Source organism: Hypomesus transpacificus, unplaced genomic scaffold, assembly GCF_021917145.1.
Source record: "Hypomesus transpacificus isolate Combined female unplaced genomic scaffold, fHypTra1 scaffold_187, whole genome shotgun sequence".
In the NCBI taxonomy this organism is placed as follows: Eukaryota; Metazoa; Chordata; class Actinopteri; order Osmeriformes; family Osmeridae; genus Hypomesus; species Hypomesus transpacificus.
The window spans coordinates 133,489-205,577 of record NW_025813736.1 but is presented as its reverse complement, the minus strand read 5'-3'; the positions used below and the strand labels follow the sequence as shown (position 1 = coordinate 205,577).

General features: G+C 41.5%; 1 protein-coding gene across 1 annotated transcript; it reads right to left on the bottom strand.

Annotated features, from left to right (window-relative positions):
• Nucleotides 1-13,770: 13,770 nt before the first annotated feature.
• On the bottom strand, nt 13,771-56,652 carry LOC124489247 (phosphatidylinositol transfer protein beta isoform-like). Its single transcript, XM_047051943.1, has 12 exons — nt 56,578-56,652; nt 52,027-52,057; nt 45,374-45,519; nt 45,154-45,245; nt 44,940-44,947; nt 44,374-44,448; nt 44,180-44,263; nt 19,366-19,443; nt 19,143-19,253; nt 18,909-19,031; nt 18,653-18,741; nt 13,771-16,571 (listed from the first exon to the last, which is right to left on the bottom strand). The coding sequence occupies exons 1-11, from the start codon at nt 56,595-56,597 to the stop codon at nt 18,694-18,696; spliced, it is 816 nt and encodes a 271-aa protein (XP_046907899.1). The 5' UTR covers nt 56,598-56,652; the 3' UTR covers nt 13,771-16,571; nt 18,653-18,693.
• Between the last annotated feature and the right edge of the window lie 15,437 nt (nt 56,653-72,089).

Sequence of the window (72,089 nt, the reverse complement as noted above, 5' to 3'; positions counted from 1 at the left end):
TATGCGTACACGTACTTAGCATGAAGTATATTTCAGTCTTTAGTCAACACTGAATTTCATTCATGAGAGTGGGCGGAGTACCCTGAAGTCAAGACCTGTCTAGTAAATTAGAAACTTCCTATCCATGACACTTATGGACAATTCACTAAGTTTATGTGTGAGGGCATAATTCAAGCTCCCACTTTTGGTTTGGCTTAAAGTAGCAGATTTCTTAGTAACTGTTCGGAAGTGCTCAGTGCTACCTTAATTTTATTTACCTTTGGTTGTTTGGTTCACATAACACCTTACTAATTTCACAATGGCTTAAGTTATTTGAAAGGAGAAAACTAAAACCCAAATGCAGTTAAATAAATTTCAGTCAAGACAATCACGTATTAGATTTGAGCATTTATTGTTACATGACATGGACATGTAGATTTACTTTGGCGGAGTGGATGATCTAAGGGAAGCACTCCCTGCCTCCTCGATGCAACACATACATACATGACATATGAGGCAGGGAGCAATAGAGATATAATCCCCCTGTTGGATAGATACACAGACAGCATGGGGGAGAAGGGGACGGTGGAGGGTGGCAGCAGCACTGATCATACAACGACCGGGGTGAGTGTGTGCATATCCGCGCGTCTTTTAAAGACGCCTTATCGGACGTGCCCATGGATATGCGCTGCTACATGGGTGTGGTAGTGGGAGGAGTAAGGAAGGTGGAGTAAGACACCTCATGTCCCCGATCACTGACTGACGCGCGCTGCCCGATTGCCCTGCCAGAACTAGCTGCGCTTATGAATGTAAAATGATTGGAACCTGTTGCATGTTTCTTTTTCATATTATTTGATGCTTATGTTATAACAAGTCAATGAGTAAATGTGACGTCCTTCTTGCCGTGGAGCTCTGCGCTTTCTCTCTCTTGCAGAACACTGACTGGAGAGCCGAGGAGGCAAACTGGCTGATAACTTGCACCTGGGCAGAGGCTATATCTGCTCACTTTTCCAAAAGCCCACTCTCGGACTTCAAGTTTCAAGTCTTTTATTTGTCAAATACACAGAACAACACAAGGTCACACTGGGCACTTAAATTCTTAAGACAAGAAAATGCAAGCACTTGGCAAAACATAACATAAGTACACAGAACATAATTTACATCTATGCTGAGCTTAAATAAGTGAAACTTCCTAAATATACAGATAGCAATAAATAATCGACTATACTAACCCTAATACTAAAACTCCCTAAATATACAGATAACAATAAATAATACACTATACTAACCCTAAATGCACATAATACCTATTACAACCCTATAAGCTATTCTAACCTAGGTGGAGTACAGTAGCCTGGCTGCCAGCCCAACTTCTCCCCACCCACAATAAATTTGGTCGGGAAGTTTGGTCTGGAGGGTCTCGTATTGGGGACAACTACAGAAAAACAGAATCGGGACGGACCAATGAAATTGCCAGGGCGGGCTTTTTACGATGATGGACAGATGATCAACAGTAACGTAATCAACAACGTCACAAAAGAGCGCTTGGGTTGAATTCGTTTTCAACAAACAACATATTACGTTGCTCTGATTGGTTGTAGGTCTATCCAATTGAGCGAAGAGGCATTTGTTTTACGAGTTCGGTTGAAACACGCCCCGTAGTCACAGCCCAACGGAGAGTTTTCAGACTCATATTCTGACTAGAATTATGAGTATGACAACGTCAGGCTAGGAGTACAGTACAATAGTGCAAAATTGCAGATCAGTGACTATGTCAATGAGCATACAGGAGCCTGGTGGCGAGGTACAGTAGTGCAATGTTACTGATAGTGCAACCAGTACTGAAAGTGACAGTGTATAAGTGACTAGTGTGCAGTGAATCAATGTCCATATCAGTGTCCATTCAGAAGCCTGATGGCCCTTGGGTAGAAACTGTTGTCCAGTCTGCGTGTGCGCGACCGGATGCTGCAGTAACGCCTGCCAGAAGGCAACGGGGTAAAGAGACTGAAGGATGGGTGGTAACAGTCTCTTAGAAGACTTGTCCTGCACCAGGCCTGTTCAGCATGACTACCGGGAATTTGGTTGCTAGATTTCAGGCTTTGTTACACCTTCCAACACACCTATACCTCACACATCTTTTACACACACTCCCTATCTGACGGATTCTCCTATAGACACACCACATATTTGGATTTCGGCAAACCATCTTTCCATTTGACCTTTTCAACAGGATCAAGAGTGTAGTTAAGTATGCCCCCTGCTGGTCATTAACCTGACGGCTCGCAAGGTAGGCTGTTTGACCTATAGGCTTACAGAAAATGGTTTAACGATATTGCTCAGCAGTCATAGTATACCTTTCAACTCATATTTAGGGTGCCTCCGGTAGGAGGGAATCTTTTGTTTTTGTTAGTATTTCTATTATTATTATTTTTCTTCTCCGTTAAATGGCTCATTAGCTCAAAAACTCCTGGACCCGATTTCTTCCAATTTGGACCAATGATTCAACAGGTCACTCATTACTCCCAGACGGCTACTGGCCCATGTACGCCCATAGGTGGCGCTATAAAACATGCCCAAAGTCTACATGATTTCCCCAGCGCCCCATTACTCCAAAATGCCTGACAATTGGTATACATGCCTTACTCCTCATGGGGAACAAAAAAGCCTCAAGAACCCATAAGATCTGCCATGATAGATTTTGCTGTACAGTCCAAATTTGGTCCAACCTTCAGAACCCTTCTCCTTATGAACCATAGATCCAATCGACTTGAAATGTGTTACAGATGTGTAAAATACATGTTTTCACATAGGGTGACATGGAATAAGATTCCATTCAGATTTATATTATATTCCACCTAGAACATTTTCATAGCTAGCATGTGTTTCCTTAGCATTCCTGTTCATTACACTACCCGTACACGTAGATATGTCACAAAGTATATACGGTCAACTTCTAACCTTCACTACCTATCCAGATCTTCTCTACCTGCCCTCTCTCTTTCTTTAGGGCTCTGGAACTGCCAGTCTGCTGTGAACAAGGCAGACTTCATCCCGGCGTTTGCATCTCATGCTTCTCTTTACATTTACATTTATGCATTTAGCAGACGCTTTTATCCAAAGCGACTTCCAAGAGAGAGCTTTACAAAAGAGCATAGGTCACTGATCATAACAACGAGGTAGTCCCAAACATTGCACGCAGCCAAAACATGAAGCATACATTGTGAAAAAACTAAACAAGTGCCAAAAAGGAAGACCCATAAGAGCATGCAGTTATAGAAGTTACACATTAAAACAACATGAACCACAAAAAACTGCAAGACTACCTGTAGAAGAACATTCAATAGTAAAATATTTCACAGCGAGTACAAGACTTAACTTCGTTATAACTAACCTACAAGAGCAACAAGTCACTCAATAAGAGTCATTGTGATCCTGGAGGAAACTAACAACAGGTCCAGCCAAGCATTCCTAAGTGCCGTTGTACTCCCGGAACAAGTGCGTCTTGAGCCTTTTCTTGAAGGTGGGGAGACAGTCAGTGTCCCTGATGGAGGTGGGGAGCTGGTTCCACCATTGGGGGGCCAGGCAGGAGAAGAGCTTGTGTTGGGACCTGGCAGTCTTGAGCGGTGGGACCACCAGGCGGTTGTCTGAGGAAGACCGTAGGTGACGGGTGGGGGTGTAAGGTTGCAGGAGAGACTTGATGTAGTCGGGTGCAGTCCCGTTCACTGCTCGGAAGGTCAGTACCAGGGGCTTGAATCTGATATAACCCCACTTCTCTTCATGCCCTTGCGCTGACAGAGACATGGATCTGCCCAGAGAACACTGCAACTCCAGCTGCTCTCTCCGTCAACCACTCCTTCACTCACTCACCCCGCTCAACCGGGCGGGGTGGTGGGACAGGGTTGCTTCTTTCCCCACGTATGAAATACACATCCACACCACTCCCTGTTACTGCCAAATCATTTGAACATCATTATGTTATGCTAACAGTTAATATCAAAGCATGCTTAATTGTTCTTTATCGCCCACCAGGACCGCTAGCCGACTTTGTGGAGGAGCTGGACATGCTCTTCAGCGTCCTCCCGGATGATGGAACCCCCCTGATAGTCTTTGGGGACTTCAACATCCACCTCCAAGGAACGCAGGCCGTCAACTTCTTGTCTCTCCTGACTTCCTTTGACCTGACGCTACTGAGCACACCAGCGACCCACAAGGCAGGCAAACAGCTAGACCTCGTCCTGACACATAACTGTTTCACTGACTTAACCTCTGTAACCGCACTGCACACTTCTGATCACTACTTTATCCAATTCTCTATCTCTCTCCCTCCAACCCCTCCTACCTCCCCTCCCCTTGTAACTTTCCGCCGCAACCTCCTATCTGCCTCCCATTTCTCCTCTATTGTAACATCCTCCCTCCCTCCCATTGACAAGTTACATTTACATTTAGTCATTTACATTACAAGTTTTGGTAACACTTTAGATAAGCTCACCAAATTCATAATTTATTAACCAATTTGTTACCTATTAGTTAACGGTTTGTTCACCATTAGTTATTTATTGTTTATACAAAATGTATCATTAGTAAAGCTTTTGTTCACACAGTTAGGGTTAGGGTTTGGGTTTAGGGCTAGGATTTAGGGTTTAAGTTTTGGTTAGGGTTTAGCTTTCCTAATGCTTTACTAATGATACATTTTGTATGAACAACAAATAACTAATGGTGAACAAACCGTTAACTAATAAGTAACAAATTGGTTAATAAATTATGAATTTTGTGAGCTCATCTAAAGTGTTAACCAAGTTTTTGTCCCACCCCACTAACACTGCCACCGACTCCTTGTTAACCACTTTAACTGCATCACTTGACTCTCTCTGTCCCCTGTCAACCAGGCCTGCACGATCTTCTCCCTCCTGCCCGTGGCTTACGGATGTTATTCGTGAAGAACGGTCCACCCTTCGGGCAGCTGAGACGAGATGGCGCAAGTCCAAAGACGGTCTGGACCTTGATAAGTATCACTCCCTCCTTAAATCTTTCTCTTCTCACGTAACTGGTGCTATAACCCTCTACTTTCTGAACAAAATTAACTCTGCTTCAAACCCCCACAAGCTTTTTTCTACCTTCTCCACCTTTCTTAACCCACCTCCCCCACCCCCTCCCTCCACCCTGACAGCAGACGACTTCTCCTCCTTCTTTGAGAAAAAAGTCGCCGACATTAGCAGTCGGTTCCCTAAAGCCACCCTTCCTACCCCCTCACCCTCCATTACTGACCCAACTAAATGTCTAAACTCCTTCTCTCCCCTGTCCGAGGCAGAGCTCTCTGACCTCATTCTCTCTCATCGCCCCACCTCCTGTCCCCTTGATCCTGTCCCCTCCCCTCTCTTTCAAACCATCTCCCCCTCTATCATAACTTTTCTGCTCCATGTTCTAAACTCCTCTCTTACCTCTGGCACCTTCCCCTCTGCCTTCAAACAGGCCAGAGTTACCCCTTTACTCAAAAAACCCTCCCTTAACCCTGCCGTCCTCCAGAACTACAGACCGGTATCATTGTTACACTTCTTTTCTAAAACAATTGAACGTGCTGTATCTAACCAACTGTCTAACTTCCTTTCTCAGAACAACCTGCTCGACCCCAACCAATCGGGCTTCAAGACCGGCCACTCCACAGAGACTGCCCTCCTTTCAGTCACCACTGCCCTCCAGTCTGCCAGAGCGGCTTCCAGGTCATCCGTCATCATTCTGCTGGACCTTTCTGCGGCGTTTGATACGGTTAACCACCAGATCCTGCTCTCCAGACTTTCTGAGATGGGCATCACTGACACTGCACTCCAGTGGATCTCATCCTACCTGTCGGGAAGATCCTACCAGGTCTCCTGGGGAGGCAAACTGTCAGGCCCACGCCAGCTTTCCACTGGTGTCCCACAGGGCTCCGTCCTTGGTCCCCTCCTCTTCTCTCTGTACACCACCTCACTTGGACCAATCATCACCTCCCATGGCTTCTCCTACCACTGCTACGCTGACGACACGCAGCTGTACCTGTCATTCCCTCCGACCAATCCGGGGATCTCAGCTAGGATTGAGGCCTGCCTCGCAGACATCTCCGCCTGGATGACTGAGCACCACCTCCAGCTGAACCTTGCCAAAACGGAACTTCTCATCATCCCGGCCAAACCCTCCATCTCCCATGACTTCTCAATCACCCTGGGATCTGCGACGGTGACCCCCTCATCCTCTGCCAGGAACCTTGGGGTTACCATGGATGACGAGCTCTCCCTCACGGCCCACATTGCTGCGGTCTCCCGGTCGTGTAGATTCACCCTCTACAACATCCGGAAGATCAGGAGATACCTGTCTGAGCACTCCACCCAGCTGCTTGTCCAAGCACTTGTCCTCTCCAAGTTGGACTACTGCAACTCGCTGCTCGCCGGTCTCCCATCATGCGCAACCCGCCCTCTTCAGAGAATTCAGAACGCAGCAGCCCGTCTGGTCTACAATCTACCCAGACGCTCCCACGTTACCCCGCTCCTCATCTCCCTCCACTGGCTACCCATAACGGCCCGCATCAGATTCAAGACCCTGGTACTGACCTTCCGAGCAGTGAACGGGACTGCGCCCGACTACATCAAGTCTCTCCTGCAGCCTTACACCCCCACCCGCCACCTACGGTCTTCTTCCATCAGAGACACGGACTGTCTCTCCACCTTCAAGAGAAGGCTCAAGACGCACTTGTTCCGGGAGTACAATGGTACTTAGGAATGGTTTGCTGAACCCAACGCTAGTTTCCTCAAGGTTCACAATGACTCTTGCTTAGACTGTTGCTCTTGTTGGTTAGTGGTAGCTGATTTAAACTGTTGTATTCTTTTTTTAGTTAATCCTATTTTTATTGCTTTCTTACAGGTACACCTGCACTTAGAGATTAATGTTGTGTAATTTTAACTTGTTTAACTACATGCTCTTATGGTTTCTTCCCTTTAGCACTATTTTTTGGTTGTTCACAATATGTACTTCTTGTTTTTGACTACCCGCAATGCTGTGGGGCTATCTTGTTGTTATTATCAGTGACCTATGCACTTTGTGAAGCTCTCTCTTGGAAGTCGCTTTGGATAAAAGCGTCTGCTAAATGAATAAATGTAAATGTAATGTAATGTAGAGGGTTTTGGCACCAGTTATGTGAGAAGAGAAGGATTTAAAGAGGGAGTGATACTTATCAAGGTCCAGACCATCTTTGGACTTGCGCCATCTCCTCTCAGCTGCTCGAAGGGTGGACCGTTCTTCACGAATAACATCCGTAAGCCACGGGCAGGGGGGAGAAGATCGTGCAGGCCTGGTAGACAGGGGACAGAGAGAGTCAAGTGATGCAGTTAAAGTGGTTAGCAAGGTGTCGGTGGCAGTGTTAGTGGGGTGGGACGAGAACTCGTCAATGGGAGGGAGGGAGGATGTTACAATAGAGGAGAAATGGGAGGGGGATAGGAAGCGGAGGTTGCGCCGGAAAGTTACGAGGGGAGGGGAGGTAGGAGGGGTTGGAGGGAGAGAGACAGAGAATTGGATAAAGTAGTGATCAGAGATGTGCAGTGGGGTTACAGTGGTTAAGTCAGTGATACAGTTACGTGTCAGGACGAGGTCTAGCTGTTTGCCTGCCTTGTGGGTCGCCGGTGTGCTCAGCAGCGTCAGGTCGAAGGAGGTCAGGAGAGACAAGAAGTCGACAGCCTGCATTCCTTGGAGGTGGATGTTGAAGTCCCCAAGGACTATCAGGGGGGTTCCATCATCCGGGAGGACGCTGAGGAGCATGTCCAGCTCCTCCACAAAGTCGGCTAGCGGTCCTGGTGGGCGATAAAGAACAATTAAGCATGCTTTGATAGGATTAGTTAGCATCACATAATGGTGTTCAAATGATTTGGCAGTAACAGAGAGTGGTGTGGATGTGTATTTAATATGTGGGGAAAGAAACAAACCTGTCCCACCACCCCGCCCGGTTGAGCGGGGTGAGTGAGTGAAGGAGTGGTTGACGGAGAGAGCAGCTGGAGTTGCAGTGTTCTCTGGGCGGATCCATGTCTCAGTCAGCGCAAGGGCATGAAGAGAAGCATGGGATGCAAACGCCGGGATGAAGTCTACCTTGTTCACAGCAGACTGGCAGTTCCAGAGCCCTAAGGAAAGAGAGAGGGCAGGTGGAGAAGAACTGGATAGGTAGTGAAGGTTAGAAGTTGACCGAATATACTTTGTGACATATCTACGTCTACGGGTAGTGTAATGAACAGGAATGCTAAGGAAACACATGCTAGCTATGAATAAATTCTAGGTAGAATATAATCTAAATATGAATATAAATAGGTTGTTACTTATCAGAAGAGGTGATCCGCCTCATCGGTGGACTCCGCAGGTAGACTCCTTTGTCTTTGATCGACTGAGTCTTCGTGCGACGAGGCTGGCAGACGAGGCTGCCTCTGTAATGCTAACCGCCTTAAATATGCTAATGCACAGATACAACGCCCCCAATTACTGCCAAACAAAAGAATACCCTGAGTACCCTGAAACCGAAAATGACTCACTGGCTAGCTACTCCTTGACCAGTTTCAACTGGTTATCTAACTGCTGACCCTTCTGCTCTGCCCAAGAGACTAACTTTTAGCTAAACTCAATAATATACTAGTCTTGATCAATTGCAGTCAATGCAGCGCTCTCGAAGTTCTCTTCAGTATGACGCTATACGCTCTCTTATTGAGTGACTTGTTGCTCTTGTAGGTTAGTTATAATGAAGTTAAGTCTTGAAATCGTGAAATATTTTACTGTTGATTGTTCCTCTACAGGGACAGTCCTGCACTTTTTGTGGTTCATGTTGTTTTAATTTGTAACTTGTATAACTGCATGCTCTTATGGGTCTTCCCTTTTGGCACTTGTTTAGTTTTTTCACAATGTATCCTTCATGTTTTGGCTGCTTGCAATGTTTGGGACTACCTCATTGTTATGATCAGTGACCTATGCTCTTTTGTAAAGCTCTTTCTTGGAAGTCGCTTTGGATAAAAGCGTCTGCTAAATGCATAAATATAAATGTAAACAAGAAATGCAATTCAAAATGGCTGATTTTTTTTCTGTATTTATGTAGATGTCCACATTACCTCAATATCTTTGCAGACATCCCAAGTCTCCCGGATGGTCCGGGAGTCTCCCGCATTTCAATTGCGGCTCCCTGACCCCCGCAAATGCTATACAATCTCCCGGAAATCAGGGGCTTTGTATTTCAATTGAGCGAGAGATTGTGAAATGGTTATTACTGTTAGAGATAGGTGCATATCGCGCGTCCTGACAGCGTTTCACACTAGGGTGACCACCTGTCCCGCTTTGCGTTGTGTCGCACAGCATTTTCACCCCTTGTCCCGCTCGTCGCATATTGAATATGCTGTGCGATACAGCGCAAAGAGGGACAGGTGGTCAACGTACTTGACACAGACACACGCCCAAGCTTGGCTAGACGCAAACACATGGCGTGAAATTAGTGCCAGGAGAGAAAGCTCCGTAAAAAAGATTTGTAACTTGCAAAAAAGATTTGTGTCTCTGTAGAAAATGATTTGTGTACTTGCAAAAAAGGTTTTGTGTCTCCGTAGAAGAAAACGATTTGTGTACTTGTAAAAAAAAGTTTGGTGTCTCAGTAGAAGAAAAAGATTTGTGTACTTGTACAAAACAGTTTTGTGTCTCCGTAGATGAAGGCGGGAACACTGCTCCCAAAACCATCTAAGCCAATCAAATATAGCCATTTCTGTGTCTAGTATCATTGGACATTTTCGTCTGTCTATCACACATGACCTAGGTCGTAGTAAGTTTAATAGTTTTTTATGTTTACTTTTAGTTTATGGTTAGTTTTTAGTTACTAATGGTAGGTTTAATGACTGGTTGTTTAATTAAATATCCGTATACATATTTTCATTAAAAGACTATTCAACTTACTACGACCCTTATCCATTAGTTTATACACTTAAGAGTGAGTTAACTGAATAATCTTTAAATGTTGCATTAAAGATACATGCCCATGGATATTTTGAACTACTAAACGTTACCAAATGACTCGCCATTGAAATCATCAGCATTCTAGTTTTGTTCTTATTCGCTGACGTTCTTTGATAGACAGACGAAAATGTCCGATGATATTAGACACAGAAATGGCTATATTTGATTGGCTTAGATGGTTTTGGGAGCAGTGTACCCGCCTTCTACGGAGACACAAAACCTTTTTTTACAAGTACACAAATCTTTTTCTTCTACAGAGACACAAAACTTTTTTTTTTTTTTACAAGTACACAAATCTTTTTCTTCTACGGAGACACAACTTTTTTTTGCAAGTACACAAATCATTTTCTACAGAGACACAAATCTTTTTTGCAAGTTACAAATCGTTTTTACAGAGCTTGCTCTCCTGGCACTAATTTCACGCCATACAAACACATCCTTTCTGGAAATGGTGTGCTGACCAAGACCCCACCCTGGTTTTTTAGCTCCTGTTTCATTCAGCTTCCAATCGCAGCTCGCCGTTATGAATATAAATTATTTTTCGGCGGCCATTGTTGTTTTCAACTGGAATCGGCTGATAGCCGTGTTGGAGGCAGCCACGTTCGGTAAGTCCCATTTTTACACATTTTAAGCTAGAATCAATGATTGGGTTCGTGAAAGTAAACTACTCTTGAATTATGGTGAAGGTTTGAGCACTTTGAGACCTTTAGATCGTGTGTTTGAAGTGACGGAAAACCAAACTCGAAAAGTAGCTAGATTTTCCCTCAGTGTAATTAGTGAATCATGTAGCATCTCGGCGAATTCATCAAAAAGGTAGAGGAGGGCAGCTATTAGGAGAACAAGCGATTCCCCACAGAACTGTCGGTTCAGAATTTTGATTTGGCTCGTGAGAGTCTTTGTAGTAAGCCTATGCGCCAGGGAGACCGCATTAGGCTTAGGCGGCAGCCATGTTTTGGTCGCGTCATGTTCATAAGTTCACCATTTTACAGTTCGGTCGACACCAAAAATGTGTTTGTTATCAAACCTCGAGGAGGGCAGCCTTTAGGAGATGTGGGAATTGTGCTTTTAGCCAGATGCTCCGATTATTTTTGTGATTTGTGGAAAGTGAGACTGCGTCCCGGTACATTGTTTTGACTTGGCCTCAGACAGATTCGGCTCGCTCACTGGCAGTGTGTAACAATATTGTAGTTCACTCAATTCTACTACTAAAACGTCATGGAGGGCTGCTTTTTGTAGACAAGAGCCTGCTGAAGATAGCCAGTATATAGGATATTTCAAAACAAGCCTTTGTCATTTGCCTGATAAAGCGACTTACGTTAGCCAGGCTAGTTTCACTCTGTCAGAGACCTTTAAATAGGCTGACCGTCAGAATCACTGTTTACAGGCAAAGGTCGAGCTGGTCTTTTGTCAGATGGGTATATATTGACCAGTTTAGAGCTAAATACTCTTGTTAGAGCCTGTGTTTTGAGTGACTTTGCATGGGTTTCCAACACATTTGGATTCAAGTTCAAGTATTGCCACTGCATTTCACAGTCAAAACTGAAGTCTGTATCAAGTGTAGATGGAAAAAGCTTAATTTTTTACCACTGACATGGACCCTTTCTTCACTTTTACAGGGCATGCAGAGGCCGGCTCAACAGAGTGCAACATACCATCCTGAGAGCAACAAGAGAGGATGCTGAGTCTAACAGAGGATGCAACAGAGGATGCTGGAGCAACACAGCTCCCTTGCTGGACTACCCCTCTCTACCTGGACAGCTTCTCTTCAGCCTGCCCCCAAGACAGTTTCATCCAGCTGGCCTGCCCTGCCTGCCTGCCCCTGCCTAGACATCTCAAAAGATCACTGAATTACAACTGTTTAAACTTCAGCCAAATCTTAGAATGCTTGCCTAAGGACAAATAGCCTACTTTTCTATGCAGTAACTGACCACAAAAGGTTCTCAACATTGAGAATAGTTTAGTAGGCTAAGACAGTGCACTGCAAGGAGCAAGGTCACAGGTTCAAATCCTGCTGCAGTCTTTTGGCCTGTCATAAATGTGATTATCTGTTTAGTTAAACAGGATGACATCATTCTGATATACCATGTGCAATTTCACCTTGAAATGTCAACCGTTTCTTAACCTTTGTCCCAAAGCTGACCAAAGCTAATACTCAAATCACAGTCGGAGCACAGCTCGATAATCAGCGTCAGCGCCCCTTGGGTACCCAGCATGCAGTGCGGTACGTCAAATAGGCAAAGACTTGCGGAAAATAGTGCGTTTACAACAGCCGTGCGAGGGATTTCAGTTGTTGTTGTGTTTGTTCAGTTAGATATTTGTAATGTTATTGTTCATCAGTTAATAATAGTCAATAATCTTGTTGGTCACCCTGATTGTGCATGTTGTGTATTTTAATAGGCCCAGAGTTGGCTGCTGTAAACTATTCTTGCTAGGAGCTGAATATGAGTTCTTTCCTAGCCTGGTTGCCCACATGACTATTGTTAATTGCGCATTAATTTAAGTTCTGGAAAGAGAACAACTCAAGAAGAATACAAAATCTGCTGTTTTTCAGCCATCTTGGGGAAAATGTGTCGATTATGGGAGGCATGTTTTTGGACTACCCCTAATTGTATGTGGCCGCTGCAGCATTTCTGCCTTGGCATGACCTGTGCTGGGAGAGAGGGAAACAGCATGGATGAAGTTGTGTGTGAGCAGATGTGATTTTGTATAGGGTGTAATGGAATAAGAAATGCAAAACAAAATGGCTGAAAGGGTTGTATTTATGTAAATGTCCACATTGCCTCAATGTCTTTGTGTCAATAAATCAAATATCATTTTGATTTATGGTTTTCAAACCTTATTGGGTTCAAGATGACATCACTTTGAAGTACCATCAACAATTTCACCTTGGTATGTCAAAATATGATTGAATTTGAGTAGTTTAAACTTTGGCTGAATCTAACAACTCTTACCACAGAAGAAACAGCTTACTTTTTTTTTTTTTTTTTTACAGTAACTGAACATATCAATATTCAACAGAGAGAATAGGTCAATGGACTGGGACAGTGACCTGCAAAGTATAAGGTTGTAGGTTTAAATCCAGTCGCAGTCTTTTAGCCTGTCTTAAATTTGAATATCTGTTTAGTTAAACAGGATGACATCATTATGAAATACCATGCGCAATTTCATGCAATTCCACTTTGAAATGTCAACCGTTTCTTAACCTTTAACCCAAAGCTGACCAAAGCTAATAATGTGCCCTTTCTACTCATATGTTCTCAACAGTTGGTGTGTAACCAAGAGGATAGAGGCTGCCTTGTAACCTTATGCTCATGAGTTCAAATCCCCATTCATCTTATTGTAGTTAGCCCAACATGAAGTAGTTTTGCTCTCTTGTTGTCCAATTCTTGACCTTCTACAATGTACATTTTTATAATATTTTGACATTTTGCGGAGGAACCCGCATCGCTGTTTGCAGCTATATTCCAAATTGGAGTTGCTTTATGGAACATGGATAATCTATATACATCGTCTCAAATATACTTTCATTTGCTACATCCAAACAACTTAACATCCTTCATTACATGTCCTTGAGTCCTAAGCAATTGGCTTACACCTGCCACATTTAAACTTATCACAGTGAACGGTTTGCAAGATAGGAATCTATATGTCTGTGAATCTTGTTATTATAGTATGATGATGGCCAAGTGTATTTATGTCACAGCAAAACTCAACTTCTAAATCATCATATAATCTACATATAATTTGCATTCATCACAACAGAAAAATCTGAAATTCCAAAATAAGAGTAAAAGGCGTTTTTTTTCTTCAAATTTATTAGATATTCTGTTAAGTTCCATTGTCTAGATTTTTTTGTTGTTGCCACAGCTCAAACTGCAAGAGAAAACAACTATTTTAACAATTTACATTCACCACAAATTCCCCTGAATTTCCCATTATCAGAAAATACATTTGAATTAATTGTGAATATAAAAAAAATTAAATAAAAAAAAAAAAAAAGTAAATCAATAGTAGATTTTGCAAGAGCTGTCCTGATAACAAGATACAGCATTTCATGGACTGATTCTTTTCCCCTCAGTCACAAACTGGCTGGCATCATTGTACTGCTAATTAAGAGTACCTCATACACAGTACCTGCTTATGTTAAAGGCATAGTTCCCATCAATATAGTCATCCTTCAGAAGCAGTCTAAGGTCAAACTGAGTCAACAGCAATTTGGAGGTGAACTGTCCTCTTTGGGTTGCATTCTCGGCTAATGCAGGTGGCCTACCTGACGAACAATAATACATTGATCAAACTTAAATGGTCGACTTCTAAAACAAACATTTAAAAAAGAAAGAGGGTCTCAAACAGTGAAAAGAAAAAAAGCATCACTTGACTGTTTCATGTTAAGCATCTCACACCAAGGATTCATAAGCGTGCAGATAAAAATATAGGGTTCAGTGGAAATGGGAGGAAGTAGTAGAAATGTTGGTTAATTCATCAATATTCTTATCTATTAATTATGTAGCAAGTACATGATCTGCCTTGCATGGGTGGAAATGGGTCTACCTGCACTCAAACAGTTTTTTTTTCTTCATAGGTAAACCTGTATATGCATGGACATAGAAAAGTTAATACAAGAAAACATCAGTGAAGAAAAACAATGCATGACTAGCATGCTCTACCATACTTATCCATCTGGGTGGGAGTGGGAATTGAATTATGTTCTGAACTGTGCCATCCACACTTACTGTCAGGGTCTCCCTGAATTTACACTACATATTGTACAAAGTTATAGCACTTTAGATACGAGGCGGTCATTTGGACCTGACAATGATTATAAAGATGAGTTTGAAACAAGATAGTCATTGCTTATTCAAAGATTACCAAGGAATCCCTTTAAGATGACAACCCTGTCACTACCGAGTCTTGATGTCCATCCCTGACGGAAAAAAGTTGCAGATGGAAAAGGAAACTTTGAGGACACATGGACATCAGTTGGCATGTGTGCAAGACATGTACTACATCTACAGTATATTAGGCATTACACATCTCCATTCCTATATTTACACATACATCTCTCCCCTCCTCCTTGAAGTCAACTTTTGTATGGAACTCAAGCAGACATATGACAGGTATGTGACAGGTACATCCCCAGTTCATGAAACAACCCCAGTTAGATCCCAATCACAAATATAGGACTCCTGTTACCCCACGCCAAATCCTAATGGGATGGTACAACACAGAGCTGACCTCATATGAGCCTAAGCAAATACATCCTTCCCTGCCAGGAAAACCAGAGTGGATGTTTCTAAACCAGTAATTTGCCACTCAGGGTCACATTTTTTAAAACTGTAAAATAAAAAAGGGGGAAAATATATACATGTATGATGCAACAATCAGTCAAATGAAAGAAAAACATATACTTAGCCACTTTTGTACACAATCTTTGTGTCGAAATTTGACTGTGGACCTCAGCCAGTAGAGAGCCATACAATGTGTCTGGTAGAACTAAAACTAAGAGATAGTAGTTATGAACAAACAAACACACAAAACCTTCTGTTGAAGTAAACTGAAGTTGGAGGCCCAAAGTTGGCCCAGCCCTATTTAGGGGGGGGGGGGGGGGCAGCAAGAGAATGAGACAAATTAACAGGCTTGATCAACTAAAAGTATCAAGTGGCACCTACATCACTCCGGAGCAGCGTTTTTTTTAATTGTCTGAAGATATTAACCAACACCATCTCCCTCTACAGGGAAGAAGCAATCAGTTAATAAAAACTACACAACACACACAGGTGCTAACTCAAACACACAACGTTAACAGCTTCAAAGAGGACTCTAACCCTCTCTGTTTTGGTCCCTAAATGCAGAAAAGTTGCATTGAGGTGTTAGCAAGCTTTTGCGATGCTAGTTGCTAAGATGATGCCTCTGTTCACATGCATTTGATGAAATGTGTGTGTGTGTGTGTCTACATCTGTATTGTAGAAAAGCAGTGGCATAAGCATCACACATGTCCTAGGAACTCAAAAGCTGGAAAATCTGCAGAAAATAAATCTAAACAGGAAAATAAATGGAATAAAAATCAATAGGAGAACTTTCAGACTTGGGGGGGCGCAACATAACACAGTCATGACAAACATTATACGAGGGGAAAATGGTCCAATACCGGTTAGTGACCTTATACCAATTTTTGTGGGAAATGTGTAACCAACAACTATAATGACATTCTGCTGTTTAAAAGACTTGGCCTTCTAAGTCATGTTTTTTACCCAGATACAAAGCCCATTGACAGTCAACTAACAATTACATACAATTTACGTTCTGGGCAAAAAGTTTTTGTTATATTCTTTCTTTGTTGATGTATGCAAAAATCTTTTATTTTCAGTATGAGTAGGAGTCGGCTTGTGATTGGTTGAGGGTCTGTACAGTACTATTGACCAATCCTGACAAACCCCCCCAATGAATAATGGGAGACAGGAAGAGAGCAGCAAACAGCAGGGCCAGTCCCTCATTGTGTTGGGTGTGTCTTTGATGACATCATCATGAAAGGGTTTGGTTGGTTTGCCTCATTGCTCGTGAGCAGCACTGGTGCCTCGAACCTGTCCTGTTTTACGCAACTGAAAGGGGAGAAAGAGAGAAATTGAAAAGAGAAAGAACATACCCAAAGAGAGAGACAGTTTAGAGGTAGAGGGGGAGAAAGAAGAGTTAAAAAAAAGATAAGAATCACAATTTATACCCACTGAGTGTTAATGTGGAGTTTTACTGGCTGTGTTGAAGACTTAAGTGGTGGACAAGTGAAAAACACCTAGGTAGAGAACCGCACCACCTTGTCGACGGCCAATACAACTGAGACTGTCACATCCCAAACATTACACATCTCAAAAACAGTAATTCCCCTTTCAAACAATACCCTTGCTTACAATAACATGTTATGCCTTTCATATGGGCATGTATAGCCTCTTTTAGTAAGAATCACTTTATTTATGTCTCATCACAGAGTAAACACCATTTGTCATTGTAAATCTTCTATGACAATGTAAAGAGATGCTAAACATGTCAAAAGACAATTGTAGTGCTTTAACCAAAACCACGTTAGAGAAGGTGAAAAATTATAAAATGAAGACAGGTAAGCCATGCAGGACAGAGAAAAAAAAAAGCACGCCGTGGACACATATGTCTCAAAGGCACACGTGCTGACTGGGCAGCGAGTAGGGCATCAGCAAAGACAATAGTAATTGTGAAGTAATACCCAAAACAATTACAAGGGCATGGTATGAGTAGACTACTGCTGTATTCATTGTAGCATGCAATTACAACAGAAAATAAAAGAACTGCAAGCATAACAGCGTTTCCCACAGATTAGAAATCTATTTGTGGCGGCGGGGGGGGGTCATAATTCTTTCGTTAGTAATTCGTTACACAGAACTTTATCATATTAAATATTAATCCAAAATGATGTACACCTTCACAAAATCAACTACAACAAATAAATAATTTCTGCATATGCAGGTAGCACTGCTAGTGCTAAATAATTATTTAACCGGTCGGCTCCATGACGCCGGGTAAGTAGCTAGCTCCTGAGACTTCTCAGCAAAAGAACGAAGGGGACAAACAGACAACAGACAAATTAGTCTGTGTGGGAAACACTGCATAAGAATTTACAACTGGGCTGTAAAGTGTTAAAACAGGAACATGACACAGAAAAATAATTAATGAGAAAGAAAGATGGTGAGAATCTGAAACGCAGCAGACTTAACCGAACAGCGGAGAGATGGTTAAGCCGCTTGCACACTGCCCAGATGATGTCCAACTAGCCCCAACATTCTTAGTTGGCAGTTATTGGTTGCAGTCTTTAGAATGTTCAGAAAACCAGTTATTAATGCGAGCAACTAAAGATAAATAGAAACAAAGTGTCTGACACAAAGTTCAGCCATAAGATCGTGCAGCATTGCGTCGCTCGTGTCCAGTTACGACATTCCAACAAAAAACAAGGCCGCTGAACTGCTTTTAGTTGCGTTGCATCGCTCGCGTCACATCCAGTTAGGACAATGTGTAACAGACACTTTTGTTGCTTATTTACTTTTTAGCCTTTTTTGACATGGATGAAGTGGAGGGCTTGTTAAATATGTTGAAAGTAGTCATGGTCTACCTGGCCTTTATAAAGCTTATTGATACATTTTCCTAAAGACAATATGATAGCCTAATCTATTTATCCGGCTTAGTGCCTTGTGGTTGTTAATAATAATACACTAGCCTACAGTTTACATGAAGATCATTTCAGGGTACTGATAGGAATGGAGATGTTTATTCTAAAATATAAGCCGTTTCCCTCTGTTTTCTACGACTGCAAGATATTCAACTTTAAGTTCGAAGTAGCCTGCGCACATTGGTCAGACTTTCCATGACTCCACCAAACCCAACTGGATATATCAAACTCGAAAAACTCCATCCAACCAATACCGTCAAACACAGACTGACGGCGCACACTGATCCGACAGTTGCCATTGGTTGGAGTTGGTCTGCGTTTGTCTGGGCAGTTTTCAAGCGGCTTTAGGCAAACTGGAATCAGCAGTCAGGAAAAAAGAAAAGCGGGTGATGAGTGATGCTGACAAACGAAGGAAAGAGCGAGAGACTGATGAAGACAAGTGCAGAGTATGAATCCACACCGCCGTCCACATTCTCCCCATCTAGAACTTACTCAGCCTGCCTCAGGCCCTGGAATCTAGAGGGGGGCGGGATCTACTCTTCTGTTGCCGAGGTTCCTCGCACATCACCTTTCTGACGCATCTAAACAAAGTAGAACTGTCAGCAAGGACCAACTAGTAAGCCCCTGCTTGGCGCTTCAGCTGAGGGATAGGGGTAAGAGAGGGTTCGGGGGTTAGCCCCCCCTCCTCTTCTAGTGTTAGATTTTAATTATCATCATCAGACAGAGATAAGTGTGCCCGGTAAGTTACCTCCTCTAGCTCCCTCTGTGTCTCCTCCTCCATTCGCCTGATGTCCTCCATGGTCAGGCCCACCCAACTGTCGATCCAGCAGAAGAGTTGGCGATGGAAGTTAGTGAAGATGCGCTTCTCTTGCTGTGGAGGAGGAAGAAGAAGGCAGGAGAGAAGATAGGTAGGAAAGATGGGCTAGATCCACGTTTGGATGCTTCAAAACAGCAGCGTGAAAGAGGTTATAAAGTGTTTTACCTTGTGGATAAAATGTTCTACTTTGCTCTGTAGACCCCACCACTTGAACTTGACCGTGACCAGTTTGTACGCACACATGCGAGGGCAGTCTGTCTTGGCCACCATCTCTTTCTGCCCGAGTGGTGGGGTGGGGGGGGGATATAGACATGAATAGATAGATGGGACACTGGGAGTCATGGACATTGGGCATTGTGAAAATGATGGGGAACACTGCATATCGTACCTTCCAGTCAGGGCCCAGGGGTCCTCTGCCCGTCTTAGTTGAGTGGAAGAGAGAGGGATCCTCCTCCGGCTTATAGTCCTACAGGGTGTAAAAATACATCATGGGGCATTATGAACCATGCACACTATGGAACGAAAGTTCATACTCACTGGCCTGTATGCATCTGTCTGTGTATATTTGTATTGTGTATATATTTTTGGGCACCATTTAAATGACCTGTTTCACTGCAAGTGGTGGGGTGTGGGTACACCACTGCCCCTTATTAGAAGGCCAGCAACATGAGCTCTCACATACCCATTTCTCCAATTTTAATCCATTGGATGTGTGAGCAGTGGACACCCTGTACTTGAGCCATATGGGTCTTAGAGATTAAGCCTTGGCTCCGGTCACTGATCCACTTATGTCATTACAGCACAGTTGCTCCTGTAGGACACAGTGTGGCCACACTGCCTATACTCGGGTCTGGCTCATGGCCTGCTACAGGTTTCAAACCCCTGGAACCTGTTGGTAGGCGTTCTGAGTGAATTTGAGGCCAGTGCTAATGACAGGCTAACAATAGAAAGGGTCTATCCTAATGAATACCTTCTCAACATAAGACAATTGTGTGTGCATGCATACATACATGCATGTACACACACACACACATATATATGTATACATACACTCTTTTAAAGCAATTTTATATTTTGAAATGATCCATTCTGGTTTTTGAAGGCCAGAAGTTCATGACTTTGACAGATGGTCTACGCTGGCTGACATTTGTAGTGGGCAGTAAGAGTGAGGTCTAACCTGTATAGACCCCTGAGGATAAGTACTGAGGGCTTATAGACAGAATTAGATGTGACCGGCACATATAGACTCAAGAGCACTACTCTGAGAATACAAAGGTACCTCCTGTGTCTCAGTATTCTGACTTGTGACAAAAGCCAAGTGTGTTTAAAAACAAAATGGCTACAGTGCATCAGGGTCAAGGAGTAACTAATGTAGGAGATACTATGCCATTTCATGACTTGAGATTGTTACTTCGGAGCCTGGTGTATGCTTTTATAATGGGAATCCCGTTCTGAACAATTCTGAACATGCAGAGCCAAACCTACACCATGGGAAGGAGACATGAAAGAATAGAATTGAAGCTCCAGTTTCAGACCATTTGCAAAACGCATCCCCTAAATATCTGTCTAAATGGCTACTTAATTGGGTGTGCTTGCCTTTGGCAAGGTTAAACCTTTGTTCACTCAAGTATATATTTATTGGGTGTGCTCTATATATTTGTATTATTATTATTTATTTTCCCATCCCTAAGGATCCCTCAATATTTGGACTACATAGACAATGTTGGTGTCAAAAGGTTCGTCTTGGTAGCGATTGCGTTGCTTGTATTTTTATTTCCGTTGCACGATTTAAGTTGAAATTACGTTTTTGTGGCAAAAAGTGAAGCAACGGTGGCTAACTTGCTAGCCACAGTCACTGACGTTACTAACGTAACTTATGTCACGAAAACACGCGTGACTACCTGTAGCAGAAGAACATTAGTTAAGCAGCTTGTTAAGCACTTGTCCTCTCAAAGTTGGACTACTGCAACTCGCTGCTCGCCGGTCTCCCAGCATGCGCAACCCGCCCTCTTCAGAGGATTCAGAACGCGGCGGCCCGTCTGGTCTTCAATCTACCCAGACGTTCCCATGTTACTCCGATCCTCATCTCCCTCCACTGGCTTCCCATCACGGCTCGTATCAGATTCAAGACTCTGGTACTGACCTTCAGAGCGGTGAACGGGACTGCACCCGACTACATCAAGTCTCTCCTCCAGCCTTACACCCCCACCCACCACCTACAGTCTTCTTCTGACAACTGTCTGGTGATCCCACCTCTCAAGAGCCCACTCCCAACACAAGCTCTTCTCCTGTCTGGCCCCCCAATAATGGTGGAATCAACTCCCCACCTCCATCAGGGATACTGACTGTCTCCCCACCTTCAAGATAACGTTCAAGACGCACTTGTTCCGGGAGTACAACGGCACTTAGGAATGCTTGGCTGGACCTGATGTTAGTTTCCCCCAGGATCACAATGACTCTTATTGAAAGACTTGTTGCTCTTGTTGGTTGGTTGTAACTGATGTAAATGATTGTACTCGCTGTGAAATATTTTTTACTGTAGATTTTTTTTCTACAGGTACACTTGCACTTTTTGAGTGTCATGTTAATAATTGTAACTTGTTTAACTGTGTGCTCTTATGGTTCTTCCCTTTGGCACTTATTTGTGCTTTTTAAGAGCGATTTTTCCCTAAATAAATGTCAAGCTTATTAAAAAATGTTGGGGTATATTTTCAGTTAGCTTTTAGTTATTAGTTTTGATTCAACTATGAGGCTGCTATATAGCCGATCACCATTCCCTCTTGTAGGGAGAAGACAACTGTTCATTCTACTCTTCACTCTTAGTATTTTGAGTTGTAAATTAGCAGCAACAAATGTATGTTTTTAAATCTATGTAATCTTTGTAAATAATAAATATGCATTTTTATATAAAATATACAGAAATATCAGTTGTAAAAAATGTCTTAAAAAAACTGACCTCTCTGCAACCGACACAAACCCACAATTTCCCCAGAAATTGTACCCTCTAGTTATTCATTATTGTCCCACCCCTAAGGCTCTGGGAATGTTTGCACTACAGACAACGTCGTGTCAAAATGTTCGTCTTGGTCACGATTGCATTGCTCGGATTAGGATTTACTTTCTGTTGCACGGTTTAGGAGAATAGTCACTTAATAATACTGAATGCAATTATTTCATTTTTAATTATGACATTGGTAGAAAACAAATCATACATTATTATAATGTAATTGCAAGTTCGCGTGATACAGATCTGTTGCTGCTGGTGAGTGCTTTCTGCACAGCTTTCTGTTTGAAAGCTAAAGTGTTAGAACGTTTCGGCATGCTGCTTCAAATTTCTACACCATGTAGACAGGCGCGGCTTCAATTTTACACTGAGCTTGTGTTTGACCTCCTTGTCTATTCTTTATCTATGGCCGCACTGCAGCTAAAATTCACTAAATCTTTCTTACTAATTAAACGCTACCCTGGAATAAACGCTGCACCAAAAATAATAATTGTGTAATAAACGCCGCAGCGTTTAATGAAAGAAATACGGTATGTGAATAAGATACAGAAAATGCAATACTATTTTACAGCACTGCATAGCAGAAAGGAAAACATACAAATGTTAATGTAAACATGGCGAATACCCTTTAGGCAGAACTGTACATGCAGCTGTGGTGAATCAGGCCTACACTTATGACAACGGCTCAACCATTATCCATGTAATGACTTATGTAATGAACTAAATGTCTAGATGTTTGTGGGGGTAAGACAATTTCATAGAGAACATGACACATTTTAAAACTGACATAAGCAAATGATAATGTAGGAAACAGCAGACAACTGTTGGCTATTTAATGTACCAGAGCATTGGCAATTTGTTTAAAAGAATGAGAAATTGCTTTTATGATGTGCATAAGTGACTAGATGATGTTGTGGTTGAACAACCGTTGGGTAACATTACTTTTAAAAGTAACTAATTACAGTTAAGTTAAATTTCTTGTAAAGTAATTAGTTAACTTACTTAGTTACTTGCTGTAGAGAGTAAGGCGTTAAGTAACTTTTACGTTACATTAAGAAAAGTATTTTATTTCTAAGACAATTCACCTTGGTCACTTTTACGCCCAGACGGCACAATTAATGTGTTGACCTCAGCAATAGCACATATTGTACTGAATATTCAATGTCACTCGCATATAACATGATCAATCCTCATTATACAGTAAAACGGATCAAGGTAATAATGATCACCCAGGGCAAACAGGTTCCAGGTGAAAGACCAGACAAAGCATGGCTCAAAAAACCTACCATGAAGAAACAACAATGGTTCCCAGTTGCCCTTGCCTGGACACGGGTCACCGGGGTCCCCCCCTGGAGCCCGATGGCGAGCCCCTGGTGGCCGGGCCATTTCCCATGGGGCCCGGCTCGAAGAAGCAACGTGGGACCCCCTTCCAGTGGGCTCACCACCTACAGGAGGGGTCATGGGGGTCGGGTGCAGTGTGAGACGGGCAACGGCCGAAGGCGGGGGCCTTGGCGGTCCGATCCTCAGCTGCAGAAGCAAGCTCTAGGGATGTGGAACGTCACCTCTCTGGCAGGAAAGGAGCCTGAGCTGGTGCGTGAGGTAGAGAGGTTCCGGCTAGATCTAGTCGGCCTCGCCTCGACGCATAGCATCGGCTCCGGAACCAGTCTCCTTGAGAGGGGCTGAACTCTCTTCCACTCTGGAGTTGCCCTCGGTGAGAGGCGTCGAGCCGGGGTGGGAATACTTGTTTCCCCTCGGTTCGGCGCCTGTACGTTGGGGTTCACCCCAGTGGACGAGAGGGTAGCCTTCGTCCGCCTTCGGGTGGGGGGACGGGTCCTCACTGTTGTTTGTGCTTACGCACCAAACGGCAGCTCAGAGTACCCACCCCTTTTGGAGTCTCTGGGGGGGGGGGGGGGGGGGGGGGTGCAAAGCGTTCCTCCCGGAGATGCCCTCGTCCTCCTGGGGGACTTCAATGCTCATGTGGGCAACGACAGTGAGACCTGCAGGGCCATGATTGGGAGTGAACCCGTAATTTCGTAATTGGACACATTCAAGTTTATATTCTACAATTCTGAATTAAAATAGGCAATGTAAAGTTTCCACCACAGACTCACTTACTGTATTTTCCGTCACACTTTTTTTCCATAGGTCCTGCGACTTAGTCAGGTGCGACTTATATATATAATAATTTCAGTAATTCATACTGACTGACATGAACCAACGAGTAAACATTACCATCTACAGCCGCGAGAGGGTGCTCGTGACAACTATATGCTGCACCTGTACCCCTGAAAATTTCCTGTAACTGAAACATTAACTTAAAGACAACTGAGAAAGACTGAACACAAACAAAACGCCCCTAAAAAGAAAATCCTATTCCGCAGATTACAAACTGCAGGTAGTAAAATATGCAGCAGAGTGAGTGAGAAACTTGTGAGGGACTGGCGTAAAGCAGAGGTTACTCTTACTGCAATGAAGAAAACAAAAAAAGCTAATTGCGGGCTGAAAGTAAGATGGCCAGAGCTGGAGGAACGAGTCCACAGATGCTTGAACAATATGCTGCTGGGAGAGGATTGTCAACGGTGCAGTTACGTCTCCACGCCATGGTAGTTGCCAAGGAGATGAATACACCGGTAAATGATTTTGCAGCTGGGCCTTCTTGGTGTTACTGCTTCATGCAACGCAACCGCCTCTCTATCAGAGGACGGACAACGTTGTGTTAGAAACTGTCAGCAGACTTCCAAGCCAAGGTCGACAGTTTCAGTGAGTTTGTTGAAAAACAGGTAACTGAACACACGTCATCGGATCATATTATCAACATGGACAAGGTCCCCCTCACATTTGACATCCCCATGGGCCGAAGTGTCGCAGAGAAAGGGCAGAAAAGTGGATCAACACATGGACTTCAGTGACAACCGAAACCATCCTGTCAGGATTCAGAAAAGCCAGAATAACTGGACCTAATGCTGAGTCTGACGACAGACGGCGCTTCATCTTCCTCCGGAGTTGGCGGAGTTGTTGAAAAACAACACAGAGGATGAAGAATTCAATGGATTCGGTGACACGGAAAACTAGCTTCCCAGTAACTTGCTTGTTGGACTCGCTGGTTTATGGGTTAGCCTAACCCTAACCCTATTTAGCCTCCTAATGTTCTTTATGCTATTGTGTAGCTGAATAACTTGCCTTTCCAGATTAAATGTCTGTTCTTAGATTTTAATAGTTTTTTTTTAATAAATGCGACTTGGAGTCCAGTGCGACATGTTTTTTCCCTCTTCATGACGAATTTTTTGACTGATGCGACTCATACTCCGGAGTGACTTTTAGTCCAAAAAATACGGTACTAGAGCTAAATACGTACTGTTGGAGTGTAGCTGGTTAGTAATCTGTTGTCATGGACTGTCTAGCTAGAGATAACGCTATGTTAGATGTGAGATAATATTCACAAAATTGGATTTTAAATGATTACTTACTAGTATGATTAACTACCGCTAATATTATCAAACTAGTAGTAGTGGCTAGATACAGCATCAGTTGAAAACATTACGTTAGTTTCTGAACCTACCTGGCCTCTAGCTCTATCTGCCTTAACTTTACATTTATTAATTTAGCAGACGCTTTTATCCAAAGCGACTTACGAGAAAGAGCTTTACAAAAAGTGCATAGGTCAATGATCATAAATGACGAGATAGACGCAAAAACGTAGCCTGTACGTTGCGGGTAGCCAATTCATGAAGCATACACAAATACACCGCGTTCCAAATGATTATGGACAACAGTTTCAAAACATTTAATAGGTTGTAAAGAACTGAAAATGGTCATTTGTTGAATTTGCAGCATTAGGAAGTCATATTTGTTGAAATCAAAAGCTATTTCAATCAAAAACATCTTAACAGGGCAAGTTACATGTTAACATAGGTGACCTTTGATAGGCCTCCAAATATGGTATTTAATATTGGTTGGGCTGAAAATGGTCCGGGTGCTGTTCCATGTGCCCTAATGCAACCCTGTGAAATAGCCCTAGAATGAAAGGTTTTCTCCCTTTTATGGTATGCTCATGAATATTTAGATGAGCTGCAAACTGATTGGTTTACAACGAGCGAACAAGCAAAGATGCAACATAGCCAAACATGTATTTTGAATTGTAGATTTACATGACAACACAGGTTATTTATTCAAATAAAACAGTCAGGAAAATGAAATAACATTAACCCCATTGCCAATGACCAAAATCATCACATTCTACCTATGCTAGATACAGGACACTTTAGCATTGCTAATAACTGTTAGCGACAAAAATCATACTTACAGCTTGCGGTTGTGATAAGCATACAGTATAGACCAGAGCCAAAAAAAGGTGGAGCCTTTGATGTCAATAGGTGCGTTCGACATGGACTGACCATGCAGCGCCGCAGCCGGCTGCAGGCGGCTGACTTGAAACAGTGAATTCTGGTTAGACTTTTTGTCCGACTTGAGACGGCGCCGAGGCTAGGTCACTGTGACGTAGGGGTGGGCGATATGGCCAAAATCTCCTATCACGGTATGAGTAATTTTATATCACGGTTACGGTATATATCACGGTATAGTAATTTATATAGTAAATATAGTCAATACTAACAAAAACAACTGCCTCGCATGAACACTTGAGTTAAAAACAAGACTCAAAGTTACTAGTACGAGCATTCCGATTGGCTAATGCGCAGTCATGCCATCCGCGTGGTGACCTAGTACTCACAGCGCAATACAGATCCGTAATGCCCTCAGACCAATGTGGGGGGGGGGGGGGGGGGGGGGGGGGTTAAAAATAATTCCTTTGTTAATAATTTGTTACACAGAACTTTATTTTATTAAATATTCATCCAAAATTATTCACACCTTCACAAAATCAACCACAAACAAATAATTTCTGCATATGCAAGTAGCAACGCTAGTGCTAAATAACTATTTAACTGGTCGGCTCCATGACGCCGGGCAAGTAGCTAGCTCCTGAGACTTTTCACCAAAAGAACGAAGGGGAACCTTCGATTAAGACATGTTCGTAGGTACCTAGCGAAAAGTAGCCTGAACTTTCCTAAAGATAAGCTAATGCTGAATGCTCGCTGATATAGCTGTCTGTCTTACTAGAACGGCGAATGTATGCATCGTTGCTAACGTGTGCTGATGTTGTGACTATGTATGTGAGAAAGACGCGTAAGTGACAGAGAGACGGAGGGAGAGCAGGGAAAAGAAATGCAGCCGAAAGAATTCGCTGCATGTTTAACCTAAATATTGTAAAAAAAAAAAGCGAAACGCAATATGTGGCGGCCGGTGTTGATTCTGTGGCGCATGGCCACAAATTAGTCTGTGTGGGAAACACTGAAAAGTATACCGCGGTTGAAACGGTATAGCCAAATCTCTCCCGGTAGACACATTTCTACCGTTGCACGGTACATACTGTCATACTGCCCAGCCCTACTGTGACGTAGCCATTAAAGTACCGTGAGATCGATTCGAGAACTGCCGGCTGTGTAGCCGAGCGCATTTTCTCAAGAGCAACTGCATGGGTTCTAATGACGACACAGCTATTTCAAGATTGGCCAGACTCACACACGACAACTTTGACACATGTTTTTTCTAATTATTCTGACACCTTCAGCTAATGCTCAAATCCGGACCAAACAGTTTAATTGAATAAAAAATTTGTTGAAAAAATGGTTCTCTTCACTAACGGAAAGACTAAGTTTAATTGTAAATAAAGTGAAGTAAGCAAACACCGCTTGATCAGCCATGACTGACGTCAGCGTAGCAAACCACAAAAAGCTGGAATGTCCGACTTCACAGAGCCGTTTTTTACTCCTCCTCGACCGCAAACGGCTACTCTCAATGGTCGTTTCATGCAGCCGTAGTCCATGTCGAACACACGTAATGACGTAAATTCGGTGGCCTTTCGGAAACCGCCCGTTTTACAGCAGCAGTTTCAAATTGTGAGATTTGCATAAGAAAGAGGTGTCAATGGTTCACTGTATGTCCATTTTACCCACCAAACTGTCCTTATTCAACTATGATAAGTAGGAATGGTTATCGAGATGGTTATCGAGATGGTTATCGAGTCAGTGAATCGATTCCTTGGAATCGTCAGCCAAATTCTTTAACGATTCTGTTAACGGTTCTCTGTGCCGTTGCAGATGCGCAAACTTTTATAGTTTATTCAGACTGCAGCAAACATGGCAACTAGGCAGAAGTGTTCTAAAGTTTGGTTGTATTTCACACAAAAATGACAACAACGCCACTTGTAACTAGGGATGCACCGAATCCAGGATTCGTTTTCGGACGAATATTGGGCTTTTCGACGGGGTTCGGTTTCGGCCGAACCTTAGAATTTTTTCCACCGAACCCTACACTTGCACTACGTGCGATACGCTGGTCAACATAATGACGCTGCCGTTGATTACGTGAAGGTGTTCAAGTAGGTGGACCGTTCAATGCAGTAGGCTGAGAGATAATGAAAATGGAACTTGTGAGCAGAAAAAGTGTTGTTTGGCAGTACTTTCAGTCACAAGAAGGCGATTCAAGTCGAACTACATGTTCAATTTACAATGCTGATTTGTCTTGTGGTGGCAAGGACCCTAAACAATACACAACATCTTGACAGTTAAAACATTTGCATATGAAACATTTGAAAGAAATTCAAGAAATCTTAAAGGCTAAAATGTTGGATATTGATTGGATCTTGAGATAGGCATATAGTAATCAGGGGCGCCGTATAGGCGGGAAAGTTAGGACAATTCTAAGGGCCCCTGACTGACAGGGGCCCCCCAAAAAATGAAAAAAGAATAGAAATGAACTATGGACAAATTGTTTTCCCCACTTGTCTTCCTGGCATTATGTTGCCTATTCTTTTTATATTTTTTTTTACAGTTAAAAAAGGAAAAAAAGAAAAACACTGGACGTTGTCTACTTCATTAATGTGTTTACTGTGTTAATGGACTGAGGATGGAGTAGGATTCGGTATTCGGTTTCGGATTCAGCCGAATCTTAACCAGTGGATTCGGTATTCGACCAAACCCAAAAAAATCGGGATTCGGGGCATCCCTACTTGTAACGCGTGTAAAAAGTATATTTTGTCAAAGGGAGGAAATACAACAAATATGAAGAAGCATTTGAACACACAGCATGGAATGAAGTTACTGGAATGTCATGTGTTCGATGCACACAGCAGCGCAGCTAACGTTAAAGCTAGCGCTTAATCTCTAACTATCCAAGGTAGAGCTAAACTCCTCAGAGTGATTCCAACCACTTGTCACTGTGTGAAGCAATTTGCATTTATTGTGTATAGTCCATCAAGTTATCTTCTGTCCCGTCGTTTGAAGCATACATTTTAGCTCCGGCATTCGTCTCTCATTATTGATCACTTCATGTTAATTATCGGAGGGTGTGTTATCAGCAAACATTCGTGTTGTCGTGTTAACCCATTATTAAACTGAGTATATCGATTTTTAATCCATTATTAAATTTAGCATCTGAAATTGTTTAACAGAATGGCCGATGTTTGACACTGTCTTATTATATGATTTGACCTGAATACATACAGTATATGGTGTGCAGCATTAACAAATTATATAAAAATAAAATTAATGTAAATAAACCCGTTTGCGCTCTTTTTTCCAACCCCTGCCCAATAAGAATCGCTAAGAGAATCGAATCTATAAGCTGGAATTGATAAGGAATCTGAATTTTTAAAGGACTCACCGATTTGACCTTGTCATAGTTGAATAACGACAGTTTGGTAGGTAAAAAGAACATACAGTCTGCTAAATGAATAAATGTAAATACAGTGAACCTCAAAGTCCATTGACACCTCTTTCCTATGCAAATCTCAAAATGAAAAGATTTGGCTGTAAAACGGTAGCTTTTCAACAAAGCCACCGGACTGACGTCAATCCGTTGGCCCACCTTTTTTGGCTCTGGTCTGTATCTTTGTCATGCCCCAAAATTTACATCCAGACCAGCCCACTCACTGGTGTTTTTGCCCAGTCCGAGGTAGCGTAGATCTCCGATACTAGTTTGGCTGCGCGCTGCTCTGTGTAGGCTACCTCTAAGGAATTACAAAGAAGAATGTTTTGAATTATAAAAAGGATATTGAAAATGGACCACGGTCGTAAATGCTGTGTTCCAAGCTGTACAGGGAAGGCTAAAACTCAGTCTTCCCAAGGAGCCAAACATTCGACAGGCATGGCTGCTGTTTGTCTTTGAGAAGATCCCGCTGAAGTTCAACACAAAATTATTCATTTGCTCTAAACATTTCACCCAAGACGGTTTTGAAAACCTTGGGCAATTTCAAGCAGGATTTGCTAAGAAGCTGAACCTGAAAAGAGGTGCTGTTCCGACCGTATGCTCAGTGCAATCGCCAGCTGTAAGTACAGTATGATTTTGTCGCTAACAGTTATTAGCAATGCTAATGTCTCCTGTATCTAGCATAGGTAGAATGCTTAATACGTTTCTAAACACATCAACATACTTTACTTAGTTAATGACTCTAGCTAGACTAGCTGTAGTCAGCATTTGAGGGGAAGCTTCGGAAAAAATAGCCAGAAAACCAATAGCAGTCTGGCCTATTGCTAACGCCTGTTTAGATTATCTATTTTAAAGAACTGGAGAAAGGCAGGTGCTAGATACAGGATAAGTTAGCATTGCTAATAACTGTTACCGACAAAATCATACTACAGCTTGCGGTTGTGATGAATGTAAGGTCGGAACGCACCTCTTTTCAGTAACAGCGTCATAGCAAATCCTGCTTGACATTGTCCCAGGTTTTCAAAACAGTCCTTGGTGAAATGGTTCGCGCAAATGTGTCGAGGGTCGAACTGCACAGAGATCTTCTACGCAACGGTATAGACAAACATCAGCCATGTCCGTCTAGTCAATGTTAGCTAGACTAACTCATCTGCTTTTTATTAACGCTGATTTGCAAGGAGTGCAAGAACAACTAGATAGCGAAAACACCTAGACTGTTGGCATGTAAACTAGTTTAGCTTGCTAACGCAAGAGCATAGGTAGAATGTGTAATGATTTAGCCTAGTTTATTGGCAATGGGGCTAACGTTGTTTCATGTTCCTGACTGTGTTTCATTCAAATAAATAACCCGTGTGTTGCAGTGGCAGTTTCTTTAAGACTGCAAGGGAAGCTCAGCTTCCTCTAACATAAAAAAAATTAATGGTCAAATATTTACTATTGTGTTAACATTTTAACTGCATTAAAACACGTTCATTTCGAAGACAAGTTTGTTCAGAATCAGCTAGATATATTAGCAGGTCGACTGACTGATTTCAGTCTCATACATTCCCGTAGCACCACAGTGCATTTCCCTGTGGAAGCTCAGCTTCCATGGACTTCAATGGGGCTGCTGTGAAGTTATTTTCAATGTTTCGAAACTATACGGACATTATGTCCCGCCCTGGACGCTCAGCGTCTCTGGGGGTGAACGGAGGAGTGGGTTGGCCTGGACGCTGGGCTTCCGCGTGATGATTTGAGGGTCTGTCGAAAGACTGCATCTCCTTTTGATTGACAGCGATTTGTACTATAAAAAGTCACCGAAGCTATTCAATCTCAGTCCCATCGCAGATTGCAATTTGCTGAAAGACAAACTGCGACCACCTTTGTTCCTTTGTTTTCGTTGAATTTGTTTTGTTGCTAGCTTTGGTATTTCATAAAATTATTAGTAGTAGGGGTGAACTAGTCAGCTAGAAAACTGCACACGATGGCAGACAATATTGCTAATGTTGTCGACCAGATTTTGGCTAAGCCATTTGAAAGTCTTCCTTACGAGGAGAAACTTAGAACTAGAGAGGGTACAATTTCTGGGGAAATTGTAGGGTGTGCTTGCTTGCTTCAGATGCAGGTGGGTCCGTTTTCCCTTCTAGTGATATTTTCAAGCATTTAGCCTACTCATATTGCATAATTCATTAAGAACACCCTTTGAAACAAGGAACCCCCTTTGAAACAAGCTACTGTAACAACGTTGTCACTGGCAGTATTTCAGATGGAATTGCGATTCAAATAGTACCGTCTGCTAACTGAAAATAAGCCTCCCAAAACTAAAATAAGTTCGATATTAATTTAGGGGGACATGGCTAATTCAAAAGCAGTTTGCTAGAGGCAAGCTAGCTGCCGTTGCTATCCACGCTCCACAGATTGTTTGAAAGCACAGGAAATTAGAACGTTTCTTTTGTAAGGGATAATTAAGCAATAAGCCCCAAGAGGCCGTGGTTTGCGCTGATTTTAGAACAGGTAAGGGGAGTTGTTAGGCACGACGCAAAGCGGAGTTTTCGCCAGTTTAGTTTCGCCATGAAGGGGCTTATTTCCCCGATAATGACCGGCGTTCTATACATTATCCGGCTATTATTACACGGCTACTTGCCAACAAAAACAACTTAACACAGTGTGTTTTTTTACAATGTATTTGTTACCATTCGTATTGTTGATCAGCAGAGAAATAGTTCGCCAAAGACGTTGAACTTCATAGACTTTGAGCATTATTTAGGCTTCAAATCAGCTGACGTCGCTAAGCAACAGAGTACGCTGGGGTTGAAAAGTTACCGGACTACTTGAGGAGTGCTACGAAAGACTTGAATCCAAGGCAAAAAGGCCACTTCCCTTGACAGCGGTCAAATATTCATAGCAACGGTCAAATATGAGAAAATTGTTCACTGCAGAACGTTGGGAAGCCCCATTCAAGTGAATGGAGCATTCTACAGCATTAAGAACAGCCGTGTAATAAGACATAAAAGTTTAGCTATAGCTGTGGCATTGAAGACAGTACTGTAGCCTACTACACTGCCAGTGGGCGAGCAGAGTCTGTGACTCTGTGGCTAACGTCAAAACAAGACGCAGTCTCACCCAAATTCCAAGTTTTACACAAATAACAAACTATGCTGACCCGCTGGCTGTCTTCGCAATCGCCATATCTTAACACTTAACACTGCTGTCCATTTAGATGTAGAATTGACCCTGGTACGAAATAAAGAAAATACTCACCAGACGCAGATCGACAGTTGACTGAGTGTCAACACTGTTGTTGCTGCCGCAATCGTCAATGGAGGCTGACAGGCTCTCTCGTAGCAAACAAATCAACGTTTTTACAGCAATCTATATTAAAATCTCACCACCTGGCTGTTTTCACAAGTCATATCGTCATAACATTTCCCTCTCAGTTTTTTCGTATAAAATTTAACTATAAAATGAGCATTGCTGCCGCCTGAAAGACGAGGCGGTCTCACGGGCGACCTACACTCGCTCAAATTTCAAAGACTGTCACGACTTAAATAAAAAATGCGAGATTGCAGTTCCACTCGAAATCGCTTTCTCTACAAAGCCAAATGGTTGTGATTGTTTGGGGGTGGTATTTTTGACTCGTAATCCAAGCTCCAATTTGCGAGCTAGAAAGTCTCTATCGCGTTGTATCCATGCGTCATTGCTAACGTGTGTTGACGTGGTGACGTAGTCAGCACAGGTTAACCTTCGTCGACAAAAGGCACTTTGTCCCACAAAAACATTGTAACCTCCTAAACTGTGCAACGGAACGTAAATCCGAATAGAAGCAACACAATCGAGACCAAGACGAACCTTTTGACATCGACGTTGTCTATGTAGTCCAAATATTGACTGAGCCTTAGGGGCGCGAAAATAAACATTAATAATATATATGTGAGATAACAATGGTATGTGCTCGCCGAAGGCAGGCACACCCCAATTAAACTGCAGGGGAGATCAACACCTAAAATTGATTTAGTGAAAAAAATAAGGCAAAGTAACAGGTCTTTTCAGCTCTCCTGGTATGACAAAGTTAGCTGGCTGACAGGAAGTGCTGTGACAAAGAAAATGTACTGCTGGCCATGCTTCTTGATGAAACCATCCCACGGATGTGTTGTTTGGTCAAAGGTAGGGTTTGTAAATCTGTCTCACTTTGACAGGGCATATAAAAGGCATGAAAAGAGCAATGAACATGTCAGTGCATGTGCAAGATTAAGTTGCATGGGCAAGATCAGGGTTGAGCATGCAATCAATGAAGGTGCTCGCATTCAAGTGGCTAAACATTATAAAACGGTCAAACAAAACAGGGCCTTTCTAAAGCGCCTTATTGATGTAACATCCTTGCTTGGTCGGCAGGAGCTGTCATTTAGGGGACATGATGAGAGTAGTGAATCATCCAAAAAGGGGAATTACAGGGAGTTCACAGAAACATGAGCTAAATATGACTCTGTCTTGTCCACACAATTCAAGTCCTCAACTGTGTTTTCTGGTATGTCCCATACTATTCAAAATGACTTTAATCATGCTCTTGCAGCCACCGTTTCTGATGAGATCAGAGATTAAATTCAGGATGCTCCCTTTTTTGGATGGCAGGTGGATGGAACAACTGATATATCCTGCCGTGCCCAACTCACTGTCATTGTTCGCTATGTGGATAGTGCAGGTCAAATTTAGGAGCGCTTTATTGGATTCTTTGATGTTTCTGAGGGGAGAGATGCTCAGTCTGTTTTTGATGTGTTCAATGAGAAAATGCAGGGCTACAATTTTAAGGATAAGCTTGTGGCACAGACCTTTAATGGGGCTGCTGTCATGGCTTCAGCTCTCATTGGTCTGCAGGCCAAAGTGAAAGCAATAGCCCCCAGTGCCATGTTTGTGCATTGCTATGCGCACAGACTGAATCTGGTGCTGTCTCAGGGTGCTAAATGCCTTCCTGAGTGCAGAATCTTTTTTGCATCACTCTCTGGGTTTGCCACATTTTTTTCCAAATCCACAAAGAAGACGTCTTTTATGGAGTCAAGGTTGCCCAGGAATGCTCCTACTCGATGGAATTTCACACCACGGATAGTGAGGAATGTGGCAAACAATTATGATGGCCTCCTGCAGACATTTGATAACATCATTGCAGATACGACAATGGATGATGATACACTGGATTGTGCCAAAGGCTTTGGGATTGCGTGACATCAACTCCTGGAGCTCGATACCATCCATGAGTTTAATTGGAAAAATAACAAATTAAATGTTTGACACAAAGTTATTTGCATCATAATTTCGAACGGGGTGTTAGGGCCAATGGGTAGAACCACAAGAGCAGATAGTTAAACAAATTACAATTAAATAACATGATCCTCAAAAGTGCTAGAGTATACCTGGAGGAAAGCAAGAAACAATAATATGATTCACAGCAAGTACAAGTCAGATGGGGGTCAGATGGCTGAGCGGTTAGGGAGTCGGGCTACTAATCAGAAGATTGTTGGTTCGATTCCCGGCTGTGCAAAATTACGTTGTGTCCTTGGGCAAGGCACTTCACCCTACTTGCCTCGGGGAGAATAATATTTTCCGTAAGTCGCTCTGGATAAGAGCGTCTGCTAAATGACTAAATGTAGTAGTTAAATCAGTTACAAATAACCAACAAGTGCAACAAGTCCCTCAATAAGTGTCATTCCTGCAGGAAATAGACATCTGATCCAACAAATCTTTAAGTACCGGTGTACTCCCAGAACAAGTGCGTGTTTAGTAGGGGTGGGGAAAAAAAATCAAATTCACATATGAATCACGATTCAGTCTTCTAGCGATTCACAAATGTAAAAATATAAATACAAAATTATTTAAAAAAAAAAAAATTAAATTTAAAATCGTGAATAGATTTTTTTTTTATCGATTCGTGACCCCAAGAATTGATTCCAACCGTGAGGTACCAAAAGATTACCACCCCTAGTCTTTAGCCTTTAACTTTACAGCAGTTAGTTTGTTGGTAATAGTAGCTCTAAAAGCTAGCTACTATTAAGATATTATAAGTAGGCCTAATCTTATGAGTAAATAGTAACCATCATTTTTAAATCCGGTTTTGCGAATGTAATCTCACATCTAATAGTTAAATAGCGTAGGGCTTCAGAGACAGTACAATAGCAACACAGTAAGTTGAAACAGACAAAAGTATGTTTGTTGATCTTTAAGATATCCAGCTGAGAATGGGGCAGACCACACACAGACCTTTTTACTCTTGGATTTTGGGCTGTGGAAAGGGGAACATTTATTATCCCCCTCTAAACTTCTGTGGTACTTGCTATCGGATTTGTATTTACCGTATGGCATTTTGCTAGCTTGGCTTCCAGCCCAACTTAACCCCTTATACAAACTTAATAGACAGGTGTCTTTAGTGTCCTGACTCTGAAAATCATCATAAGGAAGATGGCCAGGGTCCCTGCTCATCTGCATGAGGATTACAGATGTGGCCAGGGCAATAAATTACAATGTCTATTCAGTGAGACGCCTAAAAAAACACTATAGGAAGACAGGAAGGACAGCCACATTCGAGAATCACACCTGCGGGGCAGGTAAAGAATGGGGACTTGAGCCCTGTATTTATCTTGCACGCTATTTAGCGCCTAGTCACGTGACAAGGAATGACTGAAAGCTAATATTAACCAATTTAACATCTGCATTTAAGTTTAGAACGTAAAGATGAAGTTTAATTAGTAATGAAACATTGGACAGAACGGTGGACAGAACGGTGGACCGGTCACTATCAGCTCACAGCAGGCATTTACTGTGTAGCAGGATAATTAGCGAGCATTTTGTAAGAAATTAAAACAGGTAACGATTATTACACTCGCACAAATGCTCTTAAATGTATTTTGAGGTTGCACAGACCATTTTGGGAGCATATGCATCCATAATGGTCGCAATTTCAAGCCCTTGATATGGTCTGGGATGGTGTGTCACAGCATCATTGGACTGAGCTAGTTGTCATTGCAGGCCATCTCAACGCTGTGCATTACAGGGAACACATCCTCCTCCCTCATGTAGTACCCTTCCTACCCTACATGACCCTCCAGCATGACAATGCCACCAGCCGTACTGCTTAGTTCTGTGCGTGAATTCCTGCAGATAGGAACATCAGTGTTCTGCCATGGCCAGCAAAGAGCCCAGAGGTTGTTTTCATAAAACATCTTGAGGCCAAAGGTAGTTCCTAACTTGCAATAATAAAATAATGATCAACTTGCCAACTTACGGTTTTCAAGTGGTACATCATATTCGACTTAAGGCCGAAATATGTTTCTGCGTCTCCGTTTACGGATGGGCGGGCGCACGGATACGCACGGATAGACTGCGTTTATGGTTCTCCGCAGGCTGTGGGTGATGAAAACAATTCACCGCCAGAAGAGTAGGTGGCGCAACGGTTTTTTGTAAGACGTAGTTGATTGTTTATTTACCTAGGTTACCGAGTAGTCGGAGCAAATTTACAAGTTAGCCGTTTCATCAATAAAATATGCACATTTTCAGCAACTACACTGTCCATTTCTTGTCACATTTGAATTCAGATGCTGATTTACATGTACCGTTTAGCTGAAATATGAATTATAAAAACTTTACAAGCAATGGCGGTCAAAGGATTCTGTTCGTCCTGCTATCACGGCAACCCCGCCCCTGATGCAAGCGGTACTTAATACTGACCAATCACAGCCAAGGGGGTCTCCGTAGCTCTCCGTAGCTACGACGGACAGCTAGAAAATTCGGGCGGTGCAAGTCAAGCTCTCCGGGGCTCTCCGAGGGCTGACGGAGAGCTTGTAGAGGGCGTTCCACTGAGATGAGGGCGTTCCCATGTGTCCGTTTTTCGAAAAACGCAGAAGCATATATCGGCCTTTAGAACTATGTAATTTAAACCATTGTTTTCAGTGTGCATTCAACATGTTTTGAGTCACCCGGTACCTTGATACAAGGCCGTAGCCATGGAGTCAACGGGGGGGGGGACAAATTACATTTTGAGGGATCATTTCGGACAGCGTGCGTGGTTGCCTGTCGTAGCGTAGCAGATTTATATTTTTAGATAAATATATTGGGGGGGGGATTTTGACCAGATTTTATATTGGGGGTGGGGGGGGGGGGGGTGTCCCAATATGTATTATGAGTACGGCCTTGCTTAAATAAAATGCTTCCATACCACAGATTTTTTGCCATTTTGCCAGAAGGATTAATAACACCAACTGTAGACCAAGGCTGAATCCCAATACTCTGTCTTACGCGCGTTCACGTGCAAGCAAATGGTGTCCCAAAACTCTTTTTGATCGAGGGGTAGGGCTAAGACGAAGGGGTATACACCCCTTAAAATCAAGTGTTTGGACCTTACTTGAAACCTAGGGGTATGTGAATCCTGCTCAACCTGCAACAATGGCGGAAAGATCATCTCGAGTCCCATAAATGTAATAGTTGCGGCTTAAATAATTGATTTTAAATAGTGCTGTCAGTTTAACGCATTATTAACGACGTTAACGCAAACCCATTTTAACGGCGTACATTTTTTTATCGCGCTATTAACGCTCTTTTTGGCCAAGCAAACGTTGTCGTTTTTTTTCACATGCTGTTGCAACAACTACTGACGTTAGAAAAACTACAACACACCGGATCTAGCTAGACCGGAAACAAAACAACAGGCACGCCGCATGCACTTGTTTGGGCTTGCAAGCCGGCTATAGAGTAGTATGCTAACATTACGTTTTGCGTGGATGGCGAGTGCGAAACGCCGAAATGGATGCCAACAAAATTCTGAATGGAACATTTATTTTAAAACGTTGCCAAATAGTTCCATTGACAAGACCAAAGTGATCTGTGTGTTTTGTCGTTGTGAACTGAGCTATCATCGCAGCATGTCCAGTCTGAAATACCACTTGATGGCCAAGCACACAGCTGATGCGAATTCTCCGGCCCCTCGTCAAAGCCAGGCGATTTCAATGCTGTTTTCAATAAAAAAAAAACATTTGCACTAAGCAATCCAATCCACTTTCCATATTGATAAGAAAATATATAAAAAATAATGGGACAAAATGAAATCAATGGACATTTAGAATAGATAAAAATGTGTGATTAATTGCGATTAATAGCGAGTTAACTATGACATTAATGCGATTAAATATTTTAATCGTTTGACAGCACTAAATTAAAAATTATGAGAGTTGTTTTGTGCTCTACATAGTCCTGTACATGTGTATTTGCAACCATGTTCTTAATTGAAACGTTTTTTTAAATTGCTCGTTTGCTATGTTAACGTTACATTACATTTTGTAGAGTTGCTTTATTTGTCTTAAATAACATAATCTACAATTTCTGTAGAAAACATTTATTTAATTCAGCAATGGTGACACAAGCAGGAATCAGATCTCACACTGCCATACTGCAGCTCGACTAAAACAAATCTTAGTCGACCAAGAACATATCGACCAAACAATCGAATGGGGGCAGCCCTAATTAGGGGGGTAGTCAAGAGGACTCCTAAGCCACCAAGACTAAATCACAAATCCTACAATGTATAATGTGGCAATCCACCTTGGAACAAACATTTTAGAAAATGAGCTTTCAAAAAGGTATTGCCTTAATCGCAAGTGTATTATGATTGTAGTGAAGTTGATCAAGGTTGCAGTCACTTATAGAAACCACCAAGATCACAGTTGACAACTCTACGATACTTGGCCACAAGGAAAATGAAGCACAGACAAACTAGGTATATCTCAGCCATCCATCAGTAGAACATTACATCAAACTCTCCAGACCCCAAATTGACTATGCATAGAGGCAGCAGTGTGAATTTTCACTATTTGTTAACTAGATGCACATGTAAAAGGCTGACAATTAGCTGAACATATCCTTTTTTAATTAGTGACACTTAAATTGTAGGCTAACATCTTTACTTTAATGGCAACATGATTCATTGTTATACAATGAAATCACTGACAGACAACCATTACCCCATCAGACAACCATCCCCTATCAGCCAATCACTGTGGGCATAGTTTGTAAGCTTGTTAATATCATCTATAGCAACAAGATCAACCCTGATCTTTCTCTTAATTTTATATTTCTCCCAATTCCATAGTAAAAGCTGGTCTCAGAAGCTTTGTGAATAGGAGAGTGTCTGCTAAATGACTAAATGTAATGTAAATAGGAGGAAACTTTTAGCTAAGAACTTTTACTGCCATTTTTAGATGGAAATAAATACAAGGTAGGGCTAGCCTAACCTACAATTTCAATTTCTGGGGAGAAAAAATTAAGTTTACTTGCAGGCCGCCCCATTTGTGCATTGTGTCCGACCGTGCTGCTATCAACTACCATATTAATGTGAACACTGCTGATACAGCACTGCAGCTAGCTTGCTAACCTACTATCGGAACACAGGTGACCACACCAGATTATGACTTTTGATTTTGACCCCCCCCCCCCCCCACATAAACATTTTTAGAGTTCCTCTGGTAGGAGGAAACCTATTGTTGTTGTTAGTCTTCTTCTTATTATTAGGGTTCCTCCGGTAGGAGGAAGCCTATTGTTTTTGTTAGTATTCTTATTATTGTTATTATATTTCTCCGCTAAATGGCCCAATAGCTCAAAAAGTCCTGGACCCGATTTTTTCCAATTTGGCCCAATGATACAACAGGTCACTCATTACTCCCAGATGGCTAGTGGCCCATGTGTGACAATAGGTGGCGCTATAAAACACGCCCAAAGTCTACGTGATTTCCCCAGCGCCCCATTACTCCAAAATGCCTGAAAATTGGTATACATGCCTTATTTCTCATGGGGAACCAAAAAGCCTCAAGGACCCATATTGTCAGACTTATGAATTTTCACAAATTCTCACAGACTCATCCTGCCCCTTGACACTAGGGTGACCACCTGTCCCGCTTTGCGTTGTGTCGCACAGCATTTTCACCCCTTGTTGCGCACGTCGCATATTGAAAATGCTGTGCTATACAGCGCAAAAGAGGAACAGGTGGTCAACCTACTGACACACGCGCAAGCTTGGCGAGAAGCACACACATCCTTTATGGGAATGGTGTGCTGACCAAGCCCCACCCTCACCCTCATTTCGCTTCCAATCGCAGCTTGCCGTTACGAATATAAATTATTTTTTGGCGGCCATTGTGGTTTTCAACTGCCACGTTCGGTAAATCCTATTTTTACACATTTTAAGATAGAATCAATGATTGGGTTCGTGAAAGTACACTACTTTTGAATTATGGTGAAGGTTTGAGCACTTTGAGACCTTTAGATTGTGAGTTTAAAGTGACGGAAAACCGAACTCGAAAAGTAGTTTTAGTAGCTTTTTCCCTCTGTGTAATTACTGAATCATGTAGCATCTCGGCGAATTCATCAAAAAGGTAGAGGAGGGCAGCTTTTAGGAGAACAAGCAATTCCCCACAGACCTGTCGGCTCAGAATTTTTATTTGGGTCGAGAAAGTCTTTGTAATAAGTCTATGCACCAGGGAGACCGCATAGGCTTAGGCAGCAGCCATGTTTTGGTTGCGTCATGTTCATAAGTTCACCATTTCACAGTTCGGTCGACACCAAAAATGTTGAGCAGGGCATCCTTTAGGAGATGTGGGAATTGTGCTTTTAGCCAGATGCTCCGATTATTTTTGTGATTTGTGGAAAACTTGCAGGTGGAGTGAGACTGCGTCCCAGGGGTACTTTGTTTTGACTTTGTGACAAACTGGGCTCGCTCACTCACTGGCAGTGTGTAAACGATATTGTAGTTCACTCAATTTTACTCCTAAAACGTCAAGGAGGGCTCCTTTTTGTAGACAAGAGTCTGCTGAAGATAGCCAGTATATAGGATCTTTCAAAACAAGCCTATTTCATTTGTCATTTTCCTGAGAAAGCAACCTACGTTAGACAGGCTAGTTTCACTCGGTTCAGCGTATTTAAAGGTCTCTGACAGTCAGAATCACTGTTAACAGGCAAAGGTCGAGTTGGTCTTTGGTCAGATGTGTATATTGACCAGTTTAGAGCTAAATACTCTTGCCAGAGCCTGAAATACTCTTGCCAGAGCCTGGAATCGAGCCAAATGTTTGGAGTGACTTTGCAGGGCTGGGTCTCCATCAGTTCAACACATTTGGATTCAAGTTCAAGTAATGCCATTGCATTTCACAGTCAAAACTGTAGTTTATGTCAAGTGTAGATGTAAAAAGCTTCATTTTTCACAACTGACATGGATCCTTTCTTCACTTTTACAGGTCTGGAGTTCAACAGAGGATGCTGAGAGAAAAACAGATCCCTTGCTACCCCGCTCTAGCTGGACAGTTTTTCTTCAGCCCTGACCCCAGGACAGCTTCATCCAGCTGGCCTGCCCTGACTGCCTGAAGGCCCTGCTTGCCCCTGCCTGTCAGCCCTCCAGAGACAGACAGTCACCCCACAGACACAGTAGCTCTGCAGACCACTTTTTTGAGGACATTGATGAAAAAGGAAAAACCTGACTTTTACTTTGATGAAAGTCTAAATGTTTAAGCCTTTCCATGTCCCAGCATGCCAAGCTGCTGACTTTTAGTATCTTAAGTAATGAAACCAGTTCAAGTTATAGACTTTTGACCTGAATCCAATGATTAGTCATCTGAATAAAAACCACTCAAGAGAAGTACTGCTTCTTGGATGATTTGTGCTCCACATCAGTTCATCTCACACATTTGCCTTTGTTTCCATGGGATTCATGGAATTGCTAGTTTCCTCCACCATTGTGTAATACAAAATTATAATTTAGGACAGCATTTCAATTTTTGTGTTATCCTTTCGCATTACACACATTTAGTCAATGTACTTAAACCGATTGTTGTCATTTTAACATACTGTTCATATTGAACAAACATCAGTATTTGGGAATATTCCTGTATATTTCCACTTTTGATCTGTATTTCCATCGTAAATTTGGTCTTTAATTTCAATTGGAAGGGGTCTTAAAAAAGTCTTAACTAAGACGAAATTGTTAGCTTGGATGTTATCTTGACATATACATGGGGTCTTGATGATGATGCGCATGCAGCTTCAAGGCAGAAAGACGCGTTACATTTCAGGAGACGCCGAGACCTTAGCGTGTCAGTAGCATCTCGTCATATGTGCTCCGATGATCAGTCGGAGCACAGCTAGATCATCAGCGTCAGCGCTCTTGGGTACCCAGCATGCAGTGCGGCATGTCAAAAAACGCCGGTAAATAGTTTGGTTACAACAGCTATGCAAGGGATTTCAGTTGTTGCGTTCGTTCAGTTAGATGTTTGTAATATTGTTGTTTGTTAGTTTAAATAATCTTGTTGGTCACCCTGAGAGTGCATGTTGTGTGGTTTAATAGGACATGAAATGAGAGTGAACCAGATTTCTTTGACATTTGATGTGTCACAGACCTGTTGCCAATGAGGCTCTTCTTGATTGTCAGTTGACTGTGGTTCTGGAAAGCGGTCTTCAAGCCATCTTTGAGAAATTCTTGAAACAGTGTTGCGATTAATGTGTTTAGATTGTGGGAGGCAATTTTTGGTCGACCTCATGCATCCGCTACAGCAATCACGACATGGATTCAGATAGTGTGCGGGCAGGTGTATTTTTATATAGGGTGAAATGGAATGAGAAATGTAATACCAAATGTCTGAAATTTGTGTTTTTATGTAAATGTCCACATTGCCTCGATATCTTTGTGTCAATAAATCAAATATAATTTTGACTGATGGTTTTCAAACCTTATTGGGTTCAAGATGACATCATGAAGTACCATCAACAATTTCACCTTGGTATGTCAAAATATGATTGAATTTGAGTAATTTAAACTTTGGCTGAATCTAACAACTCTTACCACAGAAGAAACAGCTTACTTTTTTCTACAGTAACTGAACATGACAATTTTCAAAAGTGAGAATAACTCAAAAGACAGGGACAGTGACCTGCAAAGTAAAAGGTTGTAGGTTTGAATCCAGCCGCAGTCTTTTAGCCTTTCTTAAATTTGAATATCTGTTTAGTTAAACAGGATGACATCATTATGAAAAACCATGCGCAATTTCATGCAATTCCAGTTTGAAATGTCAACCGCTTCTTAACCTTTGTCCCAACGCTGACCAAAGCTAATACTATGCCCTTCCTACTCTTACATTTTCAACAGTTGGTGCGTAGCAGAGAGGATAGAGAGGCTGTCTTGTAACCTTATGCTCATGAGTTCAAATCCTCATTCAGCCTATTGTAGTTGGCCCAACATGAAGTAGTTTTGCTCTCTTGTTGACCAACTCTTGACCTTCTACAATGTACATTTTTATAATATTTTGCCATTTTGCGGAGGAACCCGCATCGCTGCTTGCAGCTATATTTACATATTAAGTTTGCTAAAAATAAAAGCAGTTGAAATTGTAGACTTTCTGAGTTTATAAATTAAAGAGTGGGAACTTTTTACACCCACCTCAGGTGCCACTTGTTCTTTGTCTGCAATATCTATCGGGACGACCTCCACAGTCTTCCACGTAGGCTCGTCCAGGTCATGAATCTGACCCACAGGGACAGGAAAGAAAAAAACATTTTAAACGTGTTGCAGAGGTTTGTCTATTAATTCAGTGCACAAGTCTAGTCTGTGATGCCACAGTTTGCTGGACTCACATTTTCTAGTGTCCCCATGTCAGGTTTGTGCCAGGTCTCAATCTTGATCATGAAGTCATCTTTCATGTACTCATTCTAAGGGAGAAGAAAACGGAAGTGGGAAAAAAGTAATGAATACAGCTTCAAACGTTGCTGAAGTACAAAACAATGTATCTTGTAATGTTTGTTTTCAATATTTAATTCTCATTCTCTGGATTGAATATTGACTTGGGTAGGGTGGGGTGGGGTGGTGGGTAGGGGACAGACTGCCAGCACCGATGCTGTCTGTCAAGCCATCCTGGAGCCTCTGAAACAGTGAAGGCCATGAATGGAGAGTCCCAAGAGACCTATTTAAACCCCACAGGTAATCCAATTAATAAATGAGAGGTTTGAGGTGTATTTGATGCTGCTGGTAGAACAGGACAACTCTAAAACTGTATGTTTGCTTGCTATGGAAGTGACATACAGGAATGACATGCAGTTCCTTTTATATGACCACAGAATCTTTCCAGTTTCAATATTAAGCCTAAAAAGCCTATTGTGCATGAACAATCATTCTTAAGTGAGCATATTTTCACACTACTCACCGTCACAACTGTTGGTGGCACAGACATGAAACAAAAGAAACACAAACATTCGTTGTGCATGTGTCAATTTTTATTGACACATGCACTTTAGACAACATGGTTTTCTCAAAACAAATCCATTAATGCTTTATTTATTTTCACTTCAGAGAGCTGTGTTAGGCTATACAATGTTATCAGAGGTGTTTACTGTGGTGGGTGCTGAGGTAGGACTCACTAGTGCGACAGTAAGGGTAGGCGTTCCAGGCTTTTTCATGGAAAACTAATGCTCCTTCTGGTGCAATCATCTTAACAAAGGCAGGGACTTTACTGGAGAGAATCAGAGAAAGTTTATCGATCCAGGTACACAATGTCCAAAGGAAGAGTGAAAAGTGAATCTATTGTGAGGAAACATAAAATGAAAGAGAATGGGAAGGTAGCAGTTGAGTGATGCCTACCTCTTCAGATGGTAAATTTTATGTGTGTACTGTCCCTTTTCTCCCTCCTTTTCATATGGTTCATTTTTCAGCACCTCAATTCCTTCTCCTCCCCCAGTCTCATTTTTGCTGGCCTCGGCCACTGAGTACAGCTGTCCCACTTGGTACTACAAAGAGAATGAACAAACAAAGAATGGCCAAATATAACTCAATATAGAGACATCTTTCAATTATCACCTTTGACCCTGATGTTACAGTGTGCAGATGGTTGCTTATCTCCAGCAGAGCAATATTACATTTGATACTATTCATGTAGGCTCACCAATATCCACATGCATGTTCTACAATTAGACTATATTACATAGTCTGATAACATCTCCCAATGCCGACTAGGGTTGGGTACCAAAACCCTGTGCTAATATGGCCAGTACCTATATAGGACTCTACGCTAATTATTATTTTTGATCTGGAGCACATGTGCCCCCAAGTGAAAAACTTTAGAAGCACAGTCAGATTCTGTTTTTAAAAACTTTAAACATTGCATCATTTTTAGACTATTGAATGAATTACACAAAATTAACGGGAAACAATATTGGTTACTTATTTATTAATTACATATTCATTTATTACTTTTTTGTAGGGCTGTCCCGACTCAGTCGACTAGTCGATTTTCTGGTCGGGCTGCCTTATGGCAGTGTGAGATCTGATTCCCGCTTGTGTCACCATTTCTGAATTAAAACATTTCTACAGAAATTGTAGATTACATTATTTAAGACAAATACTCAACAACTCAAATATATAATTTAATAGGAAAGGGTATTACTGTTTTCCTTTTCGTTAATCTGCATTTAGGATTTTTGCACACGGTACCAACAATTGGCTGCCGAACTACAAACTCTGCCATAGCATACTTTGTCGGTGTTATTAATCAAAATAGCTAAGGAATCTGTGGTATGTCAGAATTTCAAGTACATTTACAAAGTACCGGGTGACTCAAAACTTTGAATGCAAACTCTGCCAACAACGGTTTATTTTATATATATGATGTAGCCTACCACCTAAAAACCGTAAGTTGGCCTACTTCGCTCATGCTAACGCACTGGGTTGAAAAATTAATATGCCTATTATAAGAATCACATCCAAATCCAATGACATTATCTTCTCCGGCCAACACAACAAAATATTTCTCTGTTGCACTGTTCCCCACTCGGCTTCTACGCAAGTTCAAATGCTGCACTTTTTCAGGCAGTGATCAGCGTGCTCTAATGATTTGCATGTTAAACAAACAATATTTTTTATTTGTAGTACATTGTAAGAGATAATATATAATAACCAAATAGGGATTTTGTATTACATCGGCATTCGGTAACAACAGGACTGGTGACACGAGACTTATTATTTAATAGCGGCTGAATCTGGAATGTCCAGCAGCTACATTGAATCAGATTGAGAAAATGTTCATGTAGGGTCGCAACTGCGCTCTTGGTTTTCAGCATGGCTTGCGGCAGAACACTCAGACACTGGGGACTCAGATGGTGTCAGATGGCTGAGCTGTTAGGGAGTTGGGCTGTGAATCAGAAGGTTGTTGGTTCGATTGCCTGCCGTGCCAAATGACGTTGTGTCCTTGGGCAAGGCACTTCACCCTACCTGCCTCGGGGAGAATGTCGCTGTACTTACTGTAAGGCACTCTGAAATAAGAGCGTCTGCTAAATGACTAAATGTAAATGACTCAGTTGGGGGGTAAATTTGGTCACGGAAGCATTGTTTAAGTTTCTATTGTTGAACTCATATTTATTTTGATATGTGTAGTGTTGGACGTTGGTTTGCTTAGTTCGATTTTTCACACTGAGGGTGAAGGTTAGCTAGCTAGATCACTAGCCAGGCTGTTACAGCGCAGGACAGATGCAGTAGGCTACCGTAGGACGCAGCGGAGGTTTACCCGAGTCTTGCTTGCTAGTTCAAATCTCAGAAAAAAAGCAATCAATGTTTTCCGTTGCAAATAATAGTTAGGGCATTTTTGGGTTCCATCATCCCTTTTCATGTAGCTGACAGCTGCAATAGGCTAAAAACGTATGTCTTTGGTTAAAATTCACTCCGCCCGTGCGTCCAAATACTTTTCCACGCTCTCACACATATTTTTACTCGCATTTGCGAGTAAAATAGGCGCACTGTAGAGCCCTGCTATATGACCAGTACTAGACCATCGGTTTTCAAACTGGGGTACGCATGGCTAATTTACACATTTTACATTGACATTTTGTAATTTTCTCCAGAGCGACTTACAGTAAGTACAGGGACATTCCCCCCGAGGCAAGTAGGGTGAAGAGACTTCACCCAAGGACACAACGTCATTTGGCACGGCCGGAAATCGAACTGGCAACCTTTTTAAATTAAACCAATTTTAAATTAGTCATGTTTTAAACAGAAGCCATATTTAAATATGTTACTAACAACTGGGTAGGCCAACTTGGTGGAGGTCTAATCCCTCCTCCTGTGTGTTTGTACCAGCAAATTGTGAAGTCTTGTTTTTGCAATTTTCAGATTGGTTCATTTCAAAATACACAGTGCATGACCAATTAAAAGCCGAAGTTCTGCCTTGCAGACACATTTTATGATTTTTTTACAAGCCGATATGCACTGTATCCCTGATGTGAAAGCTGAAGAGTTTTTAGTTAGGTCATTGTTTTGTTGTTTGTATCATGCGTGTACCTCACTGTACCTCGCCACCAGGCTTCTGTATAGTCATTGACAGTCACTGATCTGCAAATTTGCACTATTGCACTGTACTCCACTTAGGCTAGAATAGGTTATAGGGTTGAAACAGGTTTTTGTGCATTTAGGGTTAGTATAGTGTACTATTTATTGTTATATGTAATTTAGGAAGTTTTAGTATTAGGGTTAGTATAGTCGATTATTTATTGCTATCTGTATATCTAGGAAGTTTCACTTATTTAAGATCAGAATAGATGTAAATGATGTTCCGTGTACTTATATAATGTTATGCCAGGTGCTTGCGTTGTCTTGTCTTAAGAATTTCAGTGCCCAGTCTAACCTTGTGTTGTTCTGTGTACCTGACAAATAAAAAAAAGACTTGAACACACACACACAGTAGAATGATTATGATTATATGAGGGTATGTGGTGGAATATATTATTTCAAATGGGGTAAGCAGGGGCCACTTGTTCAGAAGTTATCTGATCGGATTTCAGTTTTTGGATTGGATTAAATGGGTTGAAAATGGGTTGTTCAAAATGTTTTAAGGATTCTGAAATTGGATTAGATCACGTAATCCAGTCTTGGTTCTGATCTGGATAAAACCTTCAATATGTGTTGTTCAAAACTTTTTTGTAGGATTGGGATACCTTTGATCTAAAAAATTATTTCTGATCCCAGCAGAAAGGTGGATTCAAGGTGGATTTCAGGAACCAAATGTAATAAAATGTTTGTTTTATTTTCACAACAGAACAGAGGAACATCTAAATATATAAAAGCTCTGATAAATAAAATACAAACATAAGATATGAAACTTAAAGGTCCCATGACATGAAATGTTCACTTTAGGAGGTTATTTAACATTAATATGAGTTCCCCTAGCCTGCCTTTGGTCCCCCGGTGGCTAGAAATGTTGATAGGTGTAAACCAAGCCCGGGTATCCTTATCCGCCTTTGAGAAAATGAAAGCTGAAATGCTTGGTTTGGAAAATCCTCTCCTTATGTCGTCATAAGGAGGAAGGTTACCTCCTCTTTCTCTGCTTTGCCCGCAGAGAGAATTTGGCCCACGAATGAGAAAATGAGCTACGACTGTGCGAGCGCGATATTGTTTTTTCCTCGAGACATCATGGCTTGCAAACGACCGAAGCATGGCAGTTAGCCCCGCCTCTTTCTTCCTCACAGCATTTAAAAGCTACAGACACAGAAACGGCATGTCCTGAGGAAAGCTCATTGTGGGACTGCTCGTAGTGGCTGTAATTCTGCACCAAGGCGGAATTTCGGGAAAGAGACTTCAGATACAGTATTAAGGGACCACTAAGGCCTATATAAAAGCATCCAAAAACTGCATGTCATGGGATCTTTTAAGTCCTTTGAACAGGAACATTGTAGAGTGCCCTCTGGTGGACAAACAATGCAACGCCAACACATAACATGGTTGAAAGGTGTTTCGTCCATTTTCATTAAAATTTGTTAAAACAAATTTATCAGTGTGTATATATGTATATATATAAAAATATATGTATTTTTTATATATTTTTTACTTCAATATTGTCTTTATATAATATCTGACTGTAAAAATCTTATGTTTGTTCATTTTTGTTCTTAAAAATAAATAAAAAACGTTACCGGCCATTTTAAATGCCAATACCGATACCGAGTTTGGAAAATGCCTAATACCGGCCAAAACTATCGGCCCGCCCGCCAATAATATCGTCCCGTCCACCGATAATATCGTCCCGTCCACCGATAATATCGTCCCGTCCACCGATAAAGGGTGATCCAATCCAATGTTGCTTTGAAAAACCACTACAAATATAAATTGGATTACCTGTTCACACTTTTTGAACAACTGGCCCCTGATTATAAAGTTTGAAAACGCCTGTGCTACATTGAAATTTATGCATTTAGCAGACGCTTTTATCCAAAGCAGTGTTTCCCACACATAGACTAATTTGTGGCGGTGCGCCACAGAATCAACACCGGCCGCCACACATTGCGTTTCGTAAAATATTTTTTTTTATCGCTATTTAGGTTAAAACACGCAGCGTATTCTTTCAGCTGCATTTCCTTTCCCCTGCTCTCCCTCCGTCTCTCTGTCACTCATGCGTCTTTCTCACATATGCACAGTCACAACGTCAGCACACGTTAGCAACAATGCATACATATGCCGTTCTAGTAAGACCGACAGCTATATCAGCGAGCCTTCAGCATTAGTGCCGTAGCTAAAAGTCGGGGAAAGTTGAGGCTACTTTTCGCTAGGTACCTTACTCACATTTACATTTAGTCATTTAGCAGACGCTCTTATCCAGAGCGACTTACAGTACTCGAAGTTTCCCCTTCGTTCTTATGGTGAGAAGTCTCAAGAGCTAGCTTACCCGGCGTCATGGAGCCGACCAGTTAAATAGTTGTTTAGCACTAGCGTTGCTACATGCATAATGCAGAAATGATATGTTAGTTGTTGTTAATTTTGTGAAGGTGTGAATCATTTTGGATTAATATTTAATGTAACAAATTACTAACAAATTAACTGTAACGAATTATTAACGAAGGAATTATTACGACCCCCCCCCCCCCCGGTCTGACAACCCCCACCCCTCCCCGCCACAATTAGATTTCTAATCTGTGGGAAACACTGAAGCAACTTCCAAGAGAGAGCTTTACAAAAAGAGCATAGGTCAATGATCATAACAACAAGGTAGTCCCTGTGCTAGACCAAATCAGAACGCAGATTTTGGTGCCCCTGCCACTTAAATGCCTGAGCTGTCGATTTATATAGTTGCCCTCTGGTGCTCTGATGGACGTAAGAAGAATCATCACCGCACACGATTAAGGATGGGTATTGAGAACCGGGTCTTGTTTAGAACCGGTTCCCAGTGAAAAGATTTATTGGAATCGTCAGCCAAATTCTTTAACGATTCTGTTAATGGTTCTCTGTGCTGTTGCGCATGCGCAAACTTTTATAGTTTATCAGACTGCAGGAAACATGGCAACTAGGCAGAAGCGTTCTAAAGTTTGATTATATTTCACACGACAAAATGACAACCACGCCACTTGTGACACGTGTAAAAAGTATATTTCATCGAAGGGAGGAAATACAACAAATATGAAGAAGCATTTGAACACAGCATGGAATGAAGTTACTGGGATGTCATGTGTTCGATGCATGCAGCAGCGCAGCTAACGTTCGCGCTTCATCTCTAACTATCCAAGGTAGAGCTAAACTCGCCTTTATTGTGTATAGTCGATCAAGTTATCTTCTGTCCCGTCGTTTGAAGCATACATTTTAGCTCCGGCATTCGTCTCCCATTAATGATCACTTCACGTTAATTATAGGAGGGCGTGTTATCAGCAAACGTTCGCGTTGTCGTGTTAACCCATTATTAAACTGAGCATATCGATTTTTAATCCATTATAAAACTTAGCATTTCAATTGTTTTACAGAATGGCTGATGTTTGACATTTTATATGATTTGACCTTGGCTGAAAATGGAAGATTCTATTGTTAAGCTAGTGTAGCTAATAGAAGTGTAGATGAAAGGCAACGGAAACATTTAAATGTGTCTGTATACATACTGTATATGGTGTGCAGCATTATAGAACATTATATAAAAGAAAATTAACGTAAATAAACCCGTTTGTGCTCTTTTTTTCCCTCCTTGCCCAATAAGAATCTATAAGAGAATTGATAAGGAATCTAATATATAAGCAGGAATTGATAAGGAATCGGAATTGTGAAAAAATCTTATCAATACTCATCCCTACACACGATCTATACTTAAATTATACTGCATTCATGTGGTGTAAAAAAAATCTTAATTAATTTCCTGACTGAAGAAATGTACATGAATGCAAGTCAGAACAACAAGGAAAGTCAAAGATTTCTTCTTCTTTTAATATAAAATAAATGGGCAGAAAAACTGATAGCCAGTGTAGTGAATTGCAGTAATGGAGTGGAACACTCACCTCTTCTACAGAGCACGGTAAGACCACACGACTTGATGAGGATATATAGATAGAAAGGAAGATGGAAAGGAAAGGTAAGAGACAAAACAGGGGAATGGGGGAAGAAACAAGTTAAATCAATTTAGATTCTTCTGGAAAATGTATAGGATGGAACCTCCTTGGATGTCACTACTGACTTACGCCAGACCAAGAGTCACCTCCAATAATACCTAAACAAAACAGTTCATTCCATTATCTAGTTCAAATGAACTGCATAAGGCATCACTTGTGTTTCTTCTGTGTTCTACACATCCGTTGTCCCACACCAACTACCTGGCTTGATAATAAAGGTGAACAAATTCTAATAACAATCGGCCAAATCCTGGGATGTAAATAACTACAACCACACTGCCTGTATCCAGACAGCAGGTCAAAGAGAAACACACATACCCCTTTTCCACCAACGCATTTTAGGAGCCGGTTCGGAGCCGGTGCCTAATCGCGAACCAGTTCTTCCTCTTTCGACAGACTGGAAACCGGAAAAGTGGTTTGTACGTGGTTCGCAACGAGCACCACTTCGGAGCTGGTCTAGTTTACGAACCAACAAAGAACCGCTTGGGGCGGGGTTACCGTGACCAACAAAACGCTCTGGCCGCCATTGCAAAGTTTTTACAATTCATATTTCAGCTAAACGGTACTTGTAAATCAGAATCTGAATGAAAATGTATCGAGACGTGGGCAGTGTAGTTGCTGAAAATGTGCTTATTTTATTGATGAAACTACTAATTTGTAAATTTGATCCAACTTTTATCATTCTCGATTGTAATGTAAACATTCGGGATGCGCGCGCAATGTGAAAACCGGGAAAGGATAGAATTTTTAATGGAAAAAGGACCACACGGATAATACAAATAGTTCAATTTAAAAATACCAAAAAGGTCGAGGAGGACAGCCTTTAAAAGAGAAAGCGATTACCGATTGATCTGTCGCATCAGAATTTTGATTTGGGTCACGAAAGTCTTGAAATTTGAGTGAGAATGTTGCCCGGTACAGACCGCATAGTCGAGTGGCAACCATGTCTTCGTCATGTCACTAAGTTCATAATTTAACAGTTCATAATTTTACAGTTTAACAGTCAATTTTACATTTTAAAAGTCGAGAAGGACAGCTTTCAAGAGATATGGGAATTCTGCTTTTAGCCAGCTGGTCCGATTGTTTTTCTGATTTGTTCAAACTGGCCATGAGTGAGACTGCGTCCCCGTTACACTGTTTTGACGTTAGCCTCAGTCAGACTCGCTCACTGGCAGTGTGCACAATGTTGTGATTCACTCAATTTTACACCAGAAACGTTAGGGAGGACTGCCTAATGTAGATACGAGTCTGATGAAGATAGTCAGCATCTCGGATTTCTTTAACCAAGCCTGTTTAATTCTTCATTTGCCTGAGAAAGCGACCTCCGTTAGCCAGGCTAGTTTTGGCTGATCACTTGGTCAGGCTATTTAAGGGTATCGGGGTCAAGTGAAATTTGTGCATAGACAATAGGGGTGTCACAATACCAAAAATTCAGTAGTCGGTGCCGATACCAGTAAAATAACACGATTCTCGATGCCAATTTCAATACCATGGTAAAAAAAAGGATTTTCTAAGATTCCATGTACTTGAACTTGAAACATTTTCTTATTTATAAAAAATATTTGGAAAAACAGCAAAATGTCATAAGACATACAAAACATGTGCAACAGAGCATAGCACAACCTAATACAGTGCAATTAAGCCATTCAGCTAACAAGATGAACATGACTTTACCTTCTAACCAAGGTAGGCTATAGGCTAACGTTAAAACTACAGCATAGCTAACCTAAACTAAGTACATAACATAAGCCATTGTAACACTAGTGCCCACCATCTCAAACATCCTGTACAGTAACGTGTGTGACAGATTAAAAAACAGAAAAAGTGCATTCTTTGGATGTATTCAGAACTTCGCCGCGACCACAACGAACATTGATTTATTTTGTATGATGCCAGATGTTAGCATCGGTGCTGCTCTTCTGGAACGGCTCACCTTGAATTCTTTAAACAAATCCGGATGACGATCTTTCAGTTGCTTAGCTAAATTGGAAGTATTACCTCCCTTGATCTGAAGAACAAGGTAGCATCTTCTGCATAGTGGCTTCTGCAGATTAATTATAACGCCACGGTCATCTGCCTCAAACGCAAAGTAGGCTATTTCCAAACACGACTTTTGTGCCTTTGTTGTAAACAAGTCGAGGTGGGGCGATTGCTGCGGCTGCAGTTGCCATCTTGGTTTTCTGAATGTAAACGTCGACTGGAACACTCTTGAATACTGCCCCCATCAGTTCCAGAAGACGCGCAGCACCGATGCTAACATCTGGCATCGGCGCTCACGGTGCTTCAAAAAAATGGGCATCGTCGGAGTTTTGTTATTTTAGCATCGAAAGGTATCGTAAGTATCGGTTCTCGTGACATCCCTAATAGACAAGTGAAACCTAAATGTATTTGTCCAAAGGCCAAGAGCCTCAAAGTTAATATCAAGCCCTGCAATCCAGTGGCCAGAGATATATGATGACCTGATCGACACTCCAAGTGTAATAGACCGGGGAGAAGTTTGTCTTTTACAACCGAAATGCGCAGTTGAGACTGCTTGACAGTTGTGTGACGTAGGGTGATAATTGGTCTATACAAATGGCGAGTTGAACAAACACGTCGGATGCGCCGTGTTTGGATGCCGATATAGGTTCGCAAAACCATGAGCAACAACAGCAACGAAATGTCCGCCATTGTTGATGTTGTGTTTGGCGCTACCGCGCTAGCGTTGCTTGGAAATATGAGACGTATACAGTGACGTAATGACGTGGCTCTGTGGTGGCTCTCGCCCGTGGAAAAGCAAACCGGTTCTTAGTAAGCTCCGTTCTTTAACCAGCTCCGAACTAGCTCCCGGTTCACTTTGGTGGAAAGGGGGTAACAGAAGGCAATATAGAGGCATTCTTCCTACCCAACATAACATTTTTATCTTGGTCAACTAGACCAGTGGTTCTTCATCCTGGTCCTCGGGACCCCCTGCCCTGCATGTTTTAGAAATGTCCCTGCTCCAACACACCTGATTTAAATAAATGGGCCTGATAACGACCCATTAATTTGAATCAGGTGTGATTGAGGAGGGAAACATCTAGCTAAAACGTGCAGGGCAGGGGGTCCCGAGGACCAGGATTGAGAACCACTGAACTAGACAACTATGTAAGGCTGTTGTGAGAACCAAACTAATGTCATTGAAAATGTGATAAAACACAAATCAGTGATCCAAGATCCCTCAAGTCATTGGAAACCACGGAATCGCTAACTAATGGTGCAAACCCCATTCGTAGACGTAGCTGCCAAGTTTTAGATCACATCGCGTGCTATGTGGTTGAAATAATGGAAGAGCTAAGGTACCTCTGCCTAAAATAAAGTAATCACAAGCTAGCTGGATAACATAACGCTAACGCTGGCTAGCTAGCTCCTCTTTTAACTAGTTAGCCAGCCTGCACCCCAACTCATTTAGTTATACTGTACATCTCATGCGAGGATCCGCTCTTTCAAGAGTTGCATGTCTCACCAAGAAGACGGGTGCAAGCTGCGTACACACACAGTCTAAATATAAATGCCTAGGTAAAAGAGGCAGTACTAGCTGGCTATAATTTGTAATTAGCTTATCGGTGTAATGGTGCTTGCGTTAGCCGCTGAACTATGGTCACGGGAAGTTAGCTGTTAGCTATGTTACAGCTGGGCTAGCGGTCAGTGACACTGGCAACGCCCGTGCGCCGAACAGCCAAAGATGTCGTTGCTCGCTAGCTTGTCTAGTAGCTAATTAATCGAAGCCAAGTGCCACACTGTAGACAAACTAGCTACCTAAATGCGACCTTTTGAATTAATGCGTTATTTGAATGATACACACCATACACACACGCACTGTTTGATACATTAATAAGCAACTTATCCACTCGCTAGAATATGATTTGTTAGAGATGCATCATTGATAACGCCACTGGGTTGAAAATGTATTGTCTGAATAGCACATCTCCTCACTGTTAGGCAGCCAGCAAATTCCGGTGGATATGGCTAAAGTAAAATTAGAACCTGCCTGATAATCTGTCCCATATTAAACCAAAGACGTATGGCACATGCAATGCTGTAAAACAAACTACATATAAAGGAAAGACTCAGTTGGCTACTTCTCAGCAGGTTCTGTCAAGCCGGCAGCAAAGCTACTTGCTACATCTCAGCAGGTTCGGTCAAGCCGGCAGCAGAGTTATCACTAAAAAGCTAGTAGCACAGGCCGACACTCCGCTAGTGATATATATATATATACCATATACCATATATATACCATGGCGAGGCCTAACACCGGCGTGTGTCAATCCTAAATCCTGATCCACCTTACACTCACACAACTGCCTACATTATCAAACGCCGACGTTAGTCGACAACTATATAATTCACCATTCAGGAATATGAACATTTAAATAATACAACATTTTACTACAGGCGACAAAATATGATTTTAGCACTTACTATTCCTTGATAAGCACCATCTTCTTCTCCTGGGTTGCGGCTGCGCAAAAATGAGAACGTCATCGAACATTATCCACAATGTATTCCGCCCACAGGATTCGTGGATTGGCCAAAACATGCACCTTGAAAACTGTGCACTACAGGCACTTAAAGGATGAGGTGAAAGCTATTTGCCGTCAGAAACTTAAAGCCTCTTTATACGTTTTGTACCAAGAGTGAGTCAATTTCTAATATGATAAATGGAAAAATTCATTCAACAACTGTTTTAATACACCCTGCAACGTTTTCAATGAGAAAATATCCAGCGCTAACATTCTTAATTTTACACTTGAATTTTCAGTCTCTAAATGACTCTGCTTTCCCCATGCCTTTCCAGCAATTCACAATTTTTTTAAACATTTTTATATTGTCCTATAAAACATGTAGGCTACCTAGCTGATTGCTAACACTAGATTAAAAGTACAATGGGTCAAATAAAAAATCAGAAACATGTTTAGCAACACAGCCAGCTCAGTGCCAGTGGAATACATTTGGACAGAAGCCAACTTTCCAGCAATTATGTTCAAACTACAACCTATGTCCTTCTTGACATCATACACTGTATATTTACTCCACTTCTTGCCACTGTACAAATATAAAGCCAAAATATAGCTGCAAGCAGCGATGCGGGTTCCTCCGCAAAATGGCAAAATATTATATACATGTACACTTTAGAAGATCGAGACTTGGACAACAAGAGAGCAAAACTACTTCATGTTTGACCACCAACAATAGGCTGAACTGGGATTTGAACTCAGGAGCATAAGATTACAAGTCAGTCTCTTTAGCCTCCTGCTTCACACCAACTGTTGAGATTGTATGAATAGAAAGAGCATAGTATTAGCTTCGGTCAGCTTTGGGACAAAGGTTAAAAAATGGTTGACATTTCAAGGTGAAATTGCATGAAATTGTGCATGGTATATCAGAATTATATTATCCTGTTTAACTAAACAGATATTCAAAATGATGACAGGCCAACAGATAACGGCTGGATTCCAACCTACTACCTTATACTTTACAGGTCACCATCCCATCCCATTGAGCTATTCTCAGTGTTGAATAGTGTCATGTTCAGTAACTGTATAAAAAAGTAAGCTGTTTCTCCTGTGGTAAGTGTTGTTAGATTCAGCCAAAGTTGAAACTGCTTGTACATATTGCGTTACTTCTAATTCCCTGCTTTTATTATCAAATTAACGCACACAGATACATTTTAGTGTTGCAGTGGCAAAGTCTGGGACAAGACAATCAGAATCAGAATGGGATTTATTCGCCATGAAAGTTTGCACAGACACGGAATTTGCTTTGGCAGGAAGGTGCATACAGTAAACATATAGGAATCTTAAATTTAAATATGTGGTCTAACTATACTAAGGATACATAAACTAGCAATACTAAGTGGAATACAATTAAAATAAAATATACAATAAGTAAAATATAAGTTGCCAATTTACAATATAAAATACAATATAAAATACAAATATTACAGGAATGAATGTAGTGCAAAATGTAATTTTTTTTAAAGACATTCAGTCAGTGTGAGCTTTGGCCTTGTTGAGGAGGCCAACAGCGGAAGGGTAGAAACTGTTTGTATGGCGTGAGGTTTTGGTCCTGATGGACCGCAGCCTTCTGCCAGAGGGGAGTGACTGAAACAGGGAATGTCCAGGGTGGGAGGAGTCAGCCACAATCTTCTTCGCCCGTCTCAGGGTCCTCGAGGTGTGCAGGTCCTCGAGGGAAGGCAGATTGCAGCCAATCACCTTCTCTGCAGTGCGGATGATACGCTGCAGCCTGCTCTTGTCCTTGGCAGTGGCAGCAGCGTACCAGGTGGTGATGGAGGAGGTGAGGATGGACTCAATGATGGCTGTGTAGAAGTGCACCATCATTGTCTTTGGCAGGTTGAATTTCTTCTACTAGAAGCGGAAGGACTCCACAGTGTTGACTGGGGAGTCACACAGGGTGATGGGGGTGAGTGGGGCTGTGTTCTTCCTGAAGTCCACAACCATCTCCACTGTCTTGAGAGCATTGAGCTCTAGGTTGTTCTGGCTGCACCAGGTCACCAGGTTGTCTGCTTCCCACCTATAATCAGACTCGTCTCCACCAGAGATGAGCCCAATGAGGGTGGTGTCGTCTGCAAACTTCAGGAGTTTCACGGACGGATGACTGGAGGTGCAGCTGTTGGTGTAAAGGGAGAAGAGTAGAGGAGAAAGGACGCAACCCTGGGGAGATCCAATGCTGATGGACCGGGAATCAGAGACTTGTGTTCCCAGCTTAACGCACTGCTTCCTGTCAGACAGGAAGTCTGTGATCCACCTGCAGGTGGAATCAGGCACGTTCAGCTGGGAGAGCTTGTCCTGAAGCAGAGCGGGGATGATGGTATTAAAGGCAGAGCTGAAGTCCACAAACAGGATCCTGGCGTAGGATGCTGGGGAGTCCAAGTGCTGTAGGGTGAAGTGGAGGGCCATATTAACTGCATCGTCCACAGACCTGTTGGCTCTGTAGGCAAACTGCAGGGGGTCCAGTAGAGGGTCTGTGATGGCTTTAAGGTGTGCCAGCACCAGGCGCTCAAAAGACTTCATTACCACAGAGGTCAGGGCGACGGGTCTGTAGTCATTATGTCCAGTTGGCCTGGGCTTTTTGGGCACAGGGATGATGGTGGAGGACTTGAGACAGGCTGGCACATGGTATGTCTCCAGGGAAGTGTTGAAGATGTAGGTAAACACCGAAGACAGCTGGTCAGCGCAGCGGAGACAGCTGGTCAGCGCAGCACAACTGTAAAGTGTTATATCATTGTATGTTGCTAATTAGTTGCCTGAAGGCAACGGACTCAACTGTTGACATAGGTCGCATGTCTTGACAACATACCTGGGGGGATCAGTCTGTTTAGTTCTGCCTGGCTTAGAGAATGGAAATACCTCGGCTGTTTTGATGAAGTGGCTCAGATTGTTTGATCAGCGGAGCTAGCACTGGGTTCTTTCGCGAGTAGCTTTGTAGAAGCGTGTTGTTTTACTAAAATTACTATTCTTTGCAGTGGATAAAGTTCTTACACATGCACTCAAACTACAGTCAATCCGCACTGGTTATAACCAGTATATTTTTATCCTTTATCTAGAAAAATAATGTTGATATTTCCATGACAAAAAGCTTGCACGGTCCGAACTGTTGGCCATTGGGTGGGCTATAGTCTAAAATGCGGATCGATTCATTCATACACTGCGTCGCCGTAAACTTGTTTAGGTTAGATTAAAAACAGGAAATTGGGGAATTAATGCAAGAAAAAAGTAACGAGTAACGAGCCCATTTAAATTTTACTAATGTAACTGCGTTATTTAATTTAAAAAGTAATGAGTTACATTACTAGTTACTGCCAAAAGTAGTGGAGTTACAGTAACGCGTTACTTTGTAAGGCGTTATTCCCAACACTGCTGGCTACTGTGGTGAACCTGGCTTGTTTTGCAGTGGTTTACATAGTCTTCCTAAACAGATGATCGGAGTGTGATGAGCTCAAATAAACACGGATTGCAATGTTTTACAACCGGAGGATTGATCGGAAGAGTAGAAACCGTTTTGTCAGAATAAAAAACTATGCCTCTAACTGGTTTTGAACCTACAACCATTTGCTTACCGGCGCCGCAGCTCAGCCAATTGAGCCAGTCCCGGACATGTATTTCAAAGTTCAGTCCACTTCGTCCAGTAGGAGGGAACCTATTGTTGGTGGCCAAGCCGCGAAGCGGCGAAGCCACCTTAAGTGTTTCTACGTATTCTTCTTCTTATTATTATTATACATCTTCTTCTGCCATGGGAGTCTATGGCAGCCCCTAGAACCAATTGGTCAGAAGTTGTGAATTTTGGCACACTATTTGGGACCAGTTCCCTCATCAATTTCACCAAGTTTCATGTCTCCCATTCCAACCATCTAGCGCCACCAATGGGTCAAAGTTGAAGGTGTGTTTACACATGTTACTTTTGAACCATATGCCCCATTGTCCAAAATGAGGTATCGTTGGATTCCCTGGATCAAGACGAGTTCAACGCACTCTATGACATCATACCCAGTTCTATAGATTCTCCGCCATTTTGAATGTAAAGGAAAAGCGTTTTTTCGCTACTCCTCCTACAATTCTTGTCGAATCTTCTTCAAAATTGCCACAGATGATCTTCAGACCAGCCTCACAAAAATTATCCCCTGGAGCTTTGATTTTCGCAACCGTTTGTTATATACAGCCACATCAAATTGATGTGGCCGCCATTTTGAATATAACGTTTTTTCGCTACCTCTCCTATAAGGTTTGTCCAATCTTCACCAAATTTGGCACAGATCATCTTCAGACCAAGCCACACAAAATAAATCACATGTTTTTTAGACTTTCTACACTCGACTGGAACAGCCAATCAAAGTCATCAGCCAATCAAAATCGTCAACCAAGCCACCATAAAAGAAGTGAGGTCATATCTCAACACCTCTTTACTGCATTGACAACAAATTTGGTATAGGGACGAGGGACCCTGTTCTGAAGAAGTCCAAAATAGGTCATGCCATTTCACCTCTAGGTGGCGCTGCAATAGGCAAACATTTTCAGACCAAGCCTCACAAAAGACATCACATGGCGTTTTGATTTCTGCAACCGTTTGTTAGTTACAGCCAATCAAATTGAGCAACTGATCCGGAAAAAGGAAGTGAGGTAATATCTTAGCCAAGCTTTGATGCATTGACTCCAAACTTGGTGTATGGACTCAAGGCCCTCTTATTAAGAGGTTTGAGACAGGTAGTGTCATTTGACCTCTAGGGGGCATTACAATAGGTAGGATTGTGTTTTGACCAATAACTGTTGATTTGTTTGGCGTATTTAAGCAATTCCTATGTCTCGTGATATCTTAGGAGATCCCGCGTCTGATGCATGTTAACGCGTGATACCAGACGAATTGATGAGGCCGCCATTTTGAATGAATGAATAAAACTTTTTTCCTTACTCCTACACAATGTATCCAATATTCACCAGATTTGGCACAGATTATCTTCAGACCACAATCACCTTGCCATGTAAAAATATGACTGAATTACAGCTGTTTAAACTCGGGCCAAATCTGACCATGCGTGCCACAGGAGAAACGGCTTCCTTTTTGTATTCAGTAACTGTACACAGCAATTCCCAGTGCTGATAATGGCTCACTGGGATAGACTGGCTCCGTTGAAGTGCAAGGTCGTAGGTTCGAATCCAGGCAAAGTCTCAGGCATGTCATGATACTGGTTTTTCTGTTTAGTGAAGCCAGGTATGTGACAGTAGCTGTCGAGCAGTATAATCATAATGGCCACGATAATGTTTCATTCTCAGGGGATTTATACTCATGAAGAATCCGATTTATTGTGCTTTGTAGATATAGTGAATCTACATCTAGCCAGTGCATCGGATTTCTTGCATCATAACTTCTGAACAGATTTGTCATAAATCACAAGATTGGTCTCTTCTGATTCTACGTGGCATACCAAGTCGAAATATATCACATTGTCCCGTGTCCACCATTTTGGGCGTCGGCCATTTGGAATTTTCATAAAAACATACTTTTTTGAACTCCTCGTTTGCCGTTGCTCCTATTTTCATGGACATGTAATCAAATCAAGTATGTCAAAATATGACTGAATTACAACTTTTTATACTTGGTTCAAATCTGACAATGCTTCCCACAGGAAAAACGGCTTACTTTTTTTTACATAGTAACTGAACACAGTAATTCCTTGCACTGAGAATAGCTCACTGGGATAAGACGGGTTCCTCTGAAGTGTAAGGTCATAGGTTCGAATCCAGCAAAAGTCATCACGCATGTCATGATACTTGTTTATCTGTTTAGTGAAGCCAGGTATGCCACAGTAGCTGTCTAACAGTATAATCATAATGGTAATGATAATGTTTCAATCTCAGGGGATCTATACTCAAGAAGAGTCAGATTCATTGTGCTTTACAGATATGTGTCCTCTAACCTCTAGGGGGGCGATCCCATGTCTGACACATGTTAACTTGTGATACCAGCCAAATTGATGCCGCCATTTTCATTAATTAATAAAACGTTTTTGTCCTACTCAAAATGTATCAAATATTCACCAACTTTTACACAGATTATCTTCAGACCACAATCACATTGACATATCAAAATAGGACTGAATTACAGCTGTTTAAACTTGGGACAAATCTGACAACCGCTTGCCACAGGAAAAATTCTTTATATTTTTACGCAGTCACTGAAATCTGATTTCCAGCACTGAGAATAGCTCACTAGGATAAATTGGTGTCCTGGCAACGTCAGAGGTTCAAATCCAGCCAAAGCTGACAAGCTTGTCATGTCTCTGATTCTCTGTTTAGCGAGACTATAAGCCACTGCAAAGAAAGCCAGGTAAACCGCAGTCACTAGATGTCGAAAGTTTCTTCTGGGTCATCTGACCTGCTTGGCCACCACATTGCTGCTTGCAGCTATATTTTTTGTTGATTTTCTTATTAGGGTTCCTCCGGTAGGTGGAAGATAGCAATCTATCTACCTCCGGTAGGTAGATAGCAAGACGACATTGAATTAATATTGATTTTCCATCTAAATCATCAGAATGGTTGAGATTGAAATCTCAATGCTAAATAAACGTTTAATCACTCTTGCAATATCGATGAAACACAAGGTACATTGGAACAACATTGATATATAGTTGTCCTGATTAATTGATTAAACATCGATTTGTAGTTGACCGGGTAAACAGCAACATTGTTAAAAATTCATTGATAGTTGACTGGTAAATGAAAACATGATTATAGAGCTAGTTGACCGGGAACAATGATTGAAAAGTCATTGAATTATAGTTGACCGGGAAATATGATCTAAAAGTCATTGAGTTATAGTTGATCGGGAAATATGATCTAAAGGTCATTGAGTTATAGTTGACCGGGAAATATGATTGAAAAGTCATTGACCGTGAGACCATCGTTTGGTAAATCAACGTCAGATGAACTTGTTCTTCTCATTTGTGGATCCACATCAGGTAAGCAGAATATTGATCTAATGTGAAATTGTACCAACTGTAATATTCGCAGACGTTGATCGTTTATTTACATTGTATATATTAAATTCAGTCATAGTCAAGTTTCCATCAATATTGTATTCTTGAATGTTTATAGTCAATTTACCAACTCTGTACTGTTACTGTAGCTAGCTACAGTAGCTACAGTAGTGCTAATGGCTAGAGCTAGTTCTAGTCCCTCGTCAGAAATAAATAATACAAAAAAAAAACGTTTTGACAAAACATTGTACTTTAATAGGTAGATACATACCAAGCTCAAAACATTCCGGCTTAAAAATCCAATGGTTATATGTCGGGAATCGTCATTTTCTCAATTTGTTTCAACCCTAACGTAGAGCTAGGCTAGTCGGCGTGATCGACAGCCTAGCCACTTTCAAAAGAGAAATGTCAAGTTTGACGCTGCACAATTGAATTATGATATACTATAAAATTGCATAAAAGTGAAAGTTATAACTTTCTGTTTGTTTGTATGTTTTCTGTTTTAGATGCCCTAACTCAACAAATGGGGACAGCAATCTCAGAATTTGCATTTGCCCAGGCCACACAAAAATGACTTTTCTATGCCCCTGACAGTGGGGATGAATGCCAAACAGAGCAGGAGTGAAAGGTTTTTTACAAATAAATATTTTTACTAATAAAAAATGGTCTCTCTCATTTATATATCACATAAACCTAATGTGTAGGATAGCCTTCATAACATTAATCCTGGCTGTAAGCAGGACATTTTCACCTATTATACGTTTTGTGGTTTCATATCTATTGAAATACCATTGAAGTCATGTTGATCTTTAGTTAAGTTATGATTACAACGTTGTTTCATTAGTAATACCGTTAATATCGCGTTGATTTTGGGTTGTGATTTCAACGTTGTTTCAATATAAAATAAGGGTGCAAAATGTCTGACAGAGTCTGACATCGGTTTAATGAAATTAGTGTTGACAGCGGAATGTTGATTCAACCTAGTTTCAATGAAGTTTGCTATATTGTTGGTATTCTTATTATTGGTGGCGAAGCCACCTTAAGTGTTCCTACCTTTTCTTATAATTATTGGTGGCCAAGCCGCGAGGCGGCGAACCCACCTTAAAGGCAATATGGCAGGTTAGCCACCACTGTCGATTAATGGGCACATAAAGGACTCAAGATATGTATATTATTCAAGAAATCTCCAAATGGTGTCTCAAGATGGTGTTTAAGACCAGTTTCTGTCATTTTTTGTGTTAGCATTAGCATAATAGCGCTATTCGACGATGACGTCACGTTGGGGAGTCGTGGAGCAGAGTAGCCTCAGTCTAGTACTAGAACTATGGCGACTGACCGGGATGAAGAAGAAGTGACAAGAACCACTAATGTTTATGATGGCCCGCAGCCAGCCATCAAAGCCAAATAAATGATTCATTTATCATTTATTAAATGATTCATTAACATTTATTAAATTATTCATTTATGAAACGGTTCATTGTACCGAGGAAAATGAGTGGAGAGTTGATGAAGTGTCCTCCTGGTGAGTTGCTCAGAGGCGGACAGAGTACACAGATTCCTTACTTGAGTAAAAGTACAGATACCCCTTGCTAAATTTTACTCAAGTACAAGTAGAAGTACTACAGTCAGATGTCTACTTAAGTAAAAGTACTAAAGTACTTGTTTTTAAAAGTACTTGAGTATCATGAGTACAAGAGTACATTTTCTAAATATTGCATTACTACTGCCACGGTGCTTACAGTACATTTATGTATAGAAATGTCTTACATAGAGTTATGAAAAATGTTTATGTTAATACCTTGGAGAATGTAAAAGGAATTGAAAGTAAAATCAAGTCATTTTCATGTTTTTACCATGTTGCTTTATTTAACATCTCACTTGCCTAACAAGTGCGTAACATAAGGCTTCACATGTTGTGACAAAGGATAATGCGTGGTGTCTACTCGCACTATATCTCATCGGACACAATAATTGGCTCACCACATGGGAAAGACACTCATTTCAAACACAGCAACTCATGACTCAATGGCTACTCATGCTACAGTGTCAACATATCAAAGATATGCAGCACAGTACTGCATTCAACATACCTCTCAAGTACTGCTCACTGAAAAATAACTATGTTACTTACCCAAGAAAAAATACCAAAACAATGTAATTAAGTAAATGATTTCAGTTATGAGAACAGCATGGGCATAGTTATATAACACTGTACACTGATTTATGAAAAGTAATATATAAATGATTGGTATGAAAACTAATTAGGCTGAAAATTTGGCAAACAGCTGTCATTCAAATCAAATAATGTACAACACTAGTATAAATTAAATTAAAAAATTAAATTTACTCATTTAGCAGACGACTTACAGTAAGTACAGGGACATTCCCCCCGAGGCAAGTAGGGTGAAGTGCCTTGCCCAAGGATACACAGTCATTTGGCGGGGCATCGATCCAGCAAACTTTTGATTAATAGCCCGACTCCCTCACCGCTCAGCCATCTGACTCTAGTAGCTGACTCTAGTATAATTATTATTTGGTGTGCTTTGCCTTCGGCAAGGGCACAACCATTATTATCTCGCATATATATTATTATTTATTTATTTATGCCCCCCTAAGGCTCAGTCAATATTTGGACTACATACACAACGGTGGTGTCAAAAGCTTAGCGATTGAGTTGCTTGTATTGGGATTTACGTTCCGTTGCACAGTTTAGGAGGTTACAACGTTATTGTGTCGACAAAGTGCCTTTAATCGACCAAGGGTAATCTGTGCTAGCTACGTCACCACGTCAACACACATTAGCAACGACGCATGGATACAATGTGATAGAGACGTTCTAGCACGCAAAATGGAGCTTGGATTACGAGTGAAAAATACCACCCCAAAAAATCCCAACCATTTGGCTTTGTTGAGAAAGCGATTTTGAGTAGAACTGCAATCTCGGATGTTTGATTTAGGTCGTCAAAGTCTTTGTAATTTGAGCGAGTGCGGGTCGCCCGTGAGACCGCCTAGTCTTTTAGGCGGCAGCCATGCTAGGAAGCGTCATAGTAGTATTTTTAGTAGCTAATTTTATAGTTCAATTTTACACGAAAAAACAGAGAGGGACATTTTATGACGATATGACGATTGTGAAGACAGCCAGGTGGTGAGATTTTAATGTAGGTTGCTGTAAAAACTTTGATTTGTTTGCTACGTGAGAGCCCCGTCAGCCTCCATTGACGATTGCGGCAGCAACAACAGTGTTGTCAATGAATGTTGACACTCGTGGACAACAGTATTGTCGATCTGCGTCTGGTGAGTATTTTCTTAATTTCGTACCAGGGTCAATTTTACATCCAAATGGAGAGCAGTGTTTTAAAGATATGGCGATAGTGAAGACAGCCAGCGGGTCAGCATATTTTTGTGATTTGTGTAAAACTTGGAATTTGAGTGAGACTGCGTCTTGTTTTGACGTTAGCCTCTGAGTCACAGACTGGCTCGCCCACTGGCAGTGTGTAGTAGTAGGCTATAGTCATGGGCGTCGCCGCAATGTAACTTGTTGTCTGGACCCCCCCACATTTGCAATCAAAATATTAGCGCATGACTGGTCTACTAGTCCAGCGATCTTTCCATTGCTTCACAATCAAATCCGTTCCACTTTATAAGTAGGGAGAATACCCATAGCAATAGAATTCCACTCCACGTTTTCTAGAAAAAAAGTATCAAGCACGCAGATTCAACTCCAATACTCTTTGATCGACGCATCGCGCTTGTAGCTAGTAGAACTTCAGACATGACTGTTCCACAGACGAGATGGACATAAGGAGGGTTTTTTTGAGGAAGAGGAAAGTAAGTCAAAGTTGCCCAGTTTTCCTTTCAGTGGCCAAAGCACCCTTATAAGACATTCTCTGACTATAATAGCATTAGTTAAGTCACAAAGATCCTTTTGCAAACATTATGATTATTGCTAGCTAGATAAGCAAGCTTTTTACCTACATCTAGCACTAGGCAATACCATAGGCTACTTTATTTACCCATTACTAGGGAGGACAGACCAAAAATGTCCTATCAGTTTTGCTCCGTTTTTCTTTCAATTCCGTATGTAACCTAACGTAACTTAAACTTATCCGAAGTCAGATTTCAGTTACCTCTATTAGTTTTCTCACAAATCCCGTTTTTAGGCGTGATTTTAGGTAATTTTTTGAAACGTTCCACCGCTTTAAGCCTTGAGTTTTGTGGCACCGAGAAGCTGTCAAGCTCCCTTTAAGAACGCCATTGTTCTACGTCACAGAGCTCTGCTTCTAGCCAGGGCGGGAAATGTGACTTACATTTGTCATTTAGCAAATGCTCTTATCAGATTCTCTGCTCTTATCCAGACTTACATTCTTTGTACATTGCGAGCTAATGCGGTGTCCAGTACTTCGCTATAAATAATTATGTTAAATCGAGACCACAAATATGCAAATGTTTGTCCCGTTTAGCATTACTGCTGTAATGTAAATTTTTGGCCACTTGGGGGTGTATTTAACGTTGAACAGGGTGTTTGTGTCCTTGTGACATTGCCCATTATTTTCAAATACCTTGATTTGAACACGTCTGTTTGTTTATGATGGATAAAAAGTATACACTAATCGTATTATAAATAATATACTTTATTTATAGGGATATGAAACTTATGGTCCAAAATTTAGTCATTGCCTGTGAAAAAAACTACAGGTTGATAGCTCTCAGAGGACAATTGGGCACCTCTGCATCCATGGTGAAGGTTCAGGGGAGCAACTTTTATCTATTACTTCTATACTAGCTATGACAGTTTGGCTTAACAGGGAGTCACCCCATTACAGGGCCCCCTGTCTCATATCACCAAACTGTACTACTTACATTTACATTTATTCATTTAGCAGACGCTTTTATCCAAAGCGACTTCCAAGAAAGGTAAGGGGGTTTTCGGCACTCCGCTTTGCGTCGTGCCTAACAACTCCCCTTACCTGTTCTAAAATCAGCGTAAACCACGGCCTCTTGGGGTTTATTGCTTAATTAACTAAAATAGAATACAACAGTTTAAATCAGCTACTACTTCTAATCCTACCTGTATCTACTTTTATAGACATAGTCCGTTTTAATATTGCAAAGCTAAGTCTGTCTGTGTCCGCACAGGCCCACTTGATCAGACAACCCAATGCTAAAACCAAACAAATACTACTACTACTTACCCAATGCAGCTTTCAGATATTATGGCAGACCATTTGGCTTAACAGGGAGTCACCCCCTACTGGGGCCCCCTGTCTCATATCACAAAATGGTCCATCATGAATATCCTCAAGCTACCACAAAGCCTGAATATTACAAACCAATAGCTAAATGACACACTGCAAAGCTAAGTCTGTCAGTGCCGCACAGGCCCACTTGATCAGACAACCCAATGCTAAAACCAAACAAATGAGTATTTACCCAATACAGTCTGAATATTACATACCAATTGCAAGACTACAAACCTATTTATAAATCCTTTCACAGATGTCCGAGCTGAGGCGAGAACTTCAGCTTTTCTATCTGGATCTAACCCTGACAACCATTCCCAGGACCTATTCTGCTTAAACATGACCATACCCTCTAATGCTATTTTACTTGCCCTGAACTTTGATCTAATCAAATATCCCCAAATCCCTCTCGCATGAAACATTTGTTTTGGGCACTGATCTGAGGACATGATACTGATCTTCAGACACATCATCATACCGTCCATGTTCCAAGTGGTCCGCTACCAACCTACAGCAAACTTTCACTAAACTAGCAGATACAAGTTATAGAACTTGTTGAGTCATAGCATCAAACTCTTCTGATGTTGACTCCAACAACCTATCTAAGATGGGTCCTCTGTGGATGTCTACATCCTCAAACAGAGTGACCTCACCCTTCATAAACTGCCTGCTGTCTGCCTGCCACTCTCTAAGCTTTATAACAAGCGTTCTATACCTATCATTCATTGCTAATACATGTTCAGTAGGCGCCCATATATGGGAAACTTTCTGGGGCCGTGGTGGGGCCCAGCCGCGATGCCAGCAATAATCATGTTTCTTCCTAAATATTTTAAGAAATGATAACTAATTTTATTTTGAACTGAAATACTCACGATTAGGGCCTACTTAAAAAAAGCAAACATAAACATTGTATTGTTGGCTTAACCGGTGAAGACCTCACCCTTTGTAACGAGTGGTGCGAACGCAGGGTTGGACCAAGTGTTGATTATTAAACAGAGTCAGGGTACAGGACAGACTACACAACATAACGCTAGACCAAGTTAGCTGGTGACAATGCTAGATAATGGTTGTTGTTGCTTGCTTTCCAGTCAACTTCGAAAGATGCTCCCAGCCAGGCTGCAGAGACCATCGATACATCTATGGCAGAGACGAGCAGCAGTAGCCACGATGCTAGCCAAGAGGAAGCTAGTTTGAGCAAAGCTGACACTGAGAAAGCGCATGTTCTGCATTGCTCATTGCTCTGAGGATATTCTGCACTTTACCTTAACCACTTAACTGTGGCGGTGCCACACAAGTTGTTAAGGCCTCAGTTATATTTATTAAACTTTATGTTTAAGTTTTATGTATAAAGATGTTTATATTTGTTTTTGAATTTGTTTTTCTATAATGTAGCTCCCATTACTGAGTAAGTCTCAGTAATGGGAGTTTACATAGTCTTATGTAGAGAGAGAGAGCACACGTACATGCGTTAATATAAGTAGCCTAAAGACCTATTAGGGGGGGGCCCATTCACTGGACTTTTTCAGGGGCCCAGCCATTTCTATGGACGGCCCTGCCAGTAGGCCTACAGTATTTGGTCATTTAAATTGGTCATTTTGTCCGGTAAAGTTACATCTTTCCTCTTGTGGGTTTTGCTTTTATCTTTTACCCTAAAACAAACATTTGGAATTGCAAGCTGTCAATATTCTGCTCTAATCTCTCTCTGTTTTGAGCTCTGCATTTACCTGCTCGAACAATTGCAAATTCCCTTTACATCGAACTTCAAGGTGATCTATGTGATTGTCTTTCCTCTTAATTTTTCTATGTATGTTACGTAGGCTACGTTGACCAGACTTTTCTTTCTTTCTCAGCCTGGTATATTTAAAGCCACATATATTTACGTTCCTTAGTTGATTTATCTACTTCTACTATTTGGTACTCTCTATTAGTGGCGTTAACAATGCTAACGGGTTCCTGTAAACCAATTACTAAATCATTAGCTTCTCTAACATCAAAAATGTCATTTTGACTTGTCTCATTGGCATCATGAGACGCTTGGGCGGAGTTTCTACAACTTCACGCTCATATTATGGAGGCAGTAGCTCAAACACCACACCGAGACACGATTCTTTATCACTAACTCTGACTAAATTATCAAATCGTTTCATCAGTTTACTTACAACAGTATGTACTCTGTTCCATATTTTATCATCAAAGTCATGTTCGTGGAGTTTAAAGTTATTTTTAATTATATTAAACGTTACAAGGTGCGCTGGCATTTGAAATACTAATTTGTGACTACGCGTGATAATGTCGATCATGATCCCATTTGTTAAGGTTTCTAATGGTAATTTACCACAAACCTTAAGACTATTTGGATCTAAAATGATACCTAAACTTTTGCAAGTGGCTATGTGTTGCTCCCCCTCACCTATGAATGCAATTTCAGTAGTTCTTGTTTTTTTGTCTGCCATAGAATTTCTTTTCTTGCAAAATTGATTGCCAGAAAGAAAGAATATTCGCGCTTCTTTTTGAAGTTTTGCATTTCCTGACAGACAAAATTTTTTATGATTGGTTCCGATTTGTGCTACGTGACAAGAACATTTGCATATCACTACCATGAATCATTTCGGTAGAAACATTTATTTAAAAGTCACCAAGAGAGTGGGTTTTATATTACCAAACTTTGTTTTTTGTTCTGCACACTGTAAAGATACATGTAAAATATTTATCTTTCAAACCAGTAACCATGACCGATACTTGCATCCACATACGGGTATATATAATAAGGCTAGTAGCACTCAGTTGATGTGAGCATTGGAAGCAGCCTAGCATGAGTCAAGCGCGGGAGTTACAGAAGCTCAAAACGTCTGACGTCACAGGTTTCTGAAGGACTTATTCAGGGAGCCAAAACACAAAATGTATGTCTTTCGATTTTCTTTAAAATTTGACTGATGACGTCTTTCTACGTAACCTTGCTTTCCAGGAAGTATCAGGGTGGTGCCGACATGTGGGAAAAAGTTACAAGGGAAAAACCAACCTTTTTCTAAATAGAACGTTCAGATTTCAATGCATTCCTATGGGATTTTCTTGGGATGGGATGTCTTCAACTTGATTTTTCTCAAAATGTATATGTTTTAAAATTGACTAAATATACCTTATTTTGAAGAAAACAACCTACTCTTTCATTTAAGATATGTCTCCCGGTGGTGCCGACCCTCTAT

Bases quoted from the DNA above. Each gene is read 5' to 3' on its own strand.
- LOC124489247 (XM_047051943.1), bottom strand. From the start codon at position 56,597: ATGGTGCTTATCAAGGAATA. The intron at 19,032-19,142 runs GTAAAACACTTT...CCTCCTCCACAG, and splicing joins TAGAACATTTTATCCACAAG to CAAGAGAAGCGCATCTTCAC. The intron at 18,742-18,908 runs GTAACTTACCGG...TACTTTGTTTAG, and splicing joins CACAGAGGGAGCTAGAGGAG to ATGCGTCAGAAAGGTGATGT.